This window comes from Gossypium raimondii, chromosome 5, assembly GCF_025698545.1.
Source record: "Gossypium raimondii isolate GPD5lz chromosome 5, ASM2569854v1, whole genome shotgun sequence".
Taxonomy (NCBI): domain Eukaryota; kingdom Viridiplantae; phylum Streptophyta; class Magnoliopsida; order Malvales; family Malvaceae; genus Gossypium; species Gossypium raimondii.
In genome coordinates this window covers 33,585,305-33,657,393 of record NC_068569.1, presented here as the reverse complement: position 1 = coordinate 33,657,393, position 72,089 = coordinate 33,585,305, and the positions used below count along the sequence as shown (strand labels likewise).

At 34.8% G+C, this 72,089-nt stretch overlaps 3 protein-coding genes and 3 non-coding genes across 6 annotated transcripts; 4 read left to right on the top strand and 2 right to left on the bottom strand.

Annotated features, from left to right (window-relative positions):
• The first annotated feature begins 26,208 nt into the window (after nt 1–26,208).
• On the top strand, nt 26,209–26,315 carry LOC128041434 (small nucleolar RNA R71). The gene has a single exon (XR_008196456.1). It is a non-coding gene; the product is annotated as a small nucleolar RNA R71 (small nucleolar RNA).
• An 8,666-nt stretch (nt 26,316–34,981) lies between these two features.
• Nucleotides 34,982–35,526, bottom strand: LOC105766979 (uncharacterized). The gene is made up of 2 exons (XM_012586515.1): nt 35,176–35,526; nt 34,982–35,089 (listed from the first exon to the last, which is right to left on the bottom strand). The coding sequence occupies exons 1-2, from the start codon at nt 35,524–35,526 to the stop codon at nt 34,982–34,984; spliced, it is 459 nt and encodes a 152-aa protein (XP_012441969.1).
• An 889-nt stretch (nt 35,527–36,415) lies between these two features.
• LOC128041037 (uncharacterized) lies at nt 36,416–36,892 on the bottom strand. Its single transcript, XM_052630334.1, has one exon. The coding sequence runs from the start codon at nt 36,890–36,892 to the stop codon at nt 36,416–36,418; it is 477 nt and encodes a 158-aa protein (XP_052486294.1).
• Nucleotides 36,893–37,928: 1,036 nt separating this feature from the next.
• On the top strand, nt 37,929–38,034 carry LOC128041437 (small nucleolar RNA R71). Its single transcript, XR_008196459.1, has one exon. It is a non-coding gene; the product is annotated as a small nucleolar RNA R71 (small nucleolar RNA).
• A 6,374-nt stretch (nt 38,035–44,408) lies between these two features.
• On the top strand, nt 44,409–44,514 carry LOC128041538 (small nucleolar RNA R71). The gene has a single exon (XR_008196547.1). It is a non-coding gene; the product is annotated as a small nucleolar RNA R71 (small nucleolar RNA).
• Nucleotides 44,515–49,384: 4,870 nt separating this feature from the next.
• LOC105765956 (purple acid phosphatase 4) lies at nt 49,385–51,361 on the top strand. Its single transcript, XM_012585246.1, has 7 exons — nt 49,385–49,733; nt 49,831–49,987; nt 50,068–50,175; nt 50,270–50,397; nt 50,487–50,615; nt 50,681–50,748; nt 50,912–51,361. Exons 1-7 carry the CDS (start codon nt 49,506–49,508, stop codon nt 51,129–51,131), a joined length of 1,038 nt encoding a protein of 345 aa, XP_012440700.1. The 5' UTR covers nt 49,385–49,505; the 3' UTR covers nt 51,132–51,361.
• Nucleotides 51,362–72,089: the final 20,728 nt, after the last annotated feature.

Genomic DNA, 72,089 nt, shown 5'->3' with positions numbered 1-72,089 from the left:
TAAACAATATTATTACTTTGCATAACTTGAAGATTGTTGTAATTAAATTGTTCAGTATAGAACTATATTTAATTCACTATGTCTTCTACTTTCTTATGACTTGATTAACTAATTCAATATAGAAGTATGTTTATTTGATTAATTTAATATGTATGTGCAACAGTTAACAAAAGACCAAGTTAGGAACTGCACACAAATACTTAGTTGTGTAAGGAAGTGACATAAAGGAATGTCTGCTTCAGTGGTTAAGTGATTTAGGAGTGTTTGGAGGTGTATGAGAAGTTAGGGGTTCAAACCTTGGCTTATACAAAATTTTTATTTTAAGTGAATAAAATCCTTAGATCTAGATAGTAGGTTCTTAAATTATTGTGGTTAAAATATCACACAAAAATTGCTTATGGTTTAGTGGCAAGGTGGTGTGTTTTATAACTGTGAGGTTTGAGGTTCAAGACCTGGGTTGCACAATGGAGTATTTATTTTGTTGCTTGAGCTGTGTAGGTAGTGGAGTTGGATTGAAATACTGCTAAATGGAGTTTGAACTGGTCATAGGTAGTGTAGTGGAGTATTTATTTGGGGGGTTATCAATTGGGATTTTTATTTTCTTTTCAATTCTTTTTTAGATCTTTTCCAAAACTTTAGACATTTCAATTCTTTCAATCCCCTGCCGATTTTTTTTTGCTGATTTTCCTTTCTCTTTTCCTCTCTTTTATTTTTGGCACTTTTCGGTTTGGTGTGGCTCAATTGTTGTTGGTGTTCTTGGTGTGTGTACTGCTAAGTTTAGTTAACATGATTGAAATTTAGGTTCTGGTAATCGTTACTAAAGGGGTTGTCTTGTGTTAGGAGATGATTAAGTGACTGGAGTTCTTGCCTAACAGAGTCATCGTGTGTGGAATCGCCAATGTTTAGTCAAATTTAGGTTCTGCTAGTCTTAGGAGTATTTCGGCATCAAACCGCATCAGTTGTGTAACAACAGTCTATAAACGATATCAGTGAAATACCGAGAAGTGTGTGTAATCAGACCCCCTTAACTGCAAATTGGCAAAAACTAAAAAGTCGAAAATGACGGCGTTCAAGGCCACATGAGAGTACGAACAGTCGTGGGGTAATTCGAGCATACAAAACATGGTGCTTGACTGTAGAGGCCGCCATGAGCATTCTTATGGGCTTAGGCCAAAATGGGCCATGTTGGGCCGAAAATGGGCTGTGTGGGCCCAATGGTCTTTTGGGGCCCACACGGATGAAATCCACGAATTGTGACAAATACTGGACTAGGCTATATAGATATCATAGTTGTGGCGGAATCTGGGCTAAACGGGCCGCACGAGAGTATGGGCCCACTTGGGCCAAGTAATGGTCCTTGGGCCCATTTAGACTATTATGACCATTTAGGTTACCTGAGTCATTCGAGGCGACTGCGGACCTTCCGAGAGGTCAATATCTCCACCGAGACCCCAAAATAGGTAAAATGACAAAAATACCCCTGAAGGGTAAAATGACTATTTTACCCCTAATAGATGAAAATGACAGAAATAACCTCAGAGGGTAAAATGATCGAAATATCCTCATAGGGTAAAATAATCGAAATACCCCCATAGGGTAAAATGAGTGAAATACCCCCATAGGGTAAAATGACTGAAATACCCTCATAAGGTAAAATAACTGAAATACCCCAATAGGATAAAAGGACCAAAATACCCCCATAGGGTAAAAAGACCGAAATACCCAGATAGGGTAAAATAATTGAAATACCCCCATAGGGTAAAATGATCGAAATACCCCAAAAGGGTAAAATGACAGAAGTTCCCCTATAAGGTAAAATGATCGAAATACCCCTATAGGGTAAAATGACTGTTATACCCATAAGAGATAAAATGACTGTTATGGCCTTATGTTATTTATGACTGATTTGCTCTAGGATATGTTTGACTATGATTGAGCATGACATTTTGCATATGCGTATGCTATTATGTCACGACATGTTGCATCGGGTTGAGTTGTTATATTTGGAGGAAGTGTAATGTATTGTTAAGGTCGCAAGGTCGCCCAGGATGACTGTAGACCTACTGGTTGCTTTGCCACATATACTATTACTGGCAGCTTTGTTGCAATACTGATACTGGCAGCTCTGCTGCGATTCTATTACTGGTAGCTTTGTTACGATATTGGTGTGTTGGCTGGGCGGGTCGATTTTATCCCCACATGGTGTGTTGGTGGTACGGAGTGGTGTGTGGGTTGGATTGGGATGGGTTACATTATTGCACTGCACGGTTACTGTATTGGGCTACAACCAACATAGATTTGGTATTGAGCTAAGGTCCACACTGATTCTATATTGGGCTAAGGCCCACACTGTTACTGTATTGAGCTAAGGCCCACACTGTTACTATATTGGGCGAAGGACCACACTGTACTGTCACTAAATAGGGCTAAGGCCCAGACTGTTGCTGCATGTGTGTGGGCTGGATTGGGATGGGTTACATTCTTGCACTGCACGGTTACTGTATTGGGCTACGACCCACACAGATTTTGTATTGGGCTAAGGCCCACACTGATTCTGTATTGGGCTAAGGCCCACACTATTATTGTATTGAGCTAAGGCCCACACTGTTACTATATTGGGCTAAGGACTACACTGTACTGTTCCTGAATAGGGCTAAGGCCCAGACTGTTGATGCATGCTGTTTACTGAATGACTGATAGGGGATTACATACTGAGTTTTCGTAAACTCACCCTTTCTTTTATTTACTTACAGTAACTCCTCGGCTATAGGCGATTTGGTGATGTGACAGACTAGGAGGTGACCACACTACTGCAGCTATTTATTACTAGTTTTTATTTAAATTTAAAATTTGTGTTGGGTTTGTTCATGTTAAGGCCATTTATGTTTTTTCAAATTTCTAATTGGGTTTTCTTCTTACATATTTTAAACTGCTAGTTTAGGAGAAGACAAATTTTCAAAATAATTATTGTTTTCAAAGACACGGAATTTTAAACATGAGAGTTTTCAAAAGCTTCCGCGATTTTAGATCAACCTATTATAACAATAGCAGATAACAAGGCAAACGTTTTGATTAGTTGATTCGTTAAATAATAACAAAAGGTTTTTTAAACTTAGAAACGAAATTTTTACCAACAAGTCCAATTTTTGAAAGACACTTCAATGTGACACGCTAGATTCGACCATAACGTCTGGGCCAAGTTTGGGGTGTTACATTTAGTGGTGTCAAAGCCAAGTTACAAATCTTGGCTGTGGAATGGGTTTTGAAAATATTTGGAATTTCTGGAAAACTGTTCTTGAAGTGTTTTGGAAGGTTTACAAGTGTGGCACACCGAGTCTCTAGCACCGAATCCGTAAGTTTTCTTTATACTCTAGATTACTTGAACTGAAATACACTGAGAGACTACTATAGATAGTAGGATTGTACTGAAACTCACGAGTTAGAGTAAACTGAGACTGTAGGAAACTGGAAACTGTAGGGAGACCTTGATTTGCGAAAACAAAACTCTGATTACTGGTTTTCATAAGATATCTGTTAATAATTACTGGAATTACAAAGTGATACATAAAATATTGTAATCAGATAATACGATATTTGATATGAGCACAAGAGGTACACACAGACGAGGTACAAGAGGCCATGGCAGAGGCCGTAGAGGTGCTCGAGTTGGGTCCTCGTCGTTTGGCAATATACCTAACTTGGATCTAGAGTGCGCAGTGGAAGCGTAGTGGTGGAGTCTGTGTTATGCGACTGATCTAATAATTTGAAATTTCGAGGACAAAATTTCTTTAAGGAGGGGTGAATTGTAACACCCAAAATTTTGGGCCTAGAAGAAATAGGTTTTGAGCAAGGGAACAATTAGGAACTTCACATAAATACTTAGTTGTACAAGGAAGTGACATAAAAGAATGTCTGCTTCAGTGGTTAAGTGATTTAGCAGTGTTTGGAAATGTCTGAGAAGTTAGGGGTTCAAGCCTTGGCTTATGCAAAATTTTTATTTTAAGTGAATAAAATCCTTGGATCTAGATAGTAGGTTCTTAAATTATTGTGGTTAAAATATGACACAAAAATAGATTGTGGTCTAGTTTCAAGGTGGCGTGTTGTGTAACTGTGAGGTCTGAGGTTCAAGTCTTGGGTTACGTAATACAGTATTTATTTTGTTGCTTGAGCTGTGTAGGTAGTGGAGTTGGATTGTAAAACTGCTAAATAGAGTTTGAACTGGTCATAGAGAGAATTGAGGAGGGATATTTGGAGAGGTTTGTGGAGAGAACATTGGGATTTGGGGAGTTGTTGTTGTGGAGAAATAATAGTAGAAAATTAAGGGATTTGAGGGTTATCAGTTGGGATTTTTCATTTATTTTCTTTTTCAGTTCTTTTCCAAATTTTAGACATTTCAATTCTCTCAATCCCTGTCGATTTTCTTTTTGCTGATTTTCCTTTCTCATTTCCTCTCTTTCGTCTTTGGCACTTTCGGTTCGGTGTGGCTCGACTGTTGTTGGTGTTCTTGGTGTGTGTTCTGGTAAGTTTAGTTAATGTGATTGAAATTTAGATTCTCGTAATCATTACTAAAGGGGTTGTCTTGTGTTAGGAGAAGATTAAGTGACTAGAGTTCTTGCCTAACGGAGTTGTCGTGTGTGGAATCGCCAATGTTTAATCGAAGGTAAGGACTTTTGTTGTTGTTAAAGGTTGCTCGTCTCGTTGGGGTTGCGAATAGGTGTTAATTGAGTGATTGATTGGAGTTTTAATTGATCAAATTTAGGTTTTACTGGTCTCGAGAGTATTTCAGCATCAAACCGTATCAGGTGTGTAATAGCACTCTTTAAACGATATCGGTGAAGTGCCGAGAAGTGTGTGTAATCACACTCTCTTAACTGCAAATCGAAAAAACTAAAAAGCCGAAAATGACGGCGTTCGAGACCACATGAGCGTACGAGCACTCGTGGGGTAATCTGAGCCCACGAAACATGGTGCTTGACTGTAGAGGCCGCCATGAGAGTGTGGCACACCGAATCTCTAGCACCGAATCCGTAAGTTTTCTTTATACTCTAGACTATTTGAACTGAAATACACTGAGAGACTACTATATATAGTAGGACTGTACTGAAACTCATTAGTTAGAGTAAACTGAGACTGTAGAAAACGGGAAACTGTAGGGAGACCATGATTTGCGAAAACAAAACTTTGATAACTACTTTTTATAAGACATCTGTTAATAATTACTGGAATTACAAACTGATACATAAAATTATGTAATCAGATAATACGTTATTTGATATGAGCACAAGAGGTACACACAGACGAGGTACAAGAGGCCATGGTAGAAGCCGTAGAGGTGCTCGAGTTGGGTCCTCGTCGTTTGGCCATATACCTAACTTGGATCTAGAGTGCGTAGTGGAAGCGTAGTGGTGGGAGTCTGTGTTATGCGACTGATATGATAATTGGAAATTTCGAGGATGAAATTTCTTTAAGGAGGGGTGAATTGTAACACCCCAAATTTTGGGCCTAGAAGAAATAGGTTTTGAGCAAGGGAACAGTTAGGAACTGGACATAAATACTTAAGGGAACAGTTAGGAACTGGACATAAATACTTAGTTGTACAAGGAAGTGACATAAAGGAATGTCTGCTTTAGTGGTTAAGTGATTTAAGAGTGTTTGGAAATGTCTGAGAAGTTAGGGGTTCAAGCCTTGGCTTATTTAAAATTTTTATTTTAAGTGAATAAAATCCTTGGATCTAGATAGCATGTTCTTCAATTATTGTTGTTAAAATATGACACAAAAATAGCTTGTAGTCTAGTGGCGAGGTGGCGTGTTGTGTAACTGTGAGGTCTGAGGTTCAAGTCCTGGGTTGCGTAATGGAGTATTTATTTTGCTGCTTGAGCTGTGTAGGTAGCGGAGTTGGATTGAAATACTGCTAAATAGAGTTTGAATTGGTCATATAGAGAATTGAGGAGGGATATTTGGAGGGATTTGGGGAGGTTATTTTTGTGGAGTGATAATAGTAGAAAATTAAGGGATTTGGGGGTTATCAATTGGGATTTTTCTTTTCTTTTCTTTTTCAGTTCTTTTCCAAATTTTAGACGTTTCAATTCTCTCAATCCCTGCCAATTTTATTTTTTGCTAATTTTCCTTTCTCTTTTCCTCTCTTTCGTTCTAGGCACTTCGGTTCGGTGTGGCTCGATTGTTGTTGGTGTTCTTGCTGTGTGTTCTGGTAAGTTTAGTTAATGTGATTGAAATTTATGTTCTTGTAATCGTTACTAAAGGGGTTGTCTTGTGTTAGGAGAAGATTAAGTGACTGGAGTTCTTGCCTAACGGAGTCGTCGTGTGTGGAATCGCCAATGTTTAATTGAAGGTAAGGACTTTTGTTGTTGTTAAAGGTTGCTTGTCTCGTTGGGGTTGCGAATAGGTGTTAATTGAGTGATTGATTGGAGTTTTAATTGATCAAATTTAGGTTTTACTAGTCTCGAGAGTGTTTCAGCATCAAACCGTATCAGGTGTGTAACAACCCTCTTTAAACGATATCGGTGAAGTGCCGAGAAGTGTGTGTAATCACACCCCCTTAACTGCAAATCGAAAAAAGCCGAAAAGCCGAAAATGACGGCGTTTGAGGGCACATGAGCGTACGAACTCTCATGGGGTAATCTGAGCCCACAAAACATGGTGCTTGACTGTAAAGGCCGCCATGAGCATTCTCGTGGGATTAGGCCGAAATTGGTCACGTTGGGCCAAAGTGGGTAATGTGGGCCCAATGGGTTTGTGGGCCTGACATGAATGAAATCCACGAATTGTGAAAAATACTGGACTGGGCTATGTAGATCTCATAGCCGTGGCAGAATTTGGGCTAAACAAACCACATGAGAATGTGAGCCCACTTGGGCCGAGTATTGGGCCTTGGGCCCATTTACACTGTTATGACCATTTAGGTTACTTGAGTCGCTTGAGGCGATGGTGGACCTTCCGAGAGGTCGATATCTGCACCGATACCCTAAAATATGTAAAATAACCAAAATACCCCTGAAGGGTAAAATGACTATTTTACCTCTAATAGATGAAAATGACTGAAATACCCCCATAGGGTAAAATTACTGAAATACCCCTATAGAGTAAAATGACTAAAATACCCCAAAACTGAAATACCCCTTGGCTTATGCAAAATCTTTATTTTAAGTGAATAAAATCCTTGGATCTAGATAGTATGTACTTAAATTATTGTGGTTAAAATATGACACAAAAATAGCTTGTCGTCTAGTGGCAAGGTGGCGTGTTGTGTAACTGTGAGGTCTTAGGTTCAAGTCATGGGTTGCATAATGGAGTATTTATTTTGCTACTTGAGCTGTGTAGGTAGTGGAGTTGGATTGAAATACTGCTAAATAGAGTTTGAATTGGTCATATAGAGAATTGAGGAGGGATATTTGGAGGGATTTGATGAGAGAATATTGGGATTTGGGGAGGTTGCTTTTGTGGAGTGATAATAGTAGAAAATTAAGGGATTTGGGGGTTATCAATTGGGATTGTTCTTTTCTTTTCTTTTTTAGTACTTTTCCAAATTTTAGATGTTTCAATTCTCTTAATCCTCTGCTGATTTTGTTTTTACTGATTTTCCTTTCTCTTTTCCTCTGTTTTGTCTTTGGCACTTCCGGTTCGGTGTGGCTCGATTGTTGTTGGTGTTCTTGGTGTGTGTTCTGGTAAGTTTAGTTAATGTGATTGAAATTTAGGTGCTGGTAATCATTACTAAAGGGGTTGTCTTGTGTTAGGAGAAGATTAAGTGACTGGAGTTCTTTCCTAACGGAGTCGTCGTGTGTCGAATCGCCAATGTTTAGTCGAAGGTAAGGACTTTTGTTGTTGTTAAAGGTTGCTCGTCTCGCTGGGGTTGCGAATAGGTGTTATTTGAGTGATTGATTTGAGTTTTCATTGATCAAATTTAGGTTCTGCTGGTCCCAGAAGTGTTTCTGCATCAAACCGCATCAAGTGTGTAACAGCACTCTATAAACGATATCGGTGAAGTGCCGAGAAGTGTGTATAATTGCACCCCCTTAACTGCAAATCGGCAAAAATCGAAAAGCCGAAAATGACGGCGTTCGAGGCCATATGAGCGTACGAGCGCTCGTGGGGTAATCTGAGCCCACGAAACAGGTGCTTGACTGTGGTGGCCGCCATGAGCATTCTCATGGGCTTAGGCCGAAATGGGCCATGTTGGGCCAAAATGGGCTGTGTGGGCCCAATGGGTTTGTGGGCCCCACACGGATGAAATCCACGAATTGTGAAAAATACTATACTGGGCTATGTAGCTCTCATAGCCGTGGCAGAATTTGGGCTAAACCGGCCGCATGAGAGTGTGAGCCCACTTAGGCCGAGTAATGGGCCTTGGGCCCATTTACACTGTTATGACCATTTAGGTTACATGAGTCACTTGAGGCGACTGCGAACCTTCTGAGAGGTCGATATCTGCACCGAGACCCAAAAATAGGTAAAATAACCAAAATACCTGTAAATGGTAAAATGACTATTTTGCCCTTAATAGATGAAAATGACTGAAATACCCCCATAGGGTAAAATTACTAAAATACCCTCATAGGGTAAGATGACTAAAATACCCCCATAGGATAAAATGGTCGAAATACCCTCATAGGATAAAATGACCAAAATTCCCCCATAGGGTAAAATTACTAAAATACCTCCATAAGGGAAAATGACCGAAATACCCCCGTAAGGGAAAATGACCAAAATACCGCTATAAAGTAAAATGAGTGAAATACCCCCATAGGGTAAAATGACTGTTATACCCATAAGAGATAAAATGACTGTTATGGTCTTATGTTATGTATGACTGATTTGCTCTATGATATGTATGACTATGATTGAGCATGACATTTTGCATACACGTATGATATTATGTCACAACATGTTGCTTGGGGTTGAGTTGTTATATTTGGAAGAAGTGTAATGTACTGTTAAGGTCGCACGGGTTGCCCAAGACGACTATGAACCTACTGGTGGGTTTGCCACATACACTGTTACTAGCAGCTTTGCTGCGATACTGATACTGGTAGCTTTGCTGTGATGCTATTACTAGTAGCTTTGCTGCGATATTGGTGTGTTGACTGGGTGGGTCGATTTTATCCCCATATGGTTTGTTGGTGGTACGGAGTGGTGTGTTGGCTGGATTGGGATAGGTTACATTGTTGCACTGCACTGTTACTGAATTGGGCTAAGGCCTAAACTCATTTTGTATTGGACTAAGGCCCACACTGATTCTGTATTGGACTAAGGCCCACACTGATTTTGTATTGGGCTAAGGCCTACACTGTTACTGTATTGGGCTAAGGCCAACACTGTACTGTCAATGAATAGGGCTAATGCCCAGATTGTTACTGCATGCTGTTTACTGAATGACTGATAGGGGATTACACGCTGAGTTTTCGTAAACTCACCCTTTCTTTTATTTACTTACAGGAAATCCTCGGCCATAGGCGATTTGGTGCTGTGAGGGACTCAGAGATGACCACACTATTGCAACTGTTTATTACTAGTTTTTATTTAAATTTAAAGTTTGTGTTGGGTTTGTTCATGTAATAAGGCCATTTATGTTTGTTTAAATTTTTAATTGGGCTTTTGCTTTCTTATTTTAAACTGCTAGTTTAGGAGAAGACGAATTTTCAAAATAATTACTGTTTTCAAATACACGAAATTTTATACATTAGAGTTTTCAAAAGCTTCCACGATTTTAGATCAACCTATTATAATAATAGCAAATAACAAGGAAAATGTTTTGATTAGTTGATTCTTTAAATAATAACAAAGGGGTTTTAAAACTTAGAAACGAAATTTTTACCAACAAGTCTAATTTTTGAAAGATACTTCAATATGACACGTCAGATTCGACCATAACGTCTAGGCCGGGTGGGGGGTGTTACATTAATAGTGTAAGTTATAGAATAAATTTAATCTAACACACTTATGTCATATTGATTAATACCTTTTTTTTTTGAAATCGTGTATTGGAAATTTATTTTTCTGATTTTTGTTTATTAACTTAGTTGATTCTCAGTTATTAGATCACCTCTTCCAAATCAATATATTTTTCTCTACCAATTTGTTTAAATTTATATTTCATAACTATTTGCTTATACAGTCCCTGTGGGTATGATAACTTAACATACTTGTTACGATTATGTACACTTTCACATTTCCATCGTTCCACACTCGTGCAAGGAAGAATGAAGAGAATTAAACGTTATTTATACCGAAAAGAAGTAACAATGATTTAATTTGAGGTTTCGCAAAATAAAATAAAATCAAACTTAAAGAATTTGTTTCAATAACAGTAGCAACTATAATAAAACTAAGGCCACACAATTAACCCCATCACATTTTTCTCTGAGTCCGTTAGTATATGTTCAAGGTCTAGCCTCGCCCAAATTATCTACGTCACCATTGTCATTCGCGACCTACTTACCTATGAAGTAAGAGAGGAGTGGGTGAGTTCATTGAGAAATCAGTGAATATACAAGAACATCAAAGCATGCCTTAAGAAACATGTTTAAAATAGAAGCTTAGTTCAAAAACTATTTTGAAAGCTGGGCTCGTCGTAAGGGTGCGAGACCTAGTTCGCTGTCACCTGTTTTTCAGAAAAACATATAAGTTTGAAAATAGAATTATATGTACTTTTCTAAAAATCATACTTAAAAACTTGGCTTTTTCCTAAAAGAAAAACTTAAAACATAAACATGTTCTTGTTCTTGTTCTTATTCTTATTCTTATACTTGTACTGTTAATAACAGGTTCATAAAAATTTGTTCATAATCACTTGCACTTGTGTTTTGTTGGATAATTGGATCTTCTTATAGAGCCTAACTTGTGACTCAGAAAGTCCTTATCATGTCCCATAAGTGTAGCAATAAGCTAGACACTCTCCTGTACGCCAACATGTCCTTGTTAATGAAGCATAGCTCCATATTCCTTTATTCCTCCACATGTTCCATGACCTTAATGCCCAAATCACAAAGCTTATAGGTGAGTACTCACAACCCTATGGCATGCCATTATATACAAAATATAAGCTCGCATAAGTAGCTTGCATATAAGAACTTTGTTCATATAGAGCTTGCACAAAAATCTCGTAAAAACACAGTTTATAAAACTATACTTTAAAAACATATCATAAATATAGGCTCACATAGGAGCACGCATAAAACATAACTTTCAAAAAAAAAACTTAAAAATAGTATCAGAAGTTTGAAAATGAAGTTTCATAAAAAAGCTTACTCTTGGAACTTAGTTTAAAAACCCAAAGTTTTTGGAAAACATAATAGTTTGCACACATTAACAAACCCTGAACACTCACCAGAAAGCTAAGAATTTTAAACGAGTTTTGTTTTGCCTTTATCCTTGCTGCTAAATGGTACGTCTAGTTCACAACATACAGATATAATATACACAATTACTAAACAAATAGAACATACATAAAAATACAAGCGAACCTAGCTTTTTGGACAATGAAACCTAATAGGACAGAGAGTTACCCTTGTTACTATGAACTTAATTCTAAGTAAAGACTTGAGAACAAAATATTGGATGAGAGAATTTTCAAGGAATAAAGGTTTTATTTATAGGCACTAAGTGTCTTAGTATTCTTAGGATATCCTACTTGACTTAAGAAACCTTAGTTGGTTTATTACGTGCATGAAAAGTATCCTAGATACACAATATCTTAATTTCCTAATTTAAGTTTGACTCGAATTACAAGGGAAAACTCCTAGTTCACAACTCAATTGGCTAACACCGATTCGCCAAACTAACTGGTGAACCCAACTTGCAATGAATCTAGCAAACCTACTTACCACTTCTTTTTGATGTACACTGCTTTGTCGTATCATTGGCGAACCCCTAGTTCATCAAAATATTGGTGAACTCTCACTGACGAGGACAAAACTTAAAGGCCCTATCTCAATATGCTACAGATTTGTGTTAAGTGTGGCATGTACCTAGGTTGAGTCTATTTTTTGGTATAATATGTGTTTGTGTGAACAATTGAAGCTAGGTTTGATATTTTACAAATGGTCAAATGTTGGATTGTGAATTTGAGTTTGTTATAAAATTAGAAATGTTGGAAATGTTATTATGCTATGGTTAAATAAAGTGTGAAGCCATGTCAATTATTTCCAGTAGTTAGAACTATGAGCTTCACTTATATGTTGAAGGGAATTGGTTAAATAGTTGAATTTCAAATGTTCTTGTATATGTATGGTATAATTGTTTAGAATTAAACCTATTGAACATGAGCATTTGGTTGAAAATATGGTTTGAAAACATAAATTGGTTGTTTTGGGAATTTGCAGGTTGGTGTCATCTTGACCATTTAGAAATAGTATGTCACATTGTGACGTTGAGCATTTGTAATCAGGACGAGACCAAGTGATTGTAGTAGAAAGAAAACATGTTTTCTCCCTACTTATTGTTTAAACTAGGGGTGAGCATTCGATCGAATCGAATCGAATCGAATCAAAAATTTTTGAGTTAATCGAGTTTTCGAATCTCATTTTATCATCCTAACTTTATTTGAAGTTTTCTCGAATCGAGTCGAGTGAGATGGAATTCGAATCGAATCGAGTCGAGTGAGATGGAATTCGAATCGAATATATCTGTTCGAGTTAAATTTTAAAAAATAATTTTGGGACCTTGTAACCATTGTCACCCATCGTAATAAAATTTGTCCACCTTAATCAAAATTTTTATTAACTTTCATCACTTCATAATTTATTTATTAATTTTTTATATACTGATTAGCTTCTTTGCTTGCTTAGTTGTTTCAATTATCTTTAGGTTCTTGTCACTATGTATTTTAGAATTAAAAATATATTAAATGTAAAAATATGATTTTTTAATAAAAGTTATTTTAAAAATAAAATGTGAAATTGATACCAATATAAAATTTTAACACGAATATTTTATGGCATAATTAATAATTCAATTTTAATAAAATATTCAATATGACTAAACAATTCAATAATATAAATAATATAAAATGTGAAATTTAATTTAATAATATAAATAGTAGATATAAATAAAATTATTACTATTTATGTTTAGTGAATTTTTTTTTGGATATTTTGATTTTTTATTTGGGAGTAAAGGGTGAGAAGTAAAAGTTTAGGGGAAAAATAAAAAGTTTTGGGGAATAAAAGTTTGAGGGAAAGTAAATAAGGGGAGTAAAATTTTGGAGGGAAAATATTAAAAAAAAAATTGAAAGGGGGAGGGTTTGGGATAGATGTGAGGTGGGATGGGAAGGGAATAAAAGTTTTAGGGGAAAAGTGGGAGGGAGTAAAAATTTTGGGGCAAAATAAAAGGTTTTGAGGGTTTTTGAGAGTAAAATTTTGAGAAAAAATAAATGGGAGAGTAAAATTTTGGTGGGAAATGAATTTTGGGTAGATTGGGGGTTGGGAGGGGAGTAAAAAGTTTGGGGGGAAAGTGGGAAGGAGTAAAAGTTTTGAGGGAAAAGTAAAAAGGTTTGGGAGTTTGGGGTAAAAATGTAAAATATTATAGTTTGATATTCGAATTATTCGAATTATTCGAGTTATTCGAATTCAAAAACTCAACTCGATTCGAACTCGAAATTCGAAAAAAAATCGAGTTGATTCGAATAACTCGATTAACTCGAATAACTCGATTCGTTTAACTCGAAATTCGAAATTTTTTTCGATTTTTTCGAGTCGAATCGAGTTTTGCTCACCCCTAGTTTAAACTATTCCCATTTAGTTAGCCTTAGCATACATTTTAGCATGTTCAGTTTAGAAAATTGCATTTTATAACTCAGTGAATCTTAGCCTATTTTATCTTTAATTTTGCAATCTTTCAGCACTAATGTCGTTGCATGAGTTAATTCTGGATTGCATTCGAAATTGTCACCACAGTTGACAGATATTTGCAATGTTGCTGCATGAGTTAATTCCAAATTGCATCCAGAATTGTCACCGCAGTTGGCAGCTGTCTCATAAGAGCCAACCATGAGTGAGCTGTCCAGTCCGGTGTAACTACCCTGTATGAACAAGGACAGAAGAATCCTGAGGGAATGACACCTGTATTGTTGAGGAAAGCATAAAAGGATAATGTGAGAAGAATGAAAGAAAGAATTTTGCTGGACCACAATTCTTTTACCCTATTTTGAAGCTTGCGGCTATGACAGCTTGAGCCTCCTTTGAGTGAGCCAATGTGAAGGCTGATGCAAATCCACTCCGACGAGGAGATCTAAGTTCAGAACAAGGGGAAATGGATAGATTTAATCGAGTAGCCTAGGAATAGTATTCTCTATTCGATTCTTTCTCATTTCTTGAAAATGTTGGTGATTACTCTATGTTTTCTACTATACGAAAGTACAATGAATGCTTTGTTAAATTTTATCTTATTAAATCTTATTTTTTTGTTTAATCTTGGGGGTTTGAATGTTCTAAACATGGAAGTGTTATTGTAGTTGCTAACACTGGAAGGTGTAGTGACAGTTTGAGCTAATAAGCATTTCAGCAGAAGTTGAGTAAGAACTAAAGGAATTTAGTCCACTCGTTCTTAATAGTTCCATATAGCCATCATCGGAAAGTGAGGTTAATGTGCATGGTTAAGTCCAGATTAAACAAAACAGTGGCATTTGGTAAGATATATATTAATTTTATTGCGTCGACAATCACCTATCTTTTATATCGTGTAAGTACTTAGTATACTACTGAAGATTCATGTTCGGGATCCCAGTTTATCCATAGCATACTTTATCTTATTGTTTTCGAGTTATTGCTTCGACAACTATACTCACAATTTACCACGTTTCTATCTAGTTATTGCACCATCGTTAATAGACAAAAGACAACCATCCCTGTGGGATTGATATCCGACAGACTCACATCTGTCTATTATACTTGCATCGACAGTGTACGCTTGCACATTATTGCTACGACGTTTACAGCCGATCAAGTTTTTGGCGTTGTTATCAGGGATGGCGTTTGTTTGATGTTTATTTTTGTTCTTGTGTGTTTTTGTACTTAGTTTTCCTTATATATTATTTAGTATTCACTAACTTGTTTTCTCTTTGTTGCTATTTTTCAATTTCATCTTTGGTGTTTTATGACTCGAAGCAATTCAAATTTTCTTGCCGACTTTGATCCAGAAATTGAAAAAACTATTCAGAAAAGACTTTGAGTACAAAGAAATATGGATTCACTAGCGGACAATGCAGCCATACCCCCGATACAACAACAGAATGTTTATAACCCGTTGTTGCCACAAAATGCTCACATCCACAATAGAACCATACGAGTTTGTGTAGTACTTGTTCTGGATGATCTACAACCAGGAGTTGTTAGACCAACAATTCAAGCTGGGAACTTTGAACTCAAGCCAGTGATGTTTCAAATAGTGAAGTCCAATGGCCAATATGCTGGACTGCCACATGAAGATACGAGAGAACATCTTAAAACCTTTTTATTGATCTGTGCTTCCTTTAGTCAACAAGGCGTTCCTGATGATGCCTTAAGGATGCGATTATTTCCCTATTCCTTACAAGGGAGAGCTCGTACTTGGTTTATTGGGCTACCTGCTAGATCAATTACTTCTTGGAATGCTCTTGCCATGCAGTTTGTGTTGCGATTTAACCCACCAGTAATGAATGCTCGCCTTCGAAATGATACTACTGCTTACCATCAGCTGGATGATGAAAATCTTCACACCACATGGGAACATTATAAGTATTTGCTTCGACATTGTCCCATGCACGACATTCAACTAGAAACACAAATTGAGATTTTTTATAATGGTTTGAATTCACATACAAGGAATTTTATCGATGCATCAGCCAATGGACCGATGCTGGATTGTAATTACAATAATGTTGTGAGAATCCTTGACAAAATTGCTCAAAATGATTACCAATATCCCATCTCTAGAGCTGCAAAAGGAAAGACTACTCTAGGAGTTATTGAATTGGATGCGAGCATTGTTATGAAGATTGTCCGAAACATGCAGAAAATGCCTGTTATGTCAGTAATATTCACCATAATTCTTATTGCAGCTCTTCCAAAAACTCTGCATGCAACCAATAGTTTTGGGGAGCTTAGAATATTGGACAAAATGCTGCGACATTCAGATATGGGAATGCATTTACTCAGAGCAATTATAATCCATGATAAGGGAATTATACTCAAAAATAGCAGAACTACAGCCAGTATCCTTAGAGGTATCAACAATAAGGTCCAACACAATCACATCAAAATCAGATGCAACCACAACATTCTTCGATGATGAATCAGAATATCCAAGGACAGCGACAACAACAGTATACCCACACTTCTACTTCTGACCCATTAACTGCTCTTGAGGAGTTAATGAAGGAGCATATTACTCACAAAATAGCTATTGTTCAAGGAAATGCATCTTCCATTCGAGCATTGGAGGTACAATTGGGACAGCTTGCTTAAAATCTGAATACTCGACCACAAGGCTCCTTACCTAGTGACACAAAAAATCCCAGCCTGAGGGGGAAAGAGCACTGTAAAGCTATCACTCTTAGGAGTGGTAAACAAACTAGTGAGCCGGTTATCGATTCTACTGTAGTATGTCACATCACAACATCGAGCATTGGTTTTTGTGATGAGGCCAAGTTAGTATGTTGCATCACAATAAGGAACCTTAGAGTCGTGACTTCAACCCGAGATTTTGAAAATATTATAGTTTAGTTCTAATTCGACCTTGGGTTAGGTATAGATCTTTTGTAAGCTCATATAAGACCCAGAAAGGAACACATATCAATTTATACACTTGTTTTACTTATATTTGAATGTTTAATGGTTTAAATTGAATGTAATTTTATTGTAGTTGCTCTGGTAACAAATATGACACCTTTTAGCTCAGACCACACAATTAGGTCGGGTATGGGGTGTTACAATATTATTTATTTAATTGATTAAAATGAACTTAATTGATTTTCCTAATTAAATTATTTTATTAACCTGATTGGAATTTCGTTAAAGTCATGGCGACATTACCGTACAAGAATTTTAATTAACTTGTTCAACAAGTTTGCGATGACTAATTAATTTAATTCTCATGTTAAACTTCAATTATTTAATTACAATCAATTAAATGAAAATTCAAAGAAATTAATTCAATCTCTAATTTATGTCTTTTTCATAGCTAGAAAATGCATTCATTGTGGATAGTGATCCATTCGATCTATTTCTCTTACTTCATCATTCTCATTCATTTCTATGCATTTGTTTTACATGCAATTTTTTTCTGGTTATCTCAAGTTAGCTGAGGGACCGATTGAACATATATTATTAGGAATCAAATAATTTTTAATTAAGTTTCGATTTTACGGCTATTAATTACAACATTTTTAGTCATAAAGTCATTCTACTAAAATATTGTGATTGAGCTTTCTCTATTATATACCATTACAAAAGCTACTTATCAAGTGCTTGTCTAATGACTTTGTCATATATTTATTACCCTCATAGGACATCGGTAACCTCTTTAGGTTAAACTTGTTCACCCAATATGATCAAAATCTATATGTCATGAATGGCCATACTTATCGATTTTCAACATTCAATTATTCATAATATTTAATAATATCATAATCATAATAAAAATAAATAAATCAACTCTTACCAGCAAAAATTTTCATGGTTCAATCTTAGGAATAAATAAAATATTTAAAATTACAATAATTTTCCGAAAGCATTCTTTGGGTCTTCTAGGTAAAACCTAAATATCCAAAAATTTGCCCAAAATGGACTTGTTCACCAAAGGTTAATCATATTGAGCACCAATACCCTTAGAATCAAATAACCAAGTTTTGACTAACTGAGGAGGGCTTGCGTCATAGCCGATCCACCACATCATTAGACAACCTTCATCGTCTACATCATGCTCCCACTGTCGGTTCCCTATCACAATAACAAATTTTTTGCACATAGAAAATTTATTTTTTCTAAACCCTAAGCAGTTGTGATATTTATAACAATAAACTCTTTACCAAATTTGTACTTGTTTTTCGGAATACGTAGTAAAATATGGTTCCTAGCTTTCAAACAACACGATCTTCTCCTCTATTCTCGAACCTCAGCTTGCTTAAAGTGTAAGCTTTAATGTACAAACTTTCTTTTGATACTTAGCGGGAATATCATTATCTCTCAAAGGCTAGAAACTAAAAAGTGAACTCTCTCAAAATTAAAATTATCTGGAAAAATAAATATCATTGAAATTTTGATAGACTATTACGGTGTGTTTTTTACCTAGCTCATAATTTCTATTTATATAAAAACCACATGAGTTTTACTTGAAGAAGGATTAACAAAATAATAATATTTTAATAAAAAAGCACAAACCCTTTGGGATTGACTAGGGTAGGCAGTACACCTTCTTTGGGATACCTTAGGGTTGTCGCCCATCATATATAAATGGGCAATATTAGTCCCTTCATGTATTGGGTACAATTATAAGTGTTATTTGGTCTTTAAACCAACTTATATAATTTAATACAAGCAATAAACAATTTTCTATTTCTTGAATGTTATCTATTTAATTAATTTTCCTATATAAATTATTTTCTAAACCAAATTAGTTTATTAAGTTAGAATTTGAGTAAATAAATTTAATTACCTTGTTCAACAAGTTTGTGATGAACTTTGAACATCATTTAATTAATTACAATCAATTAAATGTTAATTCTAAGAAATTAATTTAATCTCTAATTCATCTCTTGTTCATAGAAAGAAAACACATTCAGTGTAGATAATTATATCCTTGCGATCTATTTCTCTAATTAGTTGTTTCATATATTCATGTTATAGATTCAAATGCAAAACATCAAGACCAAATGTGTAATGCCCCAAAATTTTAAGTTTTTGAATTTTTAGAAATTGTCAAGTGATTAATCTTGTTTAGTGGTTAGGTGTTGTGCTTGTGTGTGAGAGGTTTTTGGTTCAAATCTTGTTCCTTGAATTTTTGTTATTTTTGTCTAAATCCCTATCTGTGAACATTTGAGTTATACATTATTTTCGCTCAACTAATAAAAGAATGAGTTTGTTGGTTCAATGGTAATGTGTCAACTTACCCTTTGGTTCTATGTTTGAATCCTTGGGTATGCAAACTGGAAATATTTTTATTCTCATGCACTATGCAAGCCATGTGGATGAGTTTGTGTTAATTTCAAACTCTAAATAATCTGATTAGATATCAAAAAATTTTGATAGTGGGATGTTGTTGTTTTTCAAAAAAAAATTAATTACTTTTCCCCAAAATTTCTTCATGATTTTTCTCTCACGTTCTTTTCCATTTCTATCGTTCTTCTTCTTCTTTTTACTTTCTCAAGTCACATTCATCTATTTTTTTCGCCTTCTTTTCTTTCTTTTTTATTTTATGTTCGATTTTCTTGATTCTTGAACCTCAATTTGTTGATTTCTTGTTCTTCCCTCATTGTTGTCATTGTTTTGTTAGGGAAGATCGTGAGGCGTTTGGTGTTCCATCTGCAAATTAGGTTCCTTACGTTTCTGTCCTTTGAGCGAGTTTGGAAGTGTGTCATAGCATCACATCAAAAATCAACCAGATGTGTAACAGAAAGCTTCAAAAAAAACTAATGATGCAATTCTAAAAATCATACTATCGACATCACATGGTCGTATGGACGACAGGGGCTGAGTCAGTTGGGTCCTATGGGCCACACAAGCGTGTGGGCCTATTTTTCTGAAAATTTCATCTTGGGTCGTATTGATCTATGATGCATAATTAGTCACTCCGTAAGGTCTATAATGCTTAAGTAGGACTTGTATACATGATACCTGATAGTTTGCTACTGTATATAATGTGAAAATGGTATGTGAGATATATTTGTATAGTTCATATTTTGATGATTTTGATAGCATGTTTTACATGAAAAGCATGCATGACATATGTGTATTTATCAATGTTAATATCTGTATGATCATTGGGGTGGTTATATGATTGACGGATGGAGTGTTGGCAGTTTAATAATCCACCTTATCCAATGGTTTAAAACCACAAATATCAGTTCCGTTGGCTCAGCCACATTTATTTGTTTCTAGCAGTTTATCGCGCACTACATCTGGCATCTTGACTGCACTGTTCTAAAAAGTAGCATAACCTCACTTATAGGTGTGTGGGGTTGGATGGACATTTAATACACTATTTGGTGAGTCGGGATGGATTAAGATAGAGTGTAGCGGTTGGGGGTAGGATTTGATTATGCAGTTGTATCTGATTATGGAAATACATTTGATTATGTATCTGATCATGCATCTAAAAATGTTTTTGTTATGTGCATTTGATTGTTGCTTGGTATGTGTTACACACTGGGCTCGTAAGCTCACTTTCTGTTTGTTTTCCTCTCAGGTAACCAACAAACTTAGGATGGGTCGGCGTAGCAAGAGCTCGAGTTAATTTCTATTTTTAATTTGATTAAGTTAAAATATTATTTTCAATTGGACTATTTTGCAGTTTTGGGAACTGTTAATTGTTTTGGATTTTATGTATTTTGAACTGCTTTATCGTATTTAGGATATTTTATTCCAAACTACAATGCATTGAAGTTCAAAATCAAACTGCAGATTTTGAAACTCTGTTTAACTTAAGAATCCTACTGCAAAACTAAGCGACCTTATAATTATTTTTTTTGCAATTACAATGAATTAATTTAATGTGGTATTTTTCTTAAAGACTTGAAGTATCATTCCCTAAAACGAGCATACATAATTCCTCATTATTTAGCCATAACGTCTAGGTCAGGTATGAGGTGTTACGTTTGGTGGTAGCCTAGGTTCAATACTCAGGCTGTGATTTTTGTGTTCAAAATTTTTATGAAAGGTGTTTTAAACAATTTGTATTTTTGATTAATTCTAATGAATGAGTTTATGAAAATTTCTAGGTCTTCGACGCCGATCTTGTAAGTACTTCTACCTTAACTATACTTGATAGTTTAGTGAAACACTATAGTGCTAGAATTACTCTGCTTTAGCTAAAGACTGTGATAACTCTGTAAAAGCTTCTGATAAAACTGTAGAGCTAAGGTAGAAGCTATGTGGGGTTTGTGGTAGGCGCCATCCGGGAGAGTATTGGAGGAGATTGGGAGCTTGTCTTAGATGCAATTCTATGGAGCATCGTATCAAAGACTGTTCTTATCGAGTTGATCAAGTGCAAGCTCCAACTCCAGGTTTGGTTCAGTCATAGAGAGGAATTCAACAGCCACCTAAGGGTCATGGTTAGGCTAGGGGTGGTAATGGTTTGGGTTGTGGGTAGAGAGCACCGAGAAGAGATGCTAATCAGAATAAGGTGAGATAGCATGTATTGGAGTATGCGGCGAGGCACCGCGAGGATAGAGATGTCACTGATGTGATAGTCGATACATTTTGAATTCATTTTGGTCAGTATTTTGCATTGATTGATATTGGAATTTCTGCTAATTTTGTAAGGTGTATAGGAGGTGTCCATTAAAGATTCAAGTTGTTGTGTTTCCAGCTAATCTGATGGAGTTACCTTTCGGTGAGTCTGATCTGATTCTACGAATGAACTAGCTTGTTGAGCGTCGAGTCAGTTTGGATTGTGTGACTAAGAGGGTAACTCTGAAGTCTTATGTAGAGGTTGTTGAGCGTTGAAATCATCTCTCTAATATAATCTTTACTCTAGTAGTTGAAAAGTTAGTTCGAAAAGGGTGTAAAGTGTTTCTAGCATATGTGCATGAAACGAGTATTGGGGGATCTTCTTTTTAGAGTATTCAGACAGATAAAGAATTTCCAGTCGTCTTTCTCAAAGAATTGCCTTGGTTGCCTCTAAATAGGGAGATGGAGTTCAGAATTGAGGCATTGCTTGGGACAACTTTGATGTCTACCGTTTCTTACCATATGGCACTGAAGGAGTTGAACGAACTAAAAGTACAACTTCAGGAACTTTTTGATAGGGTTTTATCAAACTTAGTGTGTCTCTGTGGGGAGCACCGTTTCTTTTTATTAAAAAGAAAGATAGGATGATGAGAATGTGTGGATTATCGATAATTGAATAAATTGACATTAAAGAATAAGTACCGACTTCCTAGGATTGATGATCTGTTTGATCAGTTTTATGGGGCATCAATGTTCTCAAAGATTAATCTCCATTCTAGGTATCATCATTTTAAAGTAAAGGAGGCTAATGTGTATAAGACATCTTTTAGGACTCACTATGGGCCTTACAAGTTCCTTGTCATATCATTTGGTATGACAGTTGCTCCAACTACGCTTATGGATCTCATGAATCGGGTTTTCCAGTCGTATTTGGATTAGTTCATCCTGGTTTTCATTGATGACATTCTGGTTTACTCTAAGACTGAGGTTGAGCATGATGAACATTTTAGAGTGGTCCTACAAATACTCCGTGAGAAAAAGCTCTACACTATGTTAAGCAAGTTTGAGTTCTGGTTAAGAGAAGTCACTTTTCTAGGGCATGTGGTTTCTGCCGAGGGAATCTGTGTAGACCATAAAAAGATTGAGGCTATTCTTGAGCGGAAACAACCTAGGAATGTGTTCGAAATCAAGAGTGTTCTTGGTTTAATGGGTTACTATAGGAGATATGTGGAGGGGTTCTTGCTTAACGCAGCTTTCGTGACTAAGTTGTTGTGTAAGAACACACCTGTTGTATGGCCTGAAAAGTGATCTACTGTAATTTAGTGTAGCAGATTAAACTAGATTTCGCACTTGAGGAGCTTGAATATAAGTATTTTCATTATGTTTAATTTAGTTTTTATATTTTAGTTTAATCCAATAACAATGTGTATTTGGAGTCTTTTATTGACCTTACGCACCGAATGAGGCCTAAAGGTAGGATAATGTACTTAATGGGTGTGAAGGAGACCATCAGCGGGTGTACAAACTGAATACTAGTCATTGTGTTGCAACACGGGAAGTTCGATGTCGCAACATAGGGAGCAGTATGCAAGAATCTCGAAACTATCTTCGGCGTCGCGACATAGCCATTAGATGTCACAACACACCCCTGAAGCTACCCTGAACTTGAGCATACTGCCTTTAATGTCGGTGTCACGACATCTGTCCTCTATGGAAAACACTTACGACCTAAGGGTATTTTGGTCCGCACAATGAAAAGTTAAATATAAGAGCATCAGCAGACCTAGGGTTGAAGACGATGGCAACCCTAACTCTATAATTAGGCTCTTAAACACTTGTTAAAGGACAACTTTTGATATTCTAAGTTTTTCTTTTGTACTTAAGTTTTTAGGTTTTTTATTTCTCTTAGGGTTTAGATTTCTTTTCAGTTCTTTTCATTCATTTTCTTTAGAGAACTTGATTTGTAGATGCAATCAAACTATTGTGGATTTCTGCTCTTTCACCAATCAAATACAATTAGGATTCTCTTAAACCTTATTCTTGATTTATTCTTTCTGCATATCTTATTTATCAAGTTTATTATGTTTATGGATTCCATGAGGAACTAATCCTCTTATGGGGATTAGTGAGTGGAGGTGTGATTAACTAATTACTATGTAGGGTTTTCTTAACGCCTCAGCTGTTTTGGAAAGGAAGAACTTAAACACTAGAATTGATGACCCCAGGAAGTTATTTAGGTGAGAATTAACCCAAAACTGGTATGGCCTAACGTGAACACCTTAACCCTGAACCGGTCTTAACTGTGGGATCAGAAGATAAGTAGTTTTTGTCGTCTCATTCTTCTAGTGGATGTATTGGAAGATCCTGCTAGGGTAACAAGTAGCTGATTGAATAGAAACCTAGAATATGAATTAGTTATTATCACCAAAGCAAGCTAATCACCCATGTCTTCATTTGATTGAGTTTAGAAATTAGTTTTCCGAAGTCTCTTTTATTTATGCAATTTTTAATTATTTATTTATAAAAAAACCCCAAAAAACTTTCCTTTATGTTTTATCATAAAATAATTTATTTAAACTATTAATTAATTCTACATGCATTTAGGTTAACTTTAATTTAGAACTCACCTCCCATGGGTACGATATTCGGACTATTTACCTCTTTCATTGTAAAACTATATTACAACATGACCTGTATACTTGCGGACACCACCTCAAATCTATATCTTTACTTGCATTATTAACAATCTGGACATTAGTACTGCCAGAGGCGGTCAAACAGTTGGTGCCGTTGCCGAGGAGGCAACGTCACTAAGTTGATTTTAATTTTTGTGTTCCATAGAATAATTAGGAATTTTTTGACTTATAGATACGATTTGTATTTTTGAGGTCTTTAAATGACTATTATGTCTTACAATGTTGATCTTTGATATCTTGTTGACTTTTGATTCCTAGCAAATGTTTGGGTACCAAATTGGACATTTGGATTACATTTATGTTAAAATTTGAGGAGATTTTTATATGGTTCAAGCATAGTTCATAGAATCTAAATTACTTTCCCATTGAGATTTTCATTTAATGTGTTAAATGCCATGTGAATACATGTCTTAGAGTTGACATGATATGTTAAATATGTTCATACCAAGTAAGTTGCATGTTGAACAAGTTATGGTGTATCGAATAGGCCAACTTTATGACTTGGAATGACATTTTTCTGCACTTTTGCACTAAATTCTAGTGACATCAAGAACATGTCTCAAGACCATAAGAAATTTTTCAAACATTTCATTCTTTTCTAAGCATAAGTCTCGAGGCTGATCACGCTAGTCTTAAGACATTGAAAGCTAGCTCTAAAGACATTGTTGTAATGCTCGGTTTGTGCAAGTGTACACAGTCGTTATCAAGTAATAAGTAAGTAAAAGAGTTATCGCCTCCACAAGGACTGTGTATATTAATCAATATATTGCAAAATTAAAGTTAACAATTCGATGATAAAAAACACAATTTCTTGAGTGATGGGTGATTAACTAAATTAAATTATTTAGATGCAAGATTGGTACCCTAATGCAATTTAAACTAAATATGAAGTATGAAATGAAATGTATGAATGAATTTAGCAAAAACACAAACTTCAACAATCAATAACATGAATAGGCTAGGATAATTACATCATTTAACTTAGCTTATTTTTATCATGCTTAACAATGTTACGAAATTATTCCATGGCAACTTGATCATTCATGTGTTTTTATTTCACTGATCATATTAAACTAAGGGTTTCTTAGGATTCATTTGAAGTAACAGGGATGGGTTAGGTTTGAAACAATTTAATCACATAAACCTAAAAACTATGCAAGATAATAGAGCTCGTTAAAGTTATTTTGAACCTTTAATTTAGTTGGGCCAGGATCGTTCAGCTAATTCTAATGCATCCAATCACGTATGAATGAAATACATACATGAGTATAATTGAAAACACTATCGACTGAGGCACAAACAATATAGACATGATTTAAACAAACTTCATTAAATAAATGCAATCATCCTAGTTAAACAAAATTAAGCTACCATTGTTGATGAAAAGATAATAAAACACATTGCAAACATGATTAAAATCAAAATAACAAAGTAAAGGGAGAATAAACTCTATTGAATCAACAATCTCATGAACTCTGATTGAAGATGGTTTCCTCTAACCCTTGTGTTATTCCTTGGGTAATGGCTCTTCAAGGTGGCTGGCCAAGAGATAATCTTATCAAGCTTTTTGGCTAAGAAAGAAAATATGGGATGCTATGCATGGAAATAAAGAGAGGAAATAAGAGAATGAATGATCATTAAGAGATGTGAAGAATGAGGGATGTAGGGATGAAGGATAATTGAAATGAGGAATGACTGGGGGTATTTATACTTGACGTAGATGGTAGAGTTTAGGGGAAATACTAGTAATAAAATTCCTCATGTAATAAACTGAAGCTAGATTTTAGGGGCATTCATCAAAGACATGATCTTCTCCATAGTAAACACATGCTAACTTTGTTGCTTTCATTTCCTACAGTACATATGACATTTTCAGTGTTTCAATCCTACTTGCTAAAGATGATACCTGATTTGTTAAAGATGTAATTGTGTTAAGCTCCATTACTCTTGCACCTCTTTTGCCAGTTCCAACTCTAGTAGCTAGGTATTGATAATCATTATTTGCTATTTTTTCCAGAATTTCATAGGCCTCATTGTATGATTTGTCAAGTAAATTCCCATTGGTAGAGGCATCGACAACCATTCTTGTGTAAGCATTCAATCCATTGTAGAACATTTCCATCTGTGTCCAATGTTGGAAACCATGCATTGGGCATTTTCTCAGTAGCTCCTTGAATCGCTCATATGCTTCATATAATGTTTCATCCTCTGATTGTGTCAATGATGTAATGTCGTTCCTCAACCTAGAATTCATGTTAGGAGGATTATATCTTAGCAGAAACCTCTGACACAACTTACTCCATGATGTTACTATACCTGATGGTAATGTATTTAACCATGCTCTAGCACGATCACACAATGAGTAAGGGAATAACTTTAGTCGCAGGGCATCTTCAGGAACACCTTGCTATCTAAATGAATCACAGACTTCCAAAAAGAGTCGTAAATGCAACCTTGGGTCCTCAGTAGGAAATCCAATAAATTGCCCCATTATTTGTCGCAATTTAAAACATGACGAAATGTTGACCTTAATATGTAGCCTGAGAATTCCTGGATTTAAATCATTTAAGATTGGCACAACAAGTTCTCTAATGGATCTGTCTTTGTCATCCACAATTTAACGAATATCAACATCCCTTCTGTCCTGATGTAATGGCTCTTATCTAACCTAATCGTGTTTTATACTTTTCATTTCTCACAACTCTTTTCTCCTCTGCCTTAAGTTTCTCTCAATCTCTGAATCAAAATAGTACTCAGCATTCTCCAGAATATTTGTAAAGCATGTTTTTCAGTGGTGTCAAAAATAGTGGTTTCGAGGCCATAAATACGACGAGTAAGTTTGTAAATTTTATTATTTAATATTTATGAGTCAAATATAGTATTAAAATAAATTTTGAATTGGCAATTTATGCTATTTGAAAGAATAATTAAGTTTAAGTGGTATGACCCTAAAGTCAAGTGGTTTTAAAAAATGAGGTATTGGGGCCTCATTTTTATAAATCGAGCTATAAATATTTTGTTAAATATTTATGGAGTGTTATTAAGGTCGTATTAAAATTTGGTTATGAAATTTTAATGTTTAGATATTTAATTAAATAAAAATGATTAAATCGTATAGAATGCAAAATTTAATTGTTATTAGTCATAAGTGTTTAATAGCTAAAATGTAATGATTAAAGGGCTTTGAATAGCAATTTTACCCTATACTTTTGAGTGGACATATATGTACATGCAACTTTTATATGAAATAAGTTGAAAGTAAGGTTAAAATTGTAATTTAATAATAATTAAAACCACGAAAAAAATGAAAGAACATGCTATCATCTTCTTTCTTAATAGAAACAAGCTGCAACAAATAAATGAAGGAAGCCATTTTTTAGTTAAGGTTCGATCAAGCTCCAAATTTATGCATGTAAGTCCATTTTGCACTTGTTTTTAATGATTTTTATGTTTTTGTTATCATTTTAGTTTAATCTAGCTAACCTAGGGGTCAATTTGTTAAATTGATAAATGTTTAGAATTTTACCATGGATGAAATTGAAGTGTTCTTGAAATTTTATGATAGAATATTAAGCTTGGTTGTTAAATATAAGTATTTTGTTAAGTAATTTTTATGATTTTCAAGTTTACGGACTTATTTATGAAAATGGTAAAATTAAAGAAAATATTGCAAATTGATGATAAATATTGGTTGTTATAAAACGAGTAAAACCGTTTAGCATGAATTTTAATTAAAAATGATGAAATTGCATGTTTCGAGTTTAGGGACTAAATTATAAAAAGGGTAAACTTTGAGGGTAATTTTGTAAATTATCATTAGTATGGGTTATAAGAAAAATTAATTATTTTTAATGATGGAATGGGATTAATTGAAAAGAAATATTTATCTAGATCAAGAAACGACTCAAACGGACACTAATCGTGGGAAAACCAAAATAGAGAATTAGTCGTTGGATCACGTTAGGGCATCATTTTGGTACAGGTAAGTTCATATGAACTATGACTATTTTAATGTTAGTTAAATTAACTATTTATTATGTTGTTGTAATATCAATGGCGTAGATTATAAATGTATCAATGATATGATGATTTGACGGGTAACAAGTCCCGATTGAACCTTAAGAATTCTTAAGATACAAATGACATGTCATTAGGGATTTCATGTTTTGGGTGCTGGTCATAAATGTCCTACCGATGGCTAAGGTCTTGCATTTGTTTCGAATTCTCCACAGCTCTTGTGAGCAGTATCGTGTAGCTTACATTCCGACCCACAACTCGTGTGAGTAGGCCCATCTCATAGCTCGTGTGAGCATTGATGTAAAGGAAAGGTTACAGTTATTTGTAAAGGCACACGTCGTGTGAGATTTCCCAAGTATTCGATGTAATTCTAGATGGTTCAAAGGGTAAGAAAAGGAATAAAATGGTAAGTGACTGAATGGAAAGGTTCATGATTATATGGAAGGGTTGATGCTTATGCAATGTATCTTATGAAATTCAACTTATAATGTAAATGAGTTTATATGTGTTGTTGATGAACCTATTAACATGTGAGTTCGGTGATGCTTGAATAGGCTTATACTAAACTCATGGCATTGGTAATGGTTTATGTTTAATCTCTGAATTGTAATGTTGGAATTAGTAAGTAAGCAAATGGATTGAATCATGATCGTATGTTAACAATGATGAATTAAATGTTAGGTTTATACATGGTAGATTTCATATGTATCACGAACAAGTATACTAACTTGTAAGTTTGATGGTGTTATATAGGTTTTTATTAAGCTTATAACATTGGTAAAGGTTTATACTTATTCTATAAATTTCATTATTGAAATGGTAAGTTATGTTTAAAGTTTATACGAGCTTACTAAGCACTCATTGCTTACGTATTTTTTTCCTTGTTTTATAGATCATTGGAAGCTTGATTTGGTTGGAAGCTTGTCGAAGACCTATCACACTATCCAGTAGACAATTCAGTAGTTTTTGATTAATTTAGCTAAGGTTTATAATGGCATGTATAGGGTGATTTGTAAGGGATTATGGTGTATGTGTTAATGGTGTTTTGGCATGTATAAGCTTTGGAAAGCTATGTTGATTTGGTACACTGTGATGCCTTACCAAGTTATGTTATTTTGGTAACTTTAATATGCTTGTCTGTAAGGTTCTCTTGGGATATTGATGATGGTTTGAAAATAATTACTTGTGACATATTTTAGTTCATATTTGAATTAGGTTATTATGCATGGAAATGACAATATTAACATGTATAAGATGTTTTTTTTAATAGTAATTAGTGAGTGTGTAAATGGAAATTTGGCATGTTAATGCCTTGATGTTTATGTATGGTTGATGGGCTTGTAATGTTTGTTATGTTAAGTCCCTTTGATCACTTTAGGTAATTGATGTGCATTGTTATATAGTATGTTGATGTTGGCTTGGGAAATGGTCATTTGTGACATGTTCTATTTACATGACGGAATTAAGTATTCATGCTTGAATTAAGGCAATATTGACATGTTTAGGCAAATAATGTTTGGATGCAAATGCGGTACCTTTGAATGACATTTGGTTAGGTGAATTAGGTTGTTTTGAAATGGTATAATTTTTCAAGTTTGAATGATGTTTGAACCCCTTAAATGTGTGTTTAAATGGTTTGAAAATTTATGAAATGAAATTATTTTGAAATGGCTTGATTTTAGGTAATTTTGGATTCACACGGCTTAAAACACGAACGTGTTACACAGCCGTGTGAGACATATGGCCTGTTGACTCGACCATGTGTCATCAGAGGATTTCTTAGGGTTTCAAGTTAGTGAGTTACACGACCTGGCACACGAGCGTGTGACATGGCCATGTTTCTCTTGTTCGAAAGTTACATAGCCTGGGGTGATTCCATACAGCTGTGTGACCCCTATTTCCAATTTTTGCAACTTTTTTCTAAACTATCTAATTTGTTTCAGATTAGCCCCAAATTGCCTCAAAGCTTTTTCTATGGCCTCGAAGGCTTAATTTAGGGACGAAACGTATGATAATGAGTGGTTTATGATATATTAGAATTATTCAATGTTATGATGTTTAAATGTTTCCAATTGTACGGTAATGCTTCGTAACCCTAATTTGATGACGGAGATGGGTTGGGGTGTTACAATATATCTATGCATGCACTAGCACAAACCTAAGAAAGAAAAATCAAAACAACTAATTAAACAAAACTTAACAGAAATTAAATAGATAATAACAAACCAGTTTTCGCCAATGTTGCCGATCCCCGACAACGGTGCCAAAAACTTGTAGCATGTAAATAATGCAAATGTGCAAGTGTACACGTCGATTCAAGTAATATAATGATGAGTGAGTATCATCTCCATAGTGATCGGAAGTTGATTTGAATTGGTAAGTATTACTGAAGATTTAAAGAATGAAATTGTGCAAAAGGAACAAAGTATAAGTTGGTGAAGGGAATTAATGAATGAACTAATAATATCAATTATAACTGAAAAATGACCAAACAATCTAAATGTCATGGCAATTCACAAGAAACAAGTAAAGAGTATTTCTGCTGTTGAATGATAAAGTTTGGAATTACTCAAGGAATATTTTCATAACATAATAATGTCATGGAAAATTTATGACTAAAGTATTGCCCAGAGGTTTACTACTGCAGTCTACTTCTTTCAAAAGTTAAACTTTAATTACTATTCAGAGTTTGTGTATGTCTACAAGACTCAAAAATGATAACCCAGCTAACACTCTACACCTGTACAGATAGCATCTTCTATGTCTAAAGTGCTGCGAATATTCTTTCGAGTACTCACCTATATCAATCAATTAATAACCTGATGTATTTAATCCTTTCATATTCGAATCCATCTAAGATCATAACATCTAATCAACCATGTCTAGATCTTCCATGCATGCATTCCAACTAAATAAGAATCAAATGAAACAGTAATCTTAATCACAATCATACCATGGGCATTACAATTAATTAAATATTCACCCAAAATTCCAACCCAAAGATAATTAACTCATGGGTTGGGCAATGAAATCCAAAATTAAATCATTCATCAACACTCTTAATTTTTACGAATCACAAAATTTGAAGCCAAGAAAACAGAAAAAAGTTAGAACTGTAGGAATTTCTTACTGCACTTTAACTTCTTATCAAGATTCTACGCAAACCCATGGCAGTTTTCTCTTCCCCTTCTTCACATCTGTGATCTCCCATTCTTTAGCTTCTCCCTTCTTCTTCTCTTCTGAATTGCTCCATCGGATTCTATTGCAAAGAGAGTAATTGCTTCCTTTCTTTTCTTTTTTCCTCACAATCCATGTTTGTCATTTCTTCTCTTCTCTCTCTTCCTTTTATAGGGTAGATCCGTCCCTCTCAGCACACATCTTTTACTCCTCTTTTCCAAGATGATTTCTCTGGTACACATACAGCTGGCTAAGAGTGAGGTGGATTCAGTGTTGCATCATATTCCTGGAATTGCCATGGAATTTTTGTTGGCAATCTATCCCACCATTTGCCAGGGCAATATTTCACCTTCTTCGTTCTTTTTCCTCTTCCCTTTTTTCCTTCTTGCCTCTTTCATCTTACCTGCACCTACGACCAAAAACTACCAAACCTCTTTCCAGCTATTAAAAGTAACATAAATTTATAGTTGAAACACAATCCAAGCTTTAGTATGCAATGCTCTAGTAATAAGTCTAAAATGTAAACATCTTTTATTAATTACAACCAAATACTTTAGTTTAGAGGCCTAAAATATAGCTCTTTTCAAGAGTTATCACACACCAAACCTGAACTATTGCTTGTCTTCAAACAAATATGTATGAGTATGCATAAATGCAAGTATGCATGAGCTTGCCAAAACATTACAATTACCAAATATATCACTAGACTATCTGAAATATATTTTTCACTTCTATTCTCAACAATCTTCTAAATATAAAAAAATGGTTCGAGTTTTATAGACTTGTTCAACAAATAAAGTGCAGAAAATATTTCCTAAAAATAAAAGTTTCTAAATAATTATACAATTATGGCTATAACAGACCTCTCCTAATATATTTAAAATATCATTCTTTTAAATTTCACTATTCTTATTCAAAATTTTAATTACCATTGTTTCTTTCTATAGGGAATTCATCTTATCACATGATTTCTTTACTTGACAACCTCAACAGAGCAAACACTAGACTGCCATATATTACATCATGCAACAATTTGAATGGAATTCACTCATAAAGTTAAGGCTTTTAACTAAACAGATGGATGGAGCAAACAACCACCTCATTAGCTACTCAGCCTAACACGTCAAAAGAGTGTCCCTAAATTATTATTATCATGTTTTTTTTAAAACTCTTATTTGAACTCATTTTTTTATCAATAATACGATGGAGAAAACAAAGCATTACTGACCTACTCAATAAATTCAAACATTAGAGTGCAAAACTATTGCTAAGATATTCCTTATCAATTACAAACAAATTATTGAATTTAGGATTAAGAAATTTTAGATGCATTAAAAGAATCCTACTACAGGATTAATTGTATTGATACTTAGGTTGTTCTACGTTTAAGAATCAATTTTCAAACAACTATCCTAAGCTAAACAAACCTAAATACTCGAACAATTTTCTAAATTTATCAAAGAATTATTATCTTCATCAAATATTATAGATAGAAAAATATATTTAGCAAAGTTTGGCAATTTTTTAGCAATTGTATGTCATGGAAAAGTAAATGACAAGACAACAAATATTAACATACATATCTAATGCAACCTATACGCACAACACACCCCTAAACCTAAGTGATGCATTGTCCTCGATGCATAAAAATGAAAAATGTTAGAGAATATGTATTTACAAATACAGAAATGCAATGATAAAGAAAAATGAATGCATGAATTAGAAATAAAAAGATTGGACAGAATGGTTGTTACTCTTAAGTGGGTTTGGTAGACTTCTTGGCGGCACGTTTGTAACGCTGTTGCCGCTCTGTTTTACCACTCTCAGCTGGGATAGCTTTTTCAGTAGTTGTCTTGTAACGCGGACTAATAGGTACCTCGTCTTCTAAATCAGAGCCTGATTTCGTAAGTTTATTGATCAGTTGATGAACACCACATTCTTGGGCAGTTATAGGTGCTTTCGCTCTTAGGTGGTCTAATGGTAGTATTGGCAAGTGTAGGGGCTTGAGTCGCATCATCATCTTTCTTCTCAGATTAAACATGGACAAATTCAGTTTTCTCTACTTCTCCTTCTTGCTCAGTGATTTTCTTCTCCGCAGTAAGTTCTTCACCCTCATCATCCTCCTCCTTAGGCTCCAACAACAACTCCTTAGGAAAAGCAGAGAATGCGGGCATCGGATGAGTATAATTCTTTTGAAGTGACTTCTTAATAGCATTTTCCCTACATCTAACATAACCCCAAAATATGGTCATTTCCTCTTGAGCTTTGCCAAGATCAATAGCCATCAACTGTTGTTGCTTTTCCTATTTCTAAAATTGTTGTTGCAAGGCCTCTAGGGACTCAAGGACCTTCTGCTCAAATGCATTCTTAAAGGTTGATGGAGCAGTATCAGTGGGCCTTAATGGAGAAGATGTCAAAGAGGGATTAGAATCTCGTGGTAGTTCCTCGCTAGAAAATTTTAAAGCAATGTGCTTACTAATGACACCTTTGTTAAGGGTTCATTCTTCATTGATTTGAAGAGGAACCTTGACCTTCTGAAAAAGTGCGGTTATAAGCAACAGAAAGTTCAAAGTACCAGCATTTTTCAGGGCACAACGATGGACCTCTCGAAAGATAATGTTCCCAACATTTATCTTTCATCCCATTATAATCAAGTGAATAAGCAGCAAATGTTCCTTTGAGATTGTAGAGTTATAGGTAGATGGGATGAGATGATTTTTGAGGAAATAATACCAGACCCTATAGTAGAGCTTCAAATTTACCCTATCAATGCCGTAACAATCATTCTTAGAGACCGTCCACTTGGTGCCCTCCACACAGACATCGGTGAGCACGTGATTTAATTTTTCTACTGTCATTATCTTGAGGAAATCTGCATGTTCATCTGGACCATCACACAACTCGTATTATGCATTTATAGACTCGACATCAAATAGTACTGAGGCACCTGTCACATAGATAAAGGCATTTTTAGAAGAAGTAAGATGAGCATAGGATTCATTTACCACTTGAGGGAGACCACCGTCAGGATAGAGACAGAAAATCATCCATCCATGTTACTCCACCACGGATGAAATGGCTTGAGTATAGCCCATAAAAGGGGCATCTTGAAAAAGAAATCCTTTTTCCAAGAACAAAGGCCTTTTGGAAATGTTTTGGTGGTACTTAGTTTTCACTACCTTGCTGAAGAATGTACAGGACTGTCCAGCAGTGGAAGTGGATGGTGCTTGTTGAGCCATGGCAACGAAGATGATCATTATAAGAATGAAAAAGTTAAGACCTTTAAAAGTTTGAGGAGAAATAGAGAGCAAAATAGTAGAGAAATAAAATGAAGGTAATGGTGAAGAGGAAACTGAACCGGCTAGGGTAAAAAAATGAAAGGTCAAGAATCTGTGACGTGGATGATAAGATTAGGCCTTAATCATGGTCTGATAGAAATAAAAGTAAATATTTAAGTGGTAAAAGGTATAATATTGAATAAATTGAGTAAATTAAAAAAAAATTGACTTATAAAATGTGTTGAGTTGAGGCCGAGAAACTTGGGCTGCAACTTACCTGGAAAAAAAGAAAAAATGAAGTTAATGAAATTTATTTATTCAACTGAAATAAAGAGATTAAAAACTAAATAATTAAATAAATCGTGCAAGCGAGACATATTAATTAGTTTGAAAAATCATGGAAGTTTTATCCCGAAGTATAGGGTGCCAAAGTAATGCTTTAATCGTTGGTCATCGACTTTGAAAGAGACCCATTTTGTTTGTCGTTGACATCTACTGCTCCATGAGGGTATACCTGAACAACTTCGAATGGACCTGACAACTGAGACTTTAATCATCCAGGAAACGATTTAAGCCTAGAATTGAAAAGCAAGACTTTTTGTCCAGGAACAAATTGTTGTGGAAAAATTTTACTGTCATGCCATCGTTTGGCATTTCTTTATATATCTTGGCATTTTCATAGGCTTGAGTTCGAAATTTGTCCATCTGATTTAGCTCCAGTAAGTGATTATTTCCAGCAGATTTCAAATCCATATAAAGTTTCTTGATTGCCCAGAATTCGTTGTGTTCCAGTTCAACAGGCAAGTGGCATGGTTTACCATAAACCAGCTGGAAAGGTGACATACCCAATGGTGTTTTAAAAGATGTTCGATATGCCCACAAAGCTTCATCCAGTCTTGCCGACCAATCTTTTTGGTTGGGATTGACTACCTTCTCTAGAATTTGTTTAATCTCTTTATTAGAGATTTCTACTTGTCCATTCATCTAGGGATGATATGCCATGGCAATTTTATGTCACACCCCATATCTATTAAGAGCGTTGGTAACTAACTTGCAATCAAAATAAGATCATTCATCACTAATTAATGCACGAGGGATACCAAACAAGGTAAAAATATTTTTATGAAGAAATTTCAATATTGATTTGGCATCATTTGTGGGTAGAGTAGCAGCTTCATCCCACTTGGAGACGTAATCAATAGCGACCAGTATGTAGATATTACCAAATGGGGTGGAAATGGCCCCATAAAATCAATTCCCCACACATCAAAGAGTTCCACTTCTAAAATATTTTGCAATGGCATTTCATATCTCCTTTGTTGATGATTCCAGCGTCTAGCCATTTGATGATCTCTTTCTTTACCACTTCATTCATGATAGGATTCAATCTCCTGTTTTGCTCAATAGATTTGCCATGGCAATCCTCCAGTATTATCTTGTGCATGCAAATTGTTGGACTGATTCCTTTGATATATGCAATTGACCATCCCAAGACTTTCTTATATTTCCTTAAAACTCTTAATAATTGAGCCTTCTGTTCTAGTTTTAACTTAGTAGAGATAACTACTGGCAATGTGTTGTTATTTCCCAGATACACATACTTCAAGTGCACTGGAAAGGGCTTTAATTCCAACTTAGAAGGATCTTCTATTAATGGTCAAGGAGGTGTAAAAGAACGGTTGGATAGATTTAGTGGTTCAAATTTTCTCCTTGATCCATTTCCAATTTGCTAAACTTCCATCAATTTATCAAGACCTGCAATCACGTCTGCATCAATTAACTCATATACATCTACATCATTTTCTAAATTATTAGAAAAAAAATCTTTAATTTTTTCTTGTACTGTTGTATCAATGATTTCAATAGCATGGAATTATTCATCAGTATCTTCACACTTCACATCAATTAATGTTCTACCCCTGGCTAAAAAAGGTCTTCTAAGTATAATTGCGACCTCTTTATCACCCTCACATTCCAAAATGATAAAATCTGCTGGAAAAATAAATTTGTCAAATCTTACGAGTACGTCTTCAATTTTACCTTCTAGATCTGCATAAGATCTATCAGCTAACTGCAATGTGATAGTTGTGGGACTCGCCTTTCCTATTCCAAGCTCTCCGGAAACAGACATACGCATTAGATTTATGCTTGCACCAAAATCACATAGTGCATTACCTACATACTGATTACCAATACAAGGTGTAGTAAAACTCCCTAGATCCTTTAGTTTTAGTGGCAATTTGTTTCGAAGCATTGTTGTGCACCCTTTAGTGAGAGCAACAGTCTCAAATTCTCTTAACCTTCTTTTCTTTGATAGAATATCTTTCATAAACTTTAGGTAGTTAGACATTTGCTCCAATGCTTCCACCAATGGTATATTAATATGAAATTGTTTCAGGACCTCTAGAAATTTCTTGAATTGAACATCTTACTTAAAGTTTTGAACCTCTAAGTAAAAGGTGGCAGTGGTCTTCCTTCCGTTTGTCTAAATTGTTTTGTCGTGGCATTTATATCAGCAAATACATGTAGCATCTGTTTCAACATTTTGCTAGTAACTCTTTTTTTTGTAGCTTGCCCCCCTACTGCTTTTGGAATCTTTTCAATTGCAAAAGTTACACTTCCTTCTTCAGGAGTGTTGTCATTCACAACTCCTGGTAGCTGAATACCACTTCGAAGTGTAATGGCTTTGCATTGTCCCTTTTCTTGAGATGGAGAACTCTTAATGTGACTCGGTAATGCTCCTTGCTATTTGGAATTCAATGCAGTGGTAATTTGCCCTACTTGGTTTTCCAAAGCTCTTAAAGAAGCAGCCTGGCTCTAAATGATAGCATCATTCTTGGCCATATACTCTTTCAATAAAGCTTCCATAGATGAAGAACTTAAAGCTGAATTTCGCTGATCATTTTGTCATGGCAACGGCTGATTGTACCCAAGTGGTACACTCGCAACATTCTGTCGAATGACATTACTAGTATTTCCCCCAGGATTACTCCAACTGAAATTAGGATGTTGTTTCCACCTCGAATTGTATGTGTTGGAGTATGGGTTGTTGTTGTTGTTGTGAATAAAATTCCCCATGTAATAAACTAAGGTTGGATTTTAGGTGCATTCATCAACGACATGATCTTCTCCATAGCAAACACAGGCTAACTCTATTGTTTCCATTTCCTACACTACATATGCCTTTTTCAGTGTTTTAATCATATTTGCTAAAGATGATACCTAAGCTGTTAGAGATATAATCTTTATTTGTTATTCTTTCCAGAATTTCATAGGCCTCATTGTATAATTTTTCAAGTAAATTCCCATTAGCAGAAGCATCAACAACCATTCTTGTGTGAGCATTCAATCCATTGTAGAACATTTCCATTTGTGTCCAATGCTAGAAACCATGCATCAGGCATTTTCTTAGTAACTCCTTGAATCGCTCCCATGCTTTATATAATGTTTCATCCTCTGATGTCTAAACGATGTAATGTAATTCCTCAACTTAGCATTCATGTTAGGAGAATTATATCTTAGCAGAAACCTCTGACACAACTCATTCCATGATGCCACTGTACCTTATGGTAATGCATTTAACCATGCTCTGACATGATCATTCAATGAGTAAGGGAATAACCTTAGTCGTAAGGCATCCTCAGGAACACCTTGTTGTCTGAATGAATCGCAGACTTCCAAAAAGAGTCATAACTGCAACCTTGGGTCCTCAGTAGGCAATCCACTAAATTACCCCACTGTTTGCAACATTTGAAACATGACTAGCTTCAATTCGAAATGTTGAGCCTAAATATGTGGCCTAATTGTAACAGCTTGTTTCCAGTGAAATCGAAACACTGGTTTTGGGACCACAAATCTGACGAGTAAATTTTTATTATATCATTATTTTAATGTCTATGGGACATTAGTAAGGTCGTATTAATATTTCTTTGAGAAATTTTATTGTTTGCATGATTAATTAAGTGAAAAGGACTAAATCGTAAATAATGTAAAAGTGGACTACTATTGGTTAAAGGTGTAAAATAGCTATGAAACTTTAAAGTGAGAGGACCTAGATGGTAATTAGACCATTACTATAGTTAGGGATATTCATGGCAAGGTTTTGTTATAAATTTTAAATAGTAATAAAGCTAAAATGGTAATTAAAGAATTAAAATGAAAAATTAAGGAAAAGATGAAATAAGGTTATCATCTTTCATGTTCTTCTTCTTCTTGGCTGAATACACCATTGAAAGGGGGAGGAAGCTTTGCTTTGAATTTCACTTGCATCGTATAATTTTTAGGCCTGTTTTTAATGATTTTTATGTTTTTGATGTCGTTTTAACTTAACTTAGCTCGCCCGGGGATCAATTTGTAAAACTATTAAAGATTGAGGGTTATTCCATGAATGTTCTTGAATGATTTTTTATGTTAAATGATAGATTATGAACCTTTGTTGAAAAATAAAAAAGTTTTATTAAGTGATTTTTGATAAATTTTAGAATTGGGTATTAAATTGTTAAGGGTATAAATTATAGGGTTTTATTATGAAAAGGTGATAAATATGAGTAGTTTCAAGGTCCCTTATATGTTTGGTTAACATGGAATTTGATATAAATGATTAGATTTTAAGTTATAAGCTTAATGATTAAATTGTGAAAAGTTAAAATGTTAAGGGAAAAATGGTAATTATACATAAATGTGAAATATGGATTGAATTGAATGTTTGAGATTAAATGAACTACTTAATTGAATATAAGTATTTATTTAGATCAAGAGAAACCTCAACCGGATCTAAATGGAGGAAAGGCGAAAGCTACGAATTAGCTCGATCATATTTCTATGTCCTAGTCGTTAAGGTAAGTTCGTAGTGTTTTAATATGTAAACAAATTTCTATTTGTGCACTTATATTATGATGCTTTAATTATTATATTTTTAGAATATTATTGTTGAATTGCACATACGTGTCCCCGTTTGTACTTTGGTACCCCTGAATTGCACATACGTGCCCCTGTTTGTACTTCGGTACCCCTGAATTACACATGCGTACCCCTCTTTGTACTTTGGTACCCCCTAAATTACACATATGTGTCCCTGTTTGTACTTCGGTACCCCTGGATGCACTTTTGTGCCCTGCTTAGACTCTGGTAACTCTGAATCGAAAAATAAATGAATTGTATTTAATTATTGTTAAATTAAATGATATACTATGTTCTTAATAAGCTCTATAAGCTTATTTGTTCTTGTGGATTGTTTTTTCGATCATCGTTCCTGACATTTTGGATGGATCAAACCATTCGATTCACACTATCCAGCGATTTTGGTAGTTTTTGTATCTCTTAGGGTGTGGCATATATAAACTTATGTAGTTGAATTTTTGGTTGAAATGTATATAGGATGTTTTAAAGTGATGTTTGATCAATATGCAAATAATAACTAAATGTGTTTGTGTTTTGGTGTCACGTATGCATAATAGGTTATAATGCTTGCTTTAGAAAGTAATTTTGGTCACTTTTAGTAATGGATAATAATGGTTTATTAGTATCATTTGATGGTTTGTGTCATTGAGCTACCTTATGTTGTATGTTTAGTAAGTTTTTGGAACTAGGAGTTGATGATTGGTAAGTGGTAAAATATCGATGTTTAGGTAGGTCTTGATGATTGCAATTGAGGTGTCTTAAATGGCATATTGGTTAGTTGATTTAGGACTCTTGAATTGGTATTTGTATGTATGTTTTAATAGGGTTTTGATGCCTTGAATATGTGCACAATTGGCCTAAAGGATCATGCATGAATTGGTATTGGAAATGGCTTGATTTTAGGCAAATTTTAGGTCCACAAGATCTGAGATACGGATGTGTGACTCAGTCATCAAGCCTTTGAGACCAATCTTTTCTATTAGGTCGCACCACATTCTCAAGGATTCCTCTGATCTCACGGTTTACCTGTTCAAATTGCCTATTTGAATATGGATGATAGGCAATGGTAGTTTTGTGTTTCACATCGTACTTGCCAAGCAACCACTTAAGTCATTTGTTTACAAAGTGCGATCCTTCATTGCTAATTATAGCCCTAGGTGTCCTAAACCGTGTAAACACATGCTTATATAGGAATTGCATAACTACCTTAGCTTCATTTGTTGGGTATGCTTCAGCTTCAACCCACTTGGATATGTAGTCGATGGCCACGAGGATATACTTGTTACCATAAGAAGAAGGAAACAGGCCTAGAAAATCGGTGCCCCATAGTCAAATAATTTTACTTCCAAAATGTTTGTCAAAGGCATCTAATTCTTCGTTGATATGCTTTCGGTCTTCTGGTATCTACCACAATTTTTAACATATACATACGCATCCTTGAACACTATAGGCCAAAAGAATTTTGCTTGTAGGATTTTCGCTGCAAAGTGGGAACCACCAAAGTGTCCCCCACTTGGAGATAAATGGCAGTGGTACAAAAGCTCATCAATTTCACTTCATGCTACACACTTCTTAATTATGTTATCTACATATTATTGAAACAAAAACGTATAATAGCAACTATCATGAAGGAATTTCTTCCTTTTTTGGTATGTCATTTCTCAAGGAATTATTCCACATGCTTAATAATTCACATAATTAGCAAACCAATGTATTTCATGAATTCAGTTTACCTCAAAGATATGCTCATCTAGAAAATTATCATTGATAAGAACAAAGGATGAGTTACCTCATTTTTTTTCCAACCTCAACAGATGATCGGCTACTTTCTTTTCAGCACCTTTTTCTGTCTTAGATCTCAAGGTCAAATCCTTGGAATAAGAATATTCATCGAATTAGCCTCGATTTAGCATCTTTCTTTGTGAGTAAGTATTTAATGGCCGCATGATTGGTAAACACTATAACTTTGGTACCTATAAGATATGAACAAAACTTTTCAAAAGCAAAAACTATAGCAAAGAGTTTCTTATTTAGTTACCGTGTAATTGAGTTGGGCTCATGTCAAGGTTCTACTTGCATAGTAGATAAGATATGAAAAGTCTTTTATAAACCTTCAGTAAAATTTTACATGGCCTAAGAAACTCTAAACTCCTTTCACACTAACTAGAGGTGGTAATTTTTCAATCACATCCACATTTACTTTACCAACTTTAACTACTTTTTAGGAAATTTTATGCCTTAAGACAATTCTCTCATTAACCATAAAATGACATTTCTCCCTGTTAATAATAAGATTTGTCTCCTCCCATCTTTTAAGTACCTTAGCCAAATTACTCAAACAAACATCATAATAATTACCAAAAACAAAAAAAATCATCCAAGAAAACATCAACAAAATTTTCTACCATATCAGTAAAAATTGTCATCATGCATCGTTGAAATGTGGCATGTGCATTACATAAATTGAGAGGCATTCGCCTAAAAGAAAATGTACCATGCAAGCAAGTAAAAGTGGTTTTGTGTTGATCTTCTAGGGCTACAAATATTTTGTTATATCCTAGATATCCATCTAAAAAATAGTAATATTCGTTACCTGTTAGTCGATCTAACATCTGATCCATAAAAGGCAGCGGAAAATGGTTCTTTCGAGTTGCTTTGTTCAATTTTCTATAATCAATATAGATTCTCCAACCCGTGAGAGTTCTTGTTAGGATTAATTAATTATGTTCATTCTCGACAATTGTGATTTCACCTTTTTTCGCTACACATTGTACCAGACTTACCCATGAACTATCTGAGATGTGATAGATAATTCCCGCATCTAACCATTTGATCACTTCCTTTTTAACTACCTCTTTCATGATAGGTTTGAATCTTCTTTACCCATCAATCCTAGCTCTTTCGCCCTCCTCTAGGATAATTTTATGCATACAGAAAGAATGGCTTATACCTCGAATATCAGCTATAGTCCAACCGATCACCTTTTTAAATTTCTTTAAAACTTCAATCAGTTGCTCCTCTTGGTTTTCTGTTTATTCTGCTGAAACTATCAAAGGAAAAGTAGAATAGTTGCCTCAATAAATGTATTTAAAATAGGAAGGAAGTACCTAAAGTTCGATTTTGGGTGGTTCCTCGATTGAAATTTTTGGTTGTGTAAATTCCCAAACTTCCAATTCTAGTTGTTCAAGCCGTACTGGTTGAACAAAATCCCTCAAATTGGGTTCCATCAAAGCTATGTTTTCATTACCTTTTTAATCTTCCAATGGCTCAGACCCTAAAGTGTTCTCCAATGGGTCTTTAAAAGTGTTCTCCCATTATATAGAAACTAAGGTTTCTATCTCCTCCGCTACTGAACATTCCTCTATCGGATCAGGAAATTTCATGTCTTTAAGAACATTAAACGTTACCTAATCATCCTGAACTCTCATCGTGTATTCTCCTTCTTGCACATCTATCAATGTTCTTCGCGTGGCTAGGAAAGGTCACCCTAGGATGATCAACACTTCCTTATTTGCTTCAAAATATAAGATAATAAAATCAGCAAGAAGAATAAATTTATTGGCTCTTACCAAAATATCCTCGATCTTTCCTTCGGGGTATGCTAAACATCAAATTGAATTTGATGTTCGCTCCTAAGTTGCACAAAGCTTTACCGCTGTAAGATTCTTTAATATTAAAGGGTATAGTAAAGCTTCCAGGGTCCTTCAGTTTTGGAGGAAGCTTGTTCTATAAGAAAGCATTGCACTCCTTCATTAAAGCAAAAGTCTCATACTCACTAAGTCTTTTCTTCTTTGACAGGATGTCCTTCATGAACTTCACATAATTGGGCATTTTCTCTAAAGCCTCCACCAACGAGATGTTGATGTAAAGTTGCTTTAGAACGTCCAGAAATTTCTTGAATTTCATATCTTATTTCTTCTTATTTGGCTGGAACCTTAGAGGATATGGAGGTGGTAGAACTTTTGGGTTGGACTGGAAAACTTTTCTGAGGAGATAAATCTGCATCTAAAGAAAATGTTAGCTTTTTAGAATTCACTAGTTTAGGTTTTACCTCATCAAAATTTGTAAGTTTTGGCTCAGTTGGTGTAGGATTTTCAACTATTGGTTGACTTCCCTCCTTCCCAATGGGTTCATCTTCAATCACAACCTCCTTGGGTTCCAAAGTCTTACCACTTTGTAAGGTAACTACTTTGCAATGTTCCTTACCAAAATTTTATAGATTTTCTGTATCACTTGGCAAAGCTCCTTGTGGTCAGTTACGAAGCTCCGTAGCTAACTAACCCTTTTGGTTCTCTAACTTTTTCAGTGTTGCTGCTTGGCTTTAGATTAAAGTGTCATTCTTCACCATGTACACCTTCAACAAGTTCTCCAAACTTTTGGATGACTCAGCTTGTTGTGGTTTTAGAGCTTGTTAATTAAACCCTTGGGATTGGTTGGGTTTATGCTGCATGTAAGTGTTGTTCGGTTCATTTCCTTGGTTACTCCAAGAAAATTTTGGATGGTTGCGCCATGAAAGATTGTAGAAGTTGGACTGTGGTTCGTGTCCACTTTTATTTTTTTTTGTTGATTCCTTATCTAATACACCGAATCAGGATTCGATAGACAATTCTTAAAAGAATGAACATCCCCATAATATACGCAGGAAGCAACATCAAACTGACTTGGTGACTAAGTTGCAAAATTATTCAAACCATTAGCAGTAAACTGTTTAAATATTGAAGAAATAAAAAACACCTGAACTGAGAGTGATGTAAGTGCATCCACTTCGTCCACTCCGGCTACTTTTTCTTCTTAAAGTTGCTCGATCTTTTGGCCATTGATAGTTGTTACTAGCAATCCTCTCAATGACCTCGTAAGACTCATTATAAGACTTAGAAAAAATTACACCATTCGCAGAAGCATCTACTGTTAACCTTGTGTGTGCGTTGAGACCGTTATAAAATGTTTCCAACTGAATGCAGTGTGGAATCCCATGAAGAGGGCACTTACGAAGTAATTCTTTGAATCTCTCCCATGCCTCATACAAAGATTCGTCATCCAATTGTTGAAAAGTGGTTATCTCATTTTGCAACTTAGCGTTTTTACTATGTGGGAAATACTTAACCAAAAATCTTTCTGCTAATTCTTACCATGTAGATATTGAACTTGGTGGCAACAAATTAAGCCATGCTCGTGCTCAATCCCACAATGAGTATGGAAACAACTTCAACCTCAATGTGTCTTCAGTCACACCGACTATCTTAAACGAATCACTCACCTCCATGAATAATCGAAGGTGAAGGTGTGGATCTTCCGTGGGCATTCAACTAAATTGGCCCACCATTTGGAGCATTTAAAACATCACTTGTTTCAATTTAAATTGCAGTGCCTCAATCTCCGGTCTCCTAATTCCCAGATTTAATTCATTACAGAGTGGCACAGCGTACTGTCTTATGGCACGATCCCTACCATCAGTAATAAGGATTGGATTTTGCACATGATTGGCTCCATTTCCTTGTCCATCATTTTGATTTCCAAGTTCCATCTCGGCTTGTCTTTGAGCTGATCTTGAGCATCTTATTTGTCTAAATGTCCGCTCGATCTCAAGGTCTATAAGTAATAAATCGATAATTCAATTTATGCTCATAAACACCTAAAAAATAAATCACAAAAAATAAAGAATAAATTAGCAAGATTATAAGTTAGATAAAAATGGAATAAAAACCAATTTATAAAGAATAATTTCACAAAAATGATTAAGGCAATAGTCCTGGCTACAATGCCAAAAACTTGCAACACTTGGTTTATGCAACTGTACACAGTCGTTATCAAGTAATAAGTAAGTAAAAGAGTTATTGTCTTCACAATGACTGTGTATGTTAATCAATATATTGCAAAATTAAAGTCAACAATTTGATGATAAAAACACAATATCTTGAGTGATGGGTGATTAACTAAATTAAATTACCTAGATGCAAGATTGATCCCCTAATACAATTTAAACTAAATGTGAAGTATGAAATGAAATGTATGAATGAATTTAGCAAAAACACAAACTTCAACAATCAATAACATGAATAGGCTAGGATAATTACATCATTCAACTTAGCTTATTTATATCATGCTTAACAATGTTCAAAATTTATTCAATGACAACTCGATCTTTCATAAGTTTAGAAACCAAATTAAGTTCTTTCGGAATCTTTTACTTAGTAAAACATGCATTTTACTGATCATATTAAACTAAAGGTTTCTTAGGATTCATGTGAAGTAATAGGGACGGGTTGGGTTTGAAACAGTTTAATCACATAAACCTAAAAACTATGCAAGATAATAGAGCTCATTAAAGTTATTCTGGACCTTTAATTTAGTCAAGTTAGGATCTAAATTAAGCATGCACATTTCAATTATTATGTCCACTAGACGTCGTCTAGTTAGGATCGTTCAGCTAATTCTAATGTATCCAATCATGTATGAATGAAATACATACTTGATTTTAATTGAAAACATTATCGACTGAGGCACAAACAATATAGAGATGATTTAAACAAAATTCACTAAATAAATGCAATCATCCTAGCTAAACAGAATTAAGCTACCATTTTTTATGACAAGATAATAAAGCACATTGCAGACATAAGTAAAATCAAAATAACAAATTAAAGGAAGAATAAACTCTGTCAAATCAACAGTCTCGTAAACTCTGATTAAAGATGTTTTCCTCTGATCCTTGTGTTGCTCCTTTGCTAATGCCTCCTCAAGGTGGTCAGCCAAGAGATAACCTTATCAAGGTTTTTGGCTAAGAAAGAAAATATGGGATGCTATGCATGGAAATGAATAGAGGAAATGAGAGAATGAACAATGATTAAGAGATGTGAAGAATAAGGGATGTAAGGATGAGGGATGACTGAAATGGGGAATGAGTGGGAGTATTTATACTTGAAGTAGATGGTAGAGTTTACTAAAAATAAGGATTGGAAGCCCTCCATTTTCTCCATTGCTTGGGTGGCCACATTTTGTGGAAGAAGGTGCATGAGGGTTCCTTTATTTGAGCATAGAATCATGCTAAATTTAGGCATGGGTTGGATGGTTTTAAAGGAAATCTTTGTGTGTTGATTTCCAATTATTCTCCATAGTAAGGACCTCCAGTAAATATCCCAAAACAGATTTTTGGGCAGCCAACATGCTTGTGCCGAATTTGGGCTTAACTCTCCCTTGTTGGATAATTTTGTGACCCATTAAATAATCAAACTTGTCTACCATGTATCATCATTTTAACTGGGTCAAAATAACATCTTATTGACCCATTTAGCATGGTTTTATCGTCCAACATAGGAAATAAATAGCTCATGTTCATGCAACTTGATAATAAGGTCTTTATTAAATCAACTTCATGGTCTCACTGCACAATTAAATATAACACATTAATAAATAACATGAAATAATTTAATTTATGCACAAAATTCATGTAATAAAGCACAAATTTGCATATTTTATAAATTCATGTCCATTATCGAGGTTTAAGCAAAATTCACTAAATTAATTAACAAATACTCAGGATTTGTATTATTTTTAAGTAAAAAGGTGGTAAAAGCTACTAGAAGAAACCTATATAAATTGGAATTTACAATTGTGCCCTTGTCTTAAGACATAGACCATCAAAGTTAAACTATAGAAAATTCAATCAAGGGTCTCGAGACATATGGGTCAAGGTCTCGAGATATGGTCCCTTTTTTTGAATACTTCAAACATTGAATCTAAGAATTAGAGAAACAAGGGCGACATGTCTCAAGACATTACCCTACACTTAGCTAGTTTGACCCATGATTTGTAACCTAGCTTTGGTTTTACCATCTTTACCTAGATTTAATATATGAGGATCGTTTAAGTTCATTTTAAGACATAATACATGTTTTATTTTCCTCACTTGCAAATTTTGTTTTAAATTTCCATATTTTTGTATGAACTTGATTTAGTTTTTAGTTATTTCAAAAATGAATGTGACATCTTGCATTTGGATTCGTCGTCTAGGTCGAGTGCATGGTATGTTTGTAATAATAGAGACATAATTTCTTCAATTCCAATCGACCTAGCATATTGTGTCGATTTTTTTGAGTAATATACTTGGAAATACTCATTGATTCCTTATTAACGTTGTTTCAAACACAACTGGTAGATTCCAAAATAATCGTTACTTGGGCATCTTTACCTTTGGCCATGAACCTCCTTTGAGTTTTTAATTCACCCAACTTTTCTATTTTTCAATCAAAAGTGAAGAAGAAAGGAATGAAAAAAATAAAGAAATAAAAGTTGCTAACTCAAAACCAAATCCTGAAAGATTTCATTGCAATTTCATAGAAGTTAATTGATATCTTCTTTTTATAAAGAAAATTGACTTCGATTCATGAATGCTCCATATCACTTCTGCTTCTATTGTAGCGAAAGATTCTTATTTTATGTGGAAAAGGCTCGTATCAATAATTATGATTTTACATATGGACAATTCCTCAATATCTTGTTCATTAGCAACAAAATATTTTCTTTGTGTGGTGGTAAAAAAATGTTGTTTTTGGGGGAGAGATATTATTTCACCTTCACATCATCCCAGGTATCTAACATATTCATATCTAATGATTTTCCACAAAGTGGTGAGGAAAGGTATAACTTGTACAAATCTCCAGTTTGCAATTTGATACAATCCATTAGTTTGTAGAGCTATTTACTCAATGAACCTGATTATTGCAATTGCTTAGGATACCATTTTTTAGTTTAGCTTCTAGAATCTATTTTTTAGTTCAAGGTCCCTCTTTACTAATTGGAATCAAAGAATTAGTAGATCTGCTCCGCTCAAAATGGGAATGGGCTAGGGTTATGAACTTATAATCTATAATTTGATGATCAAGTTGATTCCATGATTATAAGTTGATTCCAGACCACAATAGGGTTATATACATTCTCATTATGAGAAGGGGTCATTCAAGCGTATCTAAATAGATATTATGTTTACATATGGATCCCAACGTCGTTACGTTCCATTTAGGATTAGGAATGGGCTTAATCGAGCCTCCTTTTTTCCATATCTCTCATTATTTGAAATCCTATTCATCTCTTTTCTTTTTTTTTTCTTCTATTGAATCGAGAATTAATAAGTTTGATTGTCCATATAGGGTGTTACAATGATCCAAAAAAATTGTAACTAAAATTAATATAAAATCATATTTATGATACAATTGACTGAAGAGTACTATCATAAAGATTTTTTTCCTTACTTTTATCCATCTAAGCATGAGAACCAAATAGTATAACATTTTGTAGCAAATTCTCAAGCTTACTCTTCAAGGAAGTATATCAAGGGCATACTTTTGTTTTCATTTAATGTAATCCTATAAAATGAGACAATTTTGGAGAGAATAAATGTTAAAAATTTGAGCATGATGAAAAAATAGCTTCATGATTTTAGTAGACCTATCAAGGTTGGTTATTTACTGATTACATTTTGGTTTTTCTTTTAATGTCTATTTTATCATTCATGTTTAAGGTTTGTGAGCCCTTTTAATAATGTTGTTTCTAACCTTTTATTAGGATTTTGAATTGTATGATTAAAGCCTGAGACAAAAGTTTTTATAGTTTGGATAAACTTGAGTTACCATTTAATAACAAAAAATATTTCTATTTCAATTTCCAATAAATATAAATAATTTTCTGTATGAATTTTTTTAATATTATTTTAAATATTGAATCAAAATTTTTCAAAGCCTCAAGACTAAAGATTAAAAAAAAAACACAATACCACGATTTAAACATCAGCAAGTGTCATCCACAACATACTTAGAGAAGAGGTACCACGCTTCGCTTTCCATTAATGGTCAAATTTCCTTGAAATATGCTTAGCCAAATACATTTTTATCAATACTAAACTATATAAATGGCACGAAATCAATCTAACACTCATAATTGAACTTTATTATTTAACTTTCATTTTTTTAGTTAAATAAATTTACCAACCTTTCATAAATTCTTTCCGTCTTTCTTACCTTTTGAAAAGCTTTGTTTGAATAAAAACCAAAATCCTTTGAATAAAAGCCATGGTGGTAGCAATGGTAGCAGCATCCATGGCTTCCGGTTTGAGAGCAAAAGCAATGGCAGAGCTTTGTTGTTATTTGACGGTGGCGCTTTGTGCATTCTTGGTTCCAAGTTTTGCGAAGCTTACAACGATTGAACACCCCGTCAAACCTAATCGCTCCCTTAGCTTTTTGGTCGTTGGAGATTGGGGCAGAAAAGGATTTTACAATCAATCTGAAGTTGCTTTTCAGGTCTAATTCGAATGAATTCCAAAACTATAAATTACTTTTTATATGTTTTTTTTTGGAATTCAAATCTCATGAAAATATTCATTTGATTGAATTGCAGATGGGAAGGATTGGAGAGAAACTAAAAATAGATTTCGTCATCTCAACAGGTGATAATTTCTATGATAATGGTTTAACAAGCGTTTATGATCCAGCTTTTAGAGACTCTTTCACAAACATATATACTGCCAAAGGCTTGCAAAAACCATGGTACAGTGGTAAGTCTCTGATGAAATTTAATTCCCTAAAATTGTTTCATTTTTAAAGGGTTTTTTAATGCTAAAAAAATTATTTGTAGTTTTGGGAAACCATGATTATAGAGGCAATGTTGAGGCACAACTCAACCCTATTCTACGAAGCGTTGACAAACGATGGATTTGTATGAGATCATTTGTCCTTAAAACAGGTAAATTAATTAGTAAAGTAGAACTGATTATTATTCCAACCAGTGCAAAATCGTTTTGGTTAATAAAAATATTGATTTCTTTTTTAATTTTCAGAACTAGTAGATATATTCTTCGTGGATACCACTCCATTTGTGGACAAATACTTTACAGATCCAGAAGACCATACTTACGATTGGAAAGGCGTAGAACCTCGCAAAAATTACCTCTCTAGTCTTATCAAGGTCGTCTTGTATTATTTATTTATCGTATTAGTATTAATTTGTAACGTTGGTATTATATTTTTATAACCTTGTTTTCATTACCATTTTAGGATTTGAAAGCGGAAATGCGAAACTCAACTGCCCTGTGGAAATTTGCTGTTGGCCACCATGCAATTAAAAGTCTTGGCCATCATGGTGACACTGCCCAGCTTATCAAGTTCTTACTTCCAGTACTCAAGGTAATCTTATTTAAATACAAAGTTTTATTCATATATAATGTTTAATTTCATATAAAAAATTTCAGGACAACAATGTTGATGTTTACATGAATGGCCATGACCACTGTTTGGAGCATATTACAAGCATGAACGGGTAAAGTTTTCCTACCAAATTATGCGAACACGTTCACAATGATATTTTAAATAACACAGAAACAGTGCAATAACCCTGAGACAGACAGGGTTTTTGTGATGTCTGTGTTGAGTATGGTTAAAAAGAAAGTATGGTAATGATTGATTGGAGTTTGCAAATGCAGAGCAATGCAATACTTAACGAGTGGAGGAGGGTCAAAAGCATGGAGGGGTGACCTTAAACCCGACGATGACGTTAATCACAGCGCGAAGTTCTTGTACGACGGCCAAGGTTTCATGTCAGTGGAGATGAATGAGAATGAAGCCATGATTTTGTTTTATGATGTTGAAGGCCTGATTTTGCACCAATGGAAGATCTCTAAACAGTTGCGTTCTGCAGTATAGCAAGCTTTCCTTAATCAGGATTTTTTTTGTTTTTGAGTAAATCTGTTGGAGATATTTATTAGATTTGTCAATTTTATCTCCGGTTATTATATATTTAATTTGTACAGAGATGAAGTGTGAATATGTAACTAAATTATTTGCCCACATGAAAAAGTTTTGACAGAAAAAAAAAAGTAGATTTTTTTAAAAATTATTTTCATGTGATTTATATGGAACCCTTCTTATTTTAATCGACTTTTTTACCTAAATAAAGGACAACTTAAGAAGTTGCCTCCTTTAATGATGTAAAAGGGAAGTGGAACCCAAATCACTGGTAAATGGAATAACTTCAAGTCCATAACCTCCATTTGGTTAAAAGCCTTAGAGTCAGTTTAAAATTGTTTCTCAACAGCAGTTTGAGATAAAAAAAATATATATTTTTAACATAAAAGTATTCTTAGATAAGATGTTCTGTAAAAATATGTTTTTGGCAAAAAACTCAAACATAAAATTTTAGCTTTTGTTCAAAAGTGTTTTTTTTTTCCAAAAACACTTTTGAAGACAAAAAAACACTTTTGAGAAACAGTGCTCAACTAAGCCTTAGAGGCGGAAAAAACCAAATAATCTAAACAGATCTTTGATTTTTTTTACTTTCAACCAAACGATCTTTTCCGCTATTCTCGTATCACGAACTGCTTCGAGTGTGGGTTCGAACCAGTTGAATCAAAACACAGAACTATAAAAAGTTTTCTCTTATCTTTGAAGTGAAAACGAAAATTCTCTCTTCTTTATTAGATACCGGTAGAATTGTTATTCTGTAAAAATATATTTAATAGTTGAGAATAAATTCTTTCTATTTTTCGGCAGAGTAAAAATCTCCCAAAGTTCTATAAATAGCACTACCAGTGTCATCTATTTTTAGGGAGAGAAGGTAGAACCCTTGTTGAATTATAGATATTTATTTCAAGTAGAAAAATAACTTCCTAGTCCAAGTAGGAGAGAGAGAAGGGCTAATAGGGTGTGTTCCCCCTCATATGTATTATGATGGAGATTCAGGTCTCTCATTGTATTGGTCCTAATTAAATGTGTTTTCTGAACTTTTAATCTAGCACTTTATAATTTAATCCAATTCAATACATATTTTTTCTATTTTTTAAAATAAAAATTAATTTTTCAATTAAATAATTTTCTTATCCCAATTTTACCCCCAGTAAAATTATGATGATTTTGTCCCTAGCAAAAATTTCAAGAAAATATATTCAATATTTTATAACTCAACTTGTTCACTATGACCTAATGATTTATTTTCATTTTCAGGCTTTAAAACTGCTCAAAAACATAAACTCATTCCTCCGATTTTTTCTAAGTAATCCATATATATTTTCCAATGGATCATTTATCATTTTCATTTCAATTTTCGTTTTCGAGAAACCCACATTCATTTCTAAAATTATTCCATTTTCTTTATTTCAGAGAAAACCATAATCATTTTTCTGAATGTTTCTCATTTCTCTATTTCTATTCATTATGTTCATTTTGATTCAATATGCAATTCATTTCTGGTTTCAACAAGTTAACGGAGGGATCGATTGGATATATGTAATTAGGGCTCAAATGATTTATAATTAAGTTTCGTCTTTTTGTCTATTAATTATAAACTCATTTAGTCACGAAGTCATTCCACTATAATATCGTGACTGAGCTCTCCTGATACGACCCCACCCCGGACATGTCGTTGGTTTAGCTCACCTAATTTTAATTCAGCTCACATGAGCTTAATTTAGCTCGTTTGAGCTCGGTTTAATTTTTTTTCAGCTCATTAATTTTATTTGCTGGAATAAATTATTTGAGTTAGTTAAATTATTAATTCAGCTCGATAATTGTTAGTGTTTAATTTGTTTAAATCTGGACAAAATTAATTATTTATATTAAATGTCTACATGCATGTTTTAATATGTTTTAGTTATTACATAGCATAAATGTGTCTATCTCATTACATCTAATTAATGTGTCTTATTGTTGATTTAATATGCCTAAATTCAGCCGAATTTATGAGCAGGTTTATTGTCTAAGTTGCAGCTGAATTTAATTTGTCTTAACTTGATTAATTGGTTGAATTTAATTGCTACAGGTACATGCATGAAACAGCATTAATGGAGCTGATGATTCCTCTTTTCCGTATGATTATTCGTGGAGCTCAATGGACAATGAGCTTAATTAAAACTCCAGCTGCTATGTTGAGCTTCTCCAAGTGGCTATTCGAAGAATTCAATTGACAAGGCTATTCAAATGGAGTCCATTCAGCTAGTGGCTGATCAATTTCGTCCTTTCACACTTAGAGGCTATTGGAGTTCATCCATTCACATTATTTGGGCTGTTCATGCTCCAAAAATCCCATTAAAATGCTGTTGCACGTTAAGCTCCTCAAGGCAGGACTAAAGGAGCTCATTTAAGCACTTAGCTAAACATAGACATGGCCAATCAGCTCCCAATGTCTTTCAATTAATTTTGGCACCTCCTGGGCATCTAGAAGCTGTCATTAGACGTCCTCAAGAAAGCCAATTAGTTCCCATGCATCCCAATTAATTCCAGCTGCATTTAGACACTCTAGAAGCTGTCCAAAGACGTTTTCATTGCTGGAGAAGTTTCCTGGAATTTTCTTGAATTTTTTGGAAATTTCAGCTCATTAAAAGCTGAAATTAGATGACTATTCGGCTAGACCTTGTTTTGGCTATAAATAGTTGTTTATTTTCATTGTAAAAGGACTTTTGAACCTTTGATTAATGTTTATACATTTTGTGAGTTTTTCAACTCTCTTATTTCGTTTTAGACTCAAGTAGACTTATCTAGCTTGCTAGTGGCGTCTTCCTTGTTTCTTCGAACTTATCACTCAATCCCAAGTGTGGCATTCAACCATTTGATACCTCTGGTTCCTAACTCTTATAGTTAGCAGGTCAAGGTCCTTTCCACCACATTTAAGTGTTTTTATAAGAATCGGGTTGGTACTCCATTTTAGTACTGGTTCCTTCTTGACCTTAAAGTCATTCGAGCCATTCGCAAATCCATCTTCAAATAACTTTTAGCCTCTTCACTTAACCGAATCCATTACATACCTTACTTAGCCATCTTGAACCTATTTTGGAAACTAAATACCACACTTAGCCGAATTTAACCCATTTATTTTAAATCGAGCGATACTTCTCATTTTAACAATCGGGCACATTAACGACTCGACTCACATCACCAAGGCAGATCACATCATCTCCCTAATGACATACCATTACAAAAGCAACTATTTAGGTCATAAGTGTGTTATGCTCATAGTATATCCTTGATCTCTTTAGGATAATATTTGTTCTCCTAGTATGATCCTATTTTATATCATAGTAATCATTACATCTTTCTTCATAAAAAGTCAATCACTAACAAATAGTGATCAAGTCATCCATAACAAAGACAAACGACTCGTGGCCAGGTTTACTTTTCATAAACCTTGTAATGCTTATGAGAGGATATCATTTACCCATGTCTCGGGATATGAATTCCACTGTTGTGAATGGTGCTACATACTAAAGAAGTTGTACACCCTACGCACCAAATTTTGGTTCCTTATCTATTTAAACTCACTCCTTTACTTACATCAAAGTGTACAAGTCACGCATACATAGTCCGTCATCCACTCAGGATTTAGGTATGTCACACTATAAAAATTGCAAGCGAGTAGATCCATAAACAGATTCAAAATCTATTCCACTTGGGTCCAGTCAGTCACATTTATGTCTCTATCTTCTGGGAGTCATCCGCTCCGATGCCCAAGACAAGCCATCTCCCTAATTGGACTTGATAGACGACATATTATTCTTTCAGTCGGTTTTCTCATTTTTGATTAGAAAAATTACATGTTTAGGTTCTTATACTAATATAAGTTGTCTTTATGTATTAGGATCTAACCACGTAATACCGCTTCGTATCAATTAAACATTAGACAACCAATAAGTAACATTTGCATCCATTTTGTTTTGCGTGCAAAAACCATATGAGGACAATATAAAAAGTATTAATGTAATTTATGAATAATTTTATTAACCAATCTGTTCAAAAAAAATTACAAGTGTGCTTAGACGAAAATACTACACTTAAGGCACTAGATCCAACAATAAGAACTAATATGAACATGAACAAAAAGGACAAGCTCTACATACGTTGATCTATAGGTTCTTTTGCTCTAGAGGCTTGTATAGTACCTTTGAAATGAATTTGGTTCATGTCAAATTTTATTTCAAAACCTAATTTTTGTCTTATCTCTATTTTCTCATTTATCTTACTTCTATATCTCGATTAGCATAGGGACAGTTGCTTCCAGTATGATGATTTTTTGTAATTTAATACATCAAATTAGGCTCTATAATAACTCGTGAAACTTATTCTCAAGCAATTTAAGTGTATTTTTTATGCTTTTGTTTATTTTTAGCTTTCACCATTAATAAATGATTTTTGCTAAGTTTTATCCCTTTTGAGACCCAAATTGGTAAAACAGTGCCATGGGGAACCTAACGTCATGATTGAGTTGTGTAGGAAAACAAAAATGGCCTGACCTCGAGGAAAACATAATTTAGAGTGGGTGTCGCTGCACTGATGCCATGGATTTCGTGACACTGATGATGCAAAACTTCAAGGGAAAATCAACATGGAGCTTACTATTGAAAGAGTTGTGACACTGAGGGAATGATTTCACAACACCAAGCAAAAATCGTGACACCGAGCCTCCAAGGTCGTTATGTCGCAACATCAACCAAAGGATGTCACGACACAAAGAACCCTTAGAGCCTCACTTGTGTTACTGTCTAGGGTGTTGCGACACTGAGGCCTAGGTGTTGCAACATTACTGTTGGACAGGGAGAAAAATTGTTGCAGGGGTAGTATTTTTTGTCCAACATCAACCCAAGTCAAAACACAAATTTTAGGGGTATTTTTTTTGTCTAAAATTTGGATTAAAAGCAATTTTAGCTGATAACTTTAAAGGAGCCACCTTTTCTTTCATCTTTTAAGCTTAGTAGTAACTTCTTCTTCATTTTTTTAGGATTTAGTTGGTAATTTAGCTACTTTTTCCTATAAGTCTTGTATTACTTGCACTTTGGTACTCGCACTTTACTTTGTATCTTCATTTTCATCCAAATCCTTTAATATATTTCAGTTTCATTTTCTTTTCAAAGTATAAAAAATATAAACTATAACGCCCCAAATTTCAGTCCTAGAAGTATTGGGCTTTGAGCTTGGAAGCGGATAGGAGACTGCTCTTAGATATTTTAGCTGTGTAAGTGAATAACAAAAAAGTATGTCTGCTTTAGTGGTTAAGGGTCTTGAGAAGTATTAGAGAACTCTTGGGTTCAAACCTGGGCTGTAGCAAAAATTTTGGTTTTAGGTGAATAAAACCCTGGGAGTAAGTAAGTAGGCTTTAAGACTAAAATGTGGTAAAAGGTGACACAAAGAGAGTGGGTGGTCTAGTGGCAAGGTGGCATTATAGACGGTAAGAGGTCTGAGGTTCAAGTCTTGGGATGAGCAAGGAAGGTTTTATTTTGCGGTTATGATGCCCAGTGGTTGTGTTGTAGTGGGATTCTGCTCAGGTGGTTGTGGAATTGGTCTTGGGGGAGTGATTCATGGGATAAGGATTTGGAGGAGTTTGAAAGTGTTTCAAATTAGGGGTGTTGAGAGATTTGGGGAGTGGAATTAGGGGTGTAGTAGTAGTTGGCTGAAAGTGGGTTTCCCATGGTGCAAATTCAGTCATATGACTTTTATTCTTGTGCCGAAAGAGGTTGTGCATTTTTGCTCTCCATTTCAAAAACGTTTACCTCTTGTTGTGATGTTTTTCTCCCTCTTGTGTATTGTGTGTTTTGGTAGCCGAGTACCATTAGTGTCCATTCGGGTAATTGGGTTTTTGTTCCTCAAAATCGTTCTTTGCTGGATCAACTTCCTTTCTCTCCTTCATTGGTACTTTGCCTTTACTTATTTTTGGTTTTGGGTAGCCGAACGTTTCCTCACTTGTTAGCCAAATATTGTTTGTTCCATCAACCCTCTTCCTTGTCCTTGATTATCGATTCTCTTCTATTCTCCCTCTCTCTCAAGCCGTGGTGGATGACCATCTCATCTGTCACTCGACTCTAACTTCTTTTCCCTGTCACTCAAATAGTTTTCGTTGGCAGAATATCGATTGGTAGGTCCCTACGTCTCTACTCTTTTGGCTTTTCTCTTCTATTTTCCTTAGATGTCGATTCTTATCTTGTTTTTGTTACCTTTGTTATGGTGTTCTTTCGGGTTTAAGGAATTCATGAGGAGTGGAGGAGTTCTCTAACGCTGTAAAAACGATTGGACCCTTCTCTTTCGTTCTTGACCGAAGGTAATATTGCTCGCAGTGAATGATCTGAACTGGAATATGTTGTCGTGGGTTGGTATTGGCCGAATATGTTTTTCCCTTGTTTGGGGTTTGCTTTTTCTTTAGGCTAATAACCATAGATTCAACCCATATGTATAAGCAATCTTGATTACTAAAATTCACTTTATATGCAGATAACTACCAAGGAAGGTTGAGATCCTTTTGTTAAGCAATTGATAAACACCTTGTTTAATGGTGCTCGTGGGCTATTCGCAAGAGTTCGTATTTAGGTGTGTGTATTGTATGCGGTATTCGATGATCGGCTAAAAAGCTGAAAGAGTGTGTGTGTGTATCTGTACACTGTAAAACATTACTGTCGTAAAGTCGAAAAGCCAAAAATACGGTGATTAAGGCCACATGAGCGTGCGAACGCTCGTGTGGTGAATTTAGCCCACGAATATGGGCGTTAGACTGTTGAGGCCACCACGACCGTTCTCATGCTTTTGGGCCGTTATGAGCCTCGTTGGGCTGAGATGGGTCGTGTGGGCCTAATGGGCTCGTGGGCCCCACACGGATAAAATCCACGTTAAGTGGCAAATACTAGACCGGGCTATAACATTCGCATAGCCGTGACTAAATTTGGGCTAAATGGGCCACACGAGCATGTGGGACCACTTGGGCAGAATATGGGCCTATTTCCACCGTTATGACCATTTAGGTTATCTGTGTCGCTCGAGGCGACTGTAGACCTTCGAAAAAGTTGTTAAATGATCATAATACCCCTGTATGGTAAAATCACCGTAATATCCCTATAGGTTACAATAACCGTAATGCCCCTGTAGGGTAAAATGACAGTAATACCCCTTGTAGGGAAAAATGATCGTAATACCCCTGTAAGAAAAAATGATCGTAATACCCCTGTAGGGTAAAATTACCGTAATAACCCTGTAAGGTAAAATGATCATAATGCCCCTGTAGGGTAAAATGACCGTAATGCCCCTATAGGATAAAATAACCGTAATGCCCCTGAAGGATAAAATGACCGTAATACCCTCAAGGTTATATGATTGATTTGTCTGTGGTTAAATGACTGATATGTTTGTGTTTGGTATGACTGATTTGTCTGTGATTTAAACGACAGATTCTGAGCATGACATTCTGCATACACGACATACTGCATAGGGTTGGGATACTGTTATGCAGGAAGTACTGTACTGGTGGCTCTACCACAATCACTGTTACTGGTGGCTTGGCCACATATACTATTACCTATAGTTTTGCTGCGATATTGTTGCTGGCAACTTTACTGCGATGCTACTGATGGCTTTGTGCCAATCATATTATCGTTACTGATGGCTTTGTGTTTATCATATTACCGTTACTGATGGCTTTATGCCAATCATATTACCGTTACTGATCATTTTGTGCCAATCATATTACCGTTACTGATGGTTGTGTGCCGGTCATATCACTGCTACTAATGGCTTTGTGCTAATCATATTACTGTACTTATGGCTTGTAGTCATTCCGTTTATAGATTATAGCTATCCTGTTTACGGTGCTTAGCCATTCTGACTACTGGCAGCTATGCTGTGATATTGGTGTGAGGGATGGGTGGGTTGACTCTGTCCCCACATGGTGTGTTAGGTTCGTACGGATGGAGTGATGGCTGGATTGGGATGGGTTTGCATACTTGCACCATACTGATACTGTATCAAGCTTAGGCCCATAGTGTTTTTGTTTTGGGCTAAGGCCCACATTGTACTGTTACTGTCAAAGGGCTCAGGCCTAGACTGATTTTGTTTCTTTAATAAGGGGATTACACACTGAGTTTTCATAAACTCACCCTGTTTTTAACCTTTCAGGTAATCCCCAGCATTACAAAATTCGGAGCTGTGAGGGACTCAGAGAGGGCCATACAACTGCACAAGTTTTATTCTGTTTTGCTCATTTACTTAAGCAATTTGGTTTTGATTCGGGCTGTAATAAGGCTTCTTTTAATTTCTAGTCTTTAATTTGGGATTTGATGTGATTGTGATTCATATCTGCTAGAAGTAGAACACAATTTCCAAAACAATAACTGTTTTCAAAACACTACGCTTTCACAACTTAATCATTAAACATCACATTTTCATAAATCGGTTACTTTTAAATTAAGCTTCCGCAACAATAAGGTTTTGAAGATAATAACTTTTTATTAAACCTCGATTGAAAATAAAAAAATGCAAACTGAGGTTTTGTACAAGTTTTAAATGGCAAGCAAATTGAAATTTTAAGAAGGGTTTTTAATGAAAACACGGTTTTCGAAAAACACTTCAATGTGACACGCCAGATTCAGGCCTAACTTCTAGGCTGGGTTTGGGGTGTTTCATAAACTTTATTTGTATTTTTACCTCCATTGTTGTTGTCATTATCTTCTTCATTATTGGACGAGCACTTATTAAGTAGCTTTCATAATGGGATGTAATTGGGGAGAGCTTAGTCACGATACTATAGTGGAATGACTTCATAACTAAATAAGTTTATAATCAATAGGCGCAAAGATAGATTTTAATTATAAATTATTTGAGCCCTCATTATATATATTAAATCAGTCACTTTGCTAACTCGTTGAAACTAGAAATGAATTGCATGGAGAATCAAATGAACAAAAATGAATGGAAATGATGAAATTAAAGAAATGTGTTGCATTCACAAATAAATGCATTTTCTCACTAAGTATAGAAATTACTTGAGAATTAATTTAAGGTTTTCAAATTATTATTTAATTAATTATAATTAAATAATTAAATTTTAAAATTAAATTAAATCAATTAGTCATTATGAATCTGTTGAATATGAAAATTAAATATATTTCCTCATAAATTTTTTATAGTAAAGTTACCTTGAACTTGATGGAATTAGAAGGGTTGAGAAAATTTTTAATTTGGAAATTAATTTGATTAATTTGATTAATTAAATTAAATAAACCATATTAATTTTGGGAAACAAAAAAACAAATATTGGGTTGGATTAAATTATAAAGTGCTAGGTCAAAGTCCAAGAAGCGCATATAATTGGACTCAATACAAGAAAGACCTAAACCCCCTCATATTACATGAGAGGGGCAGCAACCCTAGTGTTATTATCTAGGGTGTGCCTCCCACCCTTACTCTACTTAGAGTAAGGATGTGTTTTCTATTAAATAAATATTATTTGTGTAATTCTTATTCAACCATGACTCTCCTATCTCTCCCTATAAATATATGGCATTGGTAGAGGTATCTATACAAGTTCTCATATATTGTTATTCTGCCAGAAAGTAGTGGGAATTTATTTTCTTCAAATAAATTCTAGTTTTTGGGAATTACAATTTCTACCAATTTCTATAAAGAGAATTACTTTCCTATTGAAAGTAATAAAATGGTTTCTTGTTTTGTATTTGATTCATGTTGCTCGAGCCCACACTCGGTGCAATTCAGGGTATGAGGATAACAAAAAAGGTCGTTCGGTTGAAAGCTGAGAATAATTCAAATTCGTCATGCACAAAGTACAAGTACTTTTCAGTAAAAAATTATTGTTATAAGTATCACAAATCAGCTCTATTTAGAAAATTTTTAAACTTCTACTGTTACAATAAACAATTTTCTTAAACTAAAATTTTCCAACACAACCTTATCCCACAATTAGACTTTGTTCCTTCCAATGATGATGATGGTGATTTAAGTTATGCTATCAACATACAAATTCATGTTACTGTTACACGTGCCAGAGAAAGATTTCACGTATTGTGGACTAATAGGAAATCCAAACAATTTGAAAGGATCATTGTTGAACTTTCAACAATTTTCATGCCCAAAGAAGTTTTTCTCAGATTCATTGCTTATGTTGAAGCCTCTATCCAACCTAGAAACAATGTGCCAAGGTTTATCGGTCTTCCTAATATTGTTTTTACTTTCTCTAATACTCGTTTTGTAACACCCCTAAAATCCCCCTTTGTAGTAAAAAGTGTTAATTCAATCATATATGAAAAGATTTTTCAGAGTAAATAAAATGTGCTGTATCAGCGTTAGTAGAGGAGGTAGTTGAATATCAAAGGGAGCTGAAAAGGTTGATATATTGAGAAATATTTATCCTGGGTATATTTTAAATTATAAGGTTTTGAAAAGTGTTAGGATCAAAGTGTGAAATTTAAAATGAAAAAGGATAAAATTGAATTTGTGGGAAAAAATCATAGAGTTTTAAAGGAAGAACAAGAAGTGTAATTTACTAAAAGTGGATAATTATTCAATGGAAGAATCATAGAGTTTTAAAGGGCAAAAGGATTATTGTTGAATGAATAATTATGGAATTTATAAAAAAAGAAAAGAAAGAAATGTTGCGATGTTTATGGCTATTAGATTCTATGGGAAATGAAGAAGAAATTCTAACCATTGGATCAAAGATATTTATATTTATTTTATTTATTAATTCTTGAAAGTGTTGTCATGATTATGGCCCTTGGATGTTGAGGGAAAATGTGGATGTTAATTATAAAGTTGAGATTTTTATTAATATTTTAATTATTTTATAATAGATAAATATTATGGAAAGATGGAGAAATGTTTCCATACTTTTCCATTTGTTTCCAAGGTACAAGAGAAGGAAAAAGTGAAAAGCTTTGGCTTCTTTACAAATTGGTCCTTTTTCATTAAATTTCACTATTCCACCTCAAAATCTAGAGAATTTACATAGCTAGCAAAGAGGAAAAGTAAAGTAGAGACCTTAGAGAGCTTGTTTATCATTTTGTAATCAAGAAATTCGGAGTCGGAAATGAAGAAAGTTGAAAAGGGAATGACGAGATTGAAGAGATAAGGTAAGAATCTAAATGTTTTCTGATGGGTTTTATGTTTAGTTGGAGTAGAAATATGAGAAAGAGATTCTTAGTGTAGATTTTAATAATTTTCTTAAGGTGTTCCATCAAAAGAAAAGAGAAGAAGGTAATGAAAGTATTATAAAATAAGCAATGGAAATGAAAAAGGACTAAAAGGAAGAGAAGTGAAGCAAAATAAGTTATATCTAGCCAAGAAAGGTAAATACTTATTTGAACTCCATTTATTTATCAAAGAATTAAATTGAAACATGTTATAAATTAAGTGTAGAGAATGTGAAATTTAATTAAAAATAATATTAGTGTAAAAAATTCATGAAAAAATAATATTTGGAAATTATAATAATTAAAATAAGTGATATATCGTGTGACATGAGAAAGTAGAAGTGTTAATAATTTAAGTGCATATAATATGTTTAAAAGAAGGACTAAAGTAAATAATATTCAAAAGTCTAAACAATAAGTGATTTTGAGATAGAAATCATTATGTGCCAAGTGAAGTAAATAACAAGTAATAAAACTAGAGAAGTAAGAAATAGTAAGCAAATATAAAGTATGAACAAGTAATCACATAAATGATTATAAGTGAGCACCATGAACAAGTCTTAAAGTGATTAAATTGTGAATGATACTTTAGAAAATATAACAGTGATAGTGATAAGTGTTGTGTAAATTTATGGAAGACTTTAATTAAATAATTATAAGTGTAACACCTCTCACTCGACCTAATCGACGGGTCTAAGCAATAGGTTGCTACATTCATTGTCGAAGCAACTACAGTCAGGTTCACAATAAAATAATCATTTTCACATGTATTCAAACATCAATCATGATTAAATTACAATAATACATTATTCGTGGGTCTTAATCGTGTCACACTCAAATTCGTTAAGTCTTAGGTTGCAAGGGTGATTTGTGGATTTAATTGAGAAGTTTTTTAATCTGACGGGTTCTTTTTATAATTAAGGTTAATTAGCGGACTGATTTTGGAAAAGGTTGGACTTCAACCATAATTCTGTTAGTTTTGAACTAAGTATATATTAGTGGGAGACATGATGATTAAGGTGGAGACATGATGATTAAGGTTTTTCCTAGTGGCTGTGAATTGGTTTGGGTGAAAAGGGTTGGAGGGACTATATATTTATAGAAGAGGCAATCTTCTCCGGGGATGATTCTTTTATTTTTCTATTCTTCTTCTTTTCTCTAGTTTGCCATGAAAGATAGAAAGATTAAGGAATGTTCATGCATAAAGGGGAGAGACTGAGGTTTAAGTCTTAGAAATTGGAATTCTTGCATACAGGTAAGTTTTCTAATCTTTCTGCATTATCGGATTTAAGAAATAGAAGGTAGTTAAGGATTTCGGTTGACTACTGATTCTATTATGTTTGGGTAAAGAGACAAATAATCATTTAAATGGTCTCTACATGCAAAAGAATTAGATTTTTTATAATGATGAACGGTCTCAATTCAATTTTGAAATGGTTGTTGTGTTGTATTAACTAAGAAGGCTCGTGTAGCAAGGGAAAGGTTTAGAAAATGAATTTGGTGACAACTTCTAGGTTGAATATTGTGTGCCAAAAATGGTTGATTCAATATTATGTAAATGATAAATCATTCTATGGTTGTGAGTAAAAGTGTCATGTTGCATGCAGTATGTGATGAGCTTGCAAATAATGAGTATGATATGGCGAATTAATGATGTATGGTGATTGTATATGTTGTGGTATGCAATTTCACAAATGATTGTGAGTTAATTATGTTAAGTGAATGAAATGTTTGGCATAATGCATTGTTACGTATTGAAGTGATATGAATGGCTGGTAGTATGTAACACCCCTTACCCGTATTCCTTACCGGAACAGAGTATGAGGTATTACTAAATTTTTAAAAAATTTCGACAGCATTCCTACTTATTTTTGCTTAAACCTCCTGCAAATTTAGAACACATTCCAATATACCAACCAATTTCATTTGTATAAACACACATATAGTTTAACTATTAATAAACACTACATTTAAAAGGGAACCATAACATATATTTACATGATGATCCCACATTACATAAAGTGTCTATACATGCCATAAAATTTCGGAACACTAGTAGTAAAACACCCCAAATGTGAAGGATAGTGTAGATGATTGTCTGACTTCGTTCCAATTTCCGAGTTGTTGGAAGTCACTATAACCAACAGAAAAATAAAATCGAGTAAGCATATAGCTTCGTAAGTAAACACATGACAAATAAGTAATTGCTCCCATAACTACACCAAAATATAAACTTATTCATGAATAACTTTATTGTTTAGGCAATTTCCAGCAAGCTGTTTTTCTGCGTCATAGTCACTAATTTATTTTTATCTGGAGCTACAGGGCTCCAAATTGAGTTCCGTAAATTTTCCCTGAAACTAGACTCATATACCATTTTACCATAAAAATTTCAGAATTTTTAACCCAGCCAATTAGTACAGTTTATTCATAAAAATGGTTTATTCATAACCCAACCATAAAAATGGTTTCGCTTGTTTCTAATAAAAATAGACTCAATAAGGATTCGAGGATATAAATTTCATGCCATAATTATTTTTTTCAATTTTGGTAATTTTCCAAAGTTAGAACAGGGATCTCAAATCAATCCAATACTGTTTCAATAAAATTCAGATATCTCCAAAATACAACTCCTTTGCTTATTCTATTTCTTTCATATGAGAATAGATACATTCAACTTCAATTTCATATATTATTCAGCTTCCCATTCATTTTCCACCATTTATGGTGATCTTTTTCAAAGTTACCCAATTGTTGTTGTTCAACACGGTTTATAATTAAATCGTTCCTTTTGCGTTTTGATATTTTCTCCCATCTCATACATGGGTCGATTTAGTATTCAACTCAATATTTACCCCATAAAATTTTCCACCATATGGCAATATTCATCTTCCACACTTTTTCGTTGAACACTCGGAATGTTAGCCGTTATTGGTGGATCCCACTTAGCACCACCAATCGAATCGGGAATCAAGACTTAGCAACCCCTGGGGAATCAAAGACATAGCAACCCCTTTTATTTCAAAGATATGGTGGATATCGACTTAGCACCACCAATGAATCGGGAATCAACACTTAGCAACCCCTGGGAATCAAGACATAGCAACCCCTTTTCATTTCAAAGATATGGTGGATATCGACTTAGCACCACCAATGAAATCGGGAATCAAGACTTAGCAACCCCTGGGAATCAGCACATAGCAACCCCTTTCACATTTCAAAGATATGGTGGATCACGCACATAGCACCACCCATAAATCGGGAATCAAGACACAACAACCCCATTTATATACAACATACTAAGCTTATTAAGTGTTCAACCCATAACCCATATATTGCAACCCTTTATCACCTTTCCGATTTAACAACATTTTTAGGATATTGCCAAACATTTATTTTAATTCCAAATAAATCTCAACATATATCAAATAATATCAAAATAATACATTAAGTCACGTGTTTACTTACCTCGGTGCAAAATATCGTAATTTTGCACTTTACTCCACTATCTTTTCTTTTCCCCGTTTGATATACTCTTCACGTCTTTCTTGATCTATAATAGCAAATTTAACTCGTTTAATATTCACATTTATTAAAATAATCCACCACCCAACTTTTTGAAAATTACAATTTTGCCCCAAACTTTTGCATAATTACACTTTTTCCCCAAGCTCGGAAATTAAACTTCATCACTTATTCTTAAGTTTTATAACATGCTGAACATTTTTCCTTCTATGGCAACATCAAATTCCCACTCCAACACATACTTTTGAATATTAATTATTTTACCGATTATGTCTATTTACCCGTTTTAAGCTTAAAATTGCTTAGCAAAAGTTGTTTAACATAATCTCTAGCTTCATATTCCACCATAAAACAGCAAAATAAACACATTTCACCTATGGATATTTTTCCAAATATGAACCCTAACACGAATTAATGGTAGAATAAGCTAAACCAAGTTAGGGACTCCAAAATACGAAGAACATTAAAAGCGGGCTTAGAATCACTTACTATGGAGCTTGAAAGCTTAAAACCCTAAATATGGCTTCCCCTTGCTGATTTCGTTCACCATGAAGAAGATGAGCATATTTTGCCATCTTTTTCCCATTTAATTCTATTTAATAACCAAATGACTAAAATGCCCCCATTAAAAAAATCTATTTCACTCATTTCTTATGTCTATTTTTGTCCATCAACTAACTAATGGTCTAATTACCACATAAAGACCTCCAATTTAAAATTTCATAACAATTAGACACCTCTAAGATGTAGAACTCAACTTTTACACTATTTACAATTTAGTCCTTTTGACTAAATTGAGTGCAAACGTCGAAATTTTCGAACGAAATTTTTACGAAAATTTTCCGTGAAATTGTAGACCATAAAATATAATAATAACCATATTTTCCTCGTCGGATTTGTGGTCCCGAAACCACTATTCGACTAGGCCCAATGGGTCATTACAACTCTCCCCCTTAGGGATTTTCGTCCCAAAATCTTACTGGAAAAAGAGGTTTGGGTCTTGTTTCCTCATAATTTCCTCCGGTTCCCACGTAGCCTCTTCCATTCCATGTTTTTGCCACAACACTTTCACTAAGGCTACACTTTTATTTCTTAACTGTTTGACCTCCAGAGCCAAAATCTTTATGGGTTCTTCTTCATAAGTCATATATGGTGAACCTCAATCTCTGTAGGAGAAACTATATGTGAAGGATCCGAACGATAACGTCGCAACATCGACACATGAAATACATTATGTATCTTTTCCAACTCTGGCGATAAAGCTAACCGATATGCTACTGAGGCCAACTCTCTCGGTAACTTCATATGGTCCAATAAAGCGTGGACTTAGTTTGCCTTTACGACCAAATCTCGAATCTTCTTCCATGGGGATACTTTCAAGAACACTTTATCACCCACTTGAAACTCAATTTCTTTTCTCTTTAAATCCGATATCGACTTTTGCCGATCTGAGGCGCTTTTAGGCAATCACGGATTATTTTCACCTTTCTTGATTTCTTTCACCGTGTCGACTCCATGAATCCGATTCTCACCGAGTTCAATCCAATATAAAGGGGTTCTACATTTACGCCCATATAATGCTTCATACGGTGCCATTTGTATACTTGACTGATAACTATTATTATAAGCAAATTCAACCAATGGTAGATATTTCTCCCAACTGTCCTTCATTTCTAAAATACAACACCGAGCATGTCTTCAAGAACTTGAATCACCCTTTCTGATTGCCCGTCGGTTTGCGGATGAAATGCGATCTTGAAATTCAATTTCGCACCCAAAGCTTCTGTAACTTTATCCAAAACCTCAAGTAAATCTCGGATCTCTATCCAATATAATAGATTTAGGCACCCCATGTAGTCTCACTATTTCAAAGAACATATAATTCCGCCAACTTTGTCAAGTGAATAATCAATGCGTATCGGAATAAAATGGGCTGACGTTGTCAATCTATCCACAATTACCCAAATAGCATCTTTCTTCTTTGGAGTTAAAGGCAATCATGTCACGAAATCCATCGTGATATCTTGTCCCACTTCCATTCGGAATCGTTATCGGTTGAAGTAAACCCGATGGCACTTGATGCTCACCTTCACTTGTTGATGATTAAACATTTTGTTACAAATTTGAGATATCCTTTTCATGCTCGCCACCAATACAACTTCCTCAAATCATTGTACATTTTCACACTACCGGATGGATGATAAATCACCACTGTGTGCCTCACCTAAAATAGTCCGAATTAGCTCATCATTTCTCGGTACACATATTACGTCCCTCGAACATCGAGCAATCATCTGAACCAATTTGAAAATCTGAGTCAACACCTGCTTCACACTGAGCTTTCTTGGCTTGCAATTTACTGTCATTCTTTTGAGATTCCCGAATTTGCTGAAGAAATAACGGTCTAGCTCTCAATTCAACCAACATTGAGCCATCATCAGATAAAGTTAACATCGTACCCATAGCTCTCAAAGCAAATAAAGATTTTCTGCTCAAGGCATCAGCAACCACATTAGCTTTCCCGGGGTGATAATCAATCACTAGCTCATAGTCTTTGATTAGCTCGAGCCATCTTCGTTGCCGCAAATTCAAGTCTTTTTGACTCATCAAATATTTCAAACTCTTATGATCAGTGAAGATTCGGCACTTTTCACCATACAAATAATGACGCCAAATTTTAAAGCAAAAACAATGGCGCCAATTCTAAATCATCGTCGGATAATTCTTCTCATGCGGTTTCAAGCTGTCTCAAGCATAAGCTATTACTTTGCCCTCTTGCATTAACACACACCCAAGGCCATTCAACGATGCATCATGTAAATTACAAACTCCTTCCGGACTCAAAGTTGCACCAACACTGGCGCCTCGATCAATAATGCCTTCAACTTTTCAAAACTCGTTGACATTTATCGGTCCATTCAAACTTGACATTCTTCTGCATAACTTAGTCATAGGAGAAGCAATCATAGAGAATCCCTTGACAAACCGTCGTAATACCCAGCTAAGCCCGGAAGCTTCTAACCGGTCACATTCTTTGGTGGCTCCCAATCAACAATTGCTGAAATTTTGCTTGGATCAACCCGAATACCTTCACTTGAAACTATATGTCCCAAGAATCCAACCTCACGAAGCCAAAACTCACTTTTGCTGAATTTAGCATACAATTTCTTTTCTCTCGAATCGCAACACGGTTCTCAAATGTTTCGCATGTTCGATTCATCCCAAGAATAGATTAAAATATCATCTATGAACACCACCACGAACTTGTCTAAGTACAGTAGAAAAATTCGGTTCATCAAGTCCATAAAATAGTGGAGCATTAGTCAACCCAAAAGGCATTACGAAATTCATAGTGTCCATACCTCGTTCTAAAGGCGGTTTTCGCACATCGACTCTTTAACTCTCAACCGATAGTAACCGGACCTCGGATCGATCTTGGAGAACAACATTGCCCTTTTAATTGATCAAACAAATCATCAATTCTCGGCAAAGGATACTTGTTCTTTATGGTCACCTTATTGAGTGACGATAGTCAATACAAAGTCTCATAGAGCCGTCCTTCTTTTCACAAATAACACAGGAGCACCCTAAGGAGAAAAACTCGGTCTCACAAATCCTTTATCATCAACTCTGTATGGCGAGCTTTTAATTCCTTCAACTCGATCGAGCCATTCGACACGGTGCAATAGAAATCGGTGCGATGCGAGTGCAGATCAATAGAAAACTCAACTTCTCTAATCGGAGGTAACCCAGGCAATTCCTCTGGAAATACATCTGGAAATTCACAGACTACCGGCACTGATTCAAGCTTTGACCCAGTTATATCAGTATTCAACACATAAGCAAGATAAACTTCACATCCCTTTCTCAAGTATTTAAAGCGGACATGTACGAAATCACCATAGGCAACTTATTCGGCTCCTCTGTTTCAATCCGGAGAATTTCACCATTTTCACACTTTAATTCAAGAATTTTCTGTCTACAATTCACCTTGGCATCATGCAATATCAACCAATCCATCCCCAAAATAACATCGAACTCATCAAATGGTAACAACATCAAATTAGCCAGGAAACAGTGACCTTGAATCATCAGGGGGCAATTCTTGCAAATCTTATCAACTAAGACATGCTTGCCTAATAGATTTGATACTTTAACTACATATTCAGTGTTTTCAACAGGCAATTTCTTACTAGATACCAATTTCATGCATACATATGAATGAGTAGAGCCGGGATCAATCAAAGCAATAACATCTATATCATGAAGAGAAAATGTACCAGTAATCACATCGGGAGATGAGGCATCCTCTCGAGCACGTATGGCATAAGTCCTGGCAGGCGCTCTAATTTCCGATCCTCCATTGCATCTTTCATCACACTTTTACCATCGACTTTGCTTCCCACATTTTTCGGCGGTCTCCTCTACTAACAATATCACCCGATCCACTCTTGGCAAATTTTCTTCCTCTCTTCTCTCGGGGCAATCTCTTACATAATGCTCTTGGGAACTACACCAAACAAGCTCGTTTAAATCCCCAACACTCACCAATATGTCGCCGCCACCTTTGTTGACATTGGTAGGGTGTTTCCTACATTGCCCACACTTGCTACAGAGGTAGCTCGAGTTGTAGCTCGAATCGACCTCCTCGGTCTCTGCGTGAATACCCAACCGAACCCGGTTGGTCGTGGATCCATCCTTTAAACTTCTTGAATGAGATTGAAATGTTCGCCCATTGTCCTCTTCCTTACATCTCGAGATTCCATCTCGCCTTCTCTTTTCTCTACTCGGTTCTTGACTTTTACAGGCCCGATCAACTAACACCACAAATTCTTTTAACTCTAAAATCCCAACATGCAATCTGATGTCTTCATTTAGCCCCTCTTCAAATCTTTTACACATAATAGCCTCCGTAGGCACACATTCTTGGGCATATTTACTAAGCGAACAAACTCCGTTCATATACGCTACGGACATTCGACCTGTTTCAACCCGAGAAACTCTTTGCGTTTTTTATCAATAAATCGTTGGCTTACATATTTCTTTCTAAATTCTTCCTGAAAGAAGTCCCAAGTAACTCTTTCTTTTGGAACCACCGATATCAATGTTTTCCACCAACGATATGCCGAATCCTTCAATAAAGACACAGCACATTTCAAACATTCTTCAGGGGTGCAAGATAATTCATCAAATACCCGAATAGTATTTTCAAGCCAAAACTCGGCTTTTCCGGATCATCATCAACATTGGCCTGAAATCTTCAGCCCCATGCTTTGAATTCTATCAATAGGTGGCTTACTTGATCTCACCAATTGGCACTCGTGGAGCTCTGAGGACCGGTTGAGGAATAGGAGGGGTGGAGGAGGAGGAACATTGATTTACGGACATATTCTATATACCAATCACTCATCATTCGGAGGAAGGCTTCCGAGCCTCATCCCGTCCATGTGTCTCATGTCTACTCTCTTCTGCATGCGGTCCCTTGCGCGAGAGCCAGCGTTACTTTCAACATCATCTCGCCACACTTGATCGGGATCCATTTACTATATAAAACAAAATTTTAAATTGTCGAAATCATCACACTATCACAATAATTTTATGGCATGTATAGTGACTTCCACACGTATTTTATTGGTCCGAGAACCGACTAAACCGTGAAGGCTGATACCACTAAAATGTAACACCCTTACCCGTATTCCTTACGGAACAGTATGAGGTATTACTAAATTTTTAAAAATTTACAATGACATTCCTACTTATTTTGCTTAAACCTCCTGCAAATTTAGAACACATTCCAATATACCAACCAATTTCATTTGTATAAACACACATATAGTTTAACTATTAATAAACACTACATTTAAAAGGGAACCATAACATATATTTACATGATGATCCCACATTACATAAAGTGTCTATACATGCCATAAAATTTCGGAACACTAGTAGTAAACCACCCCAAATGTGAAGGATAGTGTAGATGATTGTCGACTTGTTCCAATTTCCGAGTTGTTGGAAGTCACTATAACCAACAGAAAAATAAAATCGAGTAAGCATATAGCTTAGTAAGTAAACACATGATAAATAAGTAATTACTCCCATAACTACACCAAAATATAAACTTATTCATGAATAACTTTATTGTTTAGGCAATTTCCAGCAAGCTGTTTTTCTGCGTCATAGTCGCTAA

What these genes read in the sequence shown, in the direction of transcription:
- LOC105766979 (XM_012586515.1), bottom strand. Translation starts at nt 35,526, where the DNA reads ATGAATGGACAAGTAGAAATCTCTAATAAAGAGATTAAACAAATTCTA. An exon ending in TGCCAAACGATGGCATGACA is followed by an intron (nt 35,090 to 35,175) that starts GTAAAATTTTTC and finishes GGATGATTAAAG; the next exon opens with TCTCAGTTGTCAGGTCCATT.
- LOC105765956 (XM_012585246.1), top strand. Translation starts at nt 49,506, where the DNA reads ATGGTGGTAGCAATGGTAGCAGCATCCATGGCTTCCGGTTTGAGAGCA. An exon ending in ATCATTTGTCCTTAAAACAG is followed by an intron (nt 50,176 to 50,269) that starts GTAAATTAATTA and finishes TTTAATTTTCAG; the next exon opens with AACTAGTAGATATATTCTTC. An exon ending in CATATTACAAGCATGAACGG is followed by an intron (nt 50,749 to 50,911) that starts GTAAAGTTTTCC and finishes TTGCAAATGCAG; the next exon opens with AGCAATGCAATACTTAACGA.
- LOC128041037 (XM_052630334.1), bottom strand. Translation starts at nt 36,892, where the DNA reads ATGTCTAACTACCTAAAGTTTATGAAAGATATTCTATCAAAGAAAAGA.